The 72,089-nt window shown below is 32.5% G+C and overlaps 1 protein-coding gene and 1 long non-coding RNA gene across 5 annotated transcripts; both read right to left on the reverse strand.

Moving 5' to 3' along the window:
- Positions 1-1,393: 1,393 nt before the first annotated feature.
- On the reverse strand, positions 1,394-56,801 carry LOC143054336 (uncharacterized). Of its 4 annotated transcripts, none has more exons than XM_076227319.1 (7): positions 56,711-56,801; positions 34,116-34,167; positions 19,907-19,981; positions 18,722-18,835; positions 18,176-18,220; positions 16,042-16,327; positions 1,394-5,291 (listed from the first exon to the last, which is right to left on the reverse strand). In XM_076227319.1, the coding sequence occupies exons 2-6, from the start codon at positions 34,120-34,122 to the stop codon at positions 16,056-16,058; spliced, it is 513 nt and encodes a 170-aa protein (XP_076083434.1). In that variant the 5' UTR covers positions 34,123-34,167; positions 56,711-56,801; the 3' UTR covers positions 1,394-5,291; positions 16,042-16,055. The 4 variants fall into 4 exon arrangements, with proteins under 4 accessions (XP_076083434.1, XP_076083431.1, XP_076083432.1 ...); XM_076227316.1 differs by having other exon boundaries at positions 18,152-18,220; XM_076227317.1 differs by lacking the exon at positions 56,711-56,801 and adding an exon at positions 56,466-56,538 and having other exon boundaries at positions 18,152-18,220.
- Positions 56,802-58,497: 1,696 nt separating this feature from the next.
- Positions 58,498-59,871, reverse strand: LOC143055585 (uncharacterized). The gene is made up of 2 exons (XR_012972095.1): positions 59,208-59,871; positions 58,498-58,556 (listed from the first exon to the last, which is right to left on the reverse strand). It is a non-coding gene; the product is annotated as an uncharacterized LOC143055585 (long non-coding RNA).
- Positions 59,872-72,089: the final 12,218 nt, after the last annotated feature.

The following is a 72,089-nucleotide window of genomic DNA, read 5'->3' on the forward strand; positions in this document are numbered from 1 at the left end:
GACATTATACACTGTATTTGATATTTTTGTTGATCTGTTATTTATTCTTTTGGTGCTTAACCTAACTTAGTTGTTCCCACATTCAAAGCAGACTTTTTATTGGCGTTCTTGGGGCAACTAACGGCAATATTCACAGAGCATTGTCTGTTTTTTTTCATCAGCAACAGCCAACCTTGCCAAGGCAATCATTGTGTCCCAGTTCTGCCAACTTTTCAGGAAGTGAATGCTTGATTTTTTTGCTAAACTGTAAAGATCAAAAAACAATAGATCAAAGGAAAATGCCGCCAAATAAGCATGAATATGTGCGAGTCTCGCGCTAAAGACTTGACAGCCCTGCTGTCCTGGACACTATTATTTTTTTTCCGCGGCTTTTCCTGTCGATTTAGCATTTTTGGGGGATGAATTTTCAGCCTTGTTACTCCCTTCATCTACCGTTTTTCGTTGAAACTGACGAAGTTCCTTGAGTTCCCGTACTAAAATATTAAGAAATATTTTGTTGCATGGTTTCGTGCTCAAAAGCTGTGCAACAAGACAGGTCAATACCAATCAATACATCATACCCCCAAATACCGTTAATTGGTAATCTCGGCACGATAAGCAATGTACAATACCCCAAGCCATGGTATGAGAAATCGATATTTGAAGTACGAGAATTGCAATCAACACATGATACCAGGCCACCCAGACATGCCAGTTATTTGTTCTATTTTTAAAATATGTACAACAGGACCTGTACAAACCAGTTCAAATTCTTGGAATCCCGGATGACTTAATTGAATCGAAATGGCTAACATAGAATAGTGATAAAGGGATTTTTCACTTTCCATTTTGGAAACGTCAAGAATTTTTTGTTACTTGTCAGTCGGGCATATCGGATTACACATTGTAATTGCCCGAGGCGTAAATGATCTAGTCCGGGGCGTCGGGCTAGTGGATTTTTTAACCCCTGAATGAGGTAGGAACAACATATATCCATTGCAATGAGATGACAGAACATTAATCAGACTTACCATTAAAGGGAATGAAAAGTAAAATCACAAAAAAACTGAACTCCCAAGGAAAATTCAAAACGGAAAGTCCCAAATCAAATGGCAAAAACAAATGATAAAACACATCAAACAAATGGACAACAATTGTCATATTTATGACTTGGTACAGGCATTTTCAAATGTGGAAAATGGTGGATTGAACCTGGTTTTATAGCACTAAACCAACCACTTGTATGACAGTCGCATCAAGTTCCATTATTTTTACAAAGGATCGATATGTCACACTTCTGCTACTCATGTCCCTGGGTAAAAAAAAAACCTAAAAACAAAATGCACATAGCTGTAAATAGTTTTAATTTACAGGTACAGCATGAAGGCATTTAAAAACAAAACCATATTATAATTTCGTTTTAATTCAATATACATACATTATGATAGATGACGCATAAAACAAATGAATCATCAATGCAAATCTCACAGCCATCTACTTGTATACACTTATATCACCAATATTAATAAATGACAGTAAAAGAAAAGAAGATATATATGTAGGAAAATACAAATATAATCAATGTATCAAAAAGGAAGACTTTTCAAATGACTTTATCTTAATAGTGCCCATCAAGGGGTATTTACAACAAAATTTGACCCTTGACGCTTTTTTTCGCCAATTAGTAATACCCCATCAACTATAGGATCTTAATAAAATGAATATTACTGTCTGTTAACTAATAGACAAGTTAATAATGCATTGATGTTTTGGGCTTATTTTTACAAAACTGAACTAAACTAATAGCTTATATTAATATTCATTATTCAATATTTAGTTGAGTTTAAGTGTTTTAATTATAAAATAAAACTTTTAAAAACTTGTACTGGCAAAATTTTAGCAAATGCCTCTTTAAATAGTATTTATAAGTTCTAAAACAGTTGTAAAAAAGTAAAATAAAATTTATTTGTGTAATTCATTTCACTAAAAACAATTAAAAATTTAAAGCTTTAAAAATTGTATCACATATTTACTGATAAAAAAAAAGATACTGTGTATCATTTAAAAATGTTCTTGAAAATTCTCCTACATGATTATGAAAAAAATCCTTAAAATCAAGATTTAAAAAAATTTATGAAAATTAACACATCACTGGTTTTCAAAACAAAACATAGCAGTATGCCCCCTGAACATTCTATTATAAAATTATTCAAGATAGCAACATGGTAGAAAATATAGCACCAATTTAACACAGCACTTAAGGGTGAAGAACGTATAGATAGAATATTTTAATAAGTGTCATTAAAGAAACAAAGATTTAGAAGTAATCAATAAAGAAAAACTAACAAGAATTAACATTGAAATAATAATAACAAACTTTAAAATTGTGGATTCATTTAATTAGTGGGTATTCATGTGGATTGAGGAGAAACTGTATTTTCATGAATATTTGGCACTGTGGATTCATTTATTTTTGTGGGCACAAATTTTCGTGGACATTTAATTTCGTGGTTTGCTGAAGTCTTTATAGAAGCCTGTAGGAAATTTTCCTTCGATGAACATTAATTTTGTGGTTCACCTAAACCCACAAAATCCATGAAAATTTGTAACCAACAAAAAAAAATTAATCCACAGTATATGGTTTTGGCAAAGTCAGAATGACTTATCCTTTTGATCTTTTGTACTTTGTTTTAAATTTGAATTTTTTCGTCATATTTAACAACTTAATCCTCGAAAAATTGGCATCCTACTAAAATAATGAATCCAACATATAAAAAGCATCAAAACTTAACTAATAAGCACTCAATATTTAAGAAATCTTTGTTTTCCTGCTCAACAAGATAGCTAAAACTTTAACAAGAGGAGTAATACTTGTAGACTTAACTTTCACTATCATACAACCATTCATTTTACCATAAATATAGTCATACAAACAGATGCCTTGTTAACATATTTATTCAAAAACAGATTCACAACTTACTTTCTGCCATATATTCTTAAAAATGTTAAACAAAAAATATGATATTTACATGTCAGATTCATTTTCCATATCAAAATATAAATCTTATTAAAGCTTTTAAGTATGTTAATATGAGAGACTACACACAGCATTGATTAAACATCATTAACATTCAAAATTTAACAAATATGCATAATACAGATGTTTAATTGATTGTCTTGTTTTATTCTTTTATCAAAGTTTATTATAAATATTGTTCTAGCACTTTTCCCATTTAGTTGTCCAATGATCAGTTAGGATATGATACCCTAATTACACTATTGCACACTATTCAAAACATACCATTTTGTAAATCTAATATTTACTCTACTGTACTATGTTGTTTAAAATATCAAAAGGAGTGCTAACCCCTGGAAGATACATATATCAAACTAGTCACATAATTTTTTTTATCCTCAGACTAAAAACACATAATCTCAACACCTAAAGGCACGACAAGAACATTTGTATAAATATAAAATTTCAGAATAACAGGATGCAATGCTGACAAAGGTAACAATATAATCCCCCTCCCCCTAAACAAAAAAATCATAAATCGTACAGTCAATGAGTGGTTAATAGAAGTAGTTATAAATCCTAAATTGGTACAATAATATAATTAGAAAAATCAAACAGAATGCTTAAAGTCATTAGAAACGAGTGACCGGTGAAAAATAATGTTCTTCCAATTCTTGAACCAATGCATACAAACATCATAAACTTAAGTCTTCTGTGCACGAATTTATCATTTTTTTCGTGTACATTTCGTATAATCGTCAATTTTTTTTTTCAATCGGTCAGTGTTGTTGTCAAAATATGGCAGGTAATTAAAGTTCATGTTTTGAAGCCGAAGTTAAACGATTGTCACTTGTTTGTCAACAATTGACAAAAAATCAATAAAAAAGCATGGAAATTGAGCACGTGTATAACATGTAAATTCAGGTAATAGTCTATTTTAAGGACATCCATGCGTATTGTGATCACCGGATTTTTACGAGATGGGTCACACTGAGGTCACTTCGCATACGGAAAATATGCCAGGGGAATTGTTTCCTGGAAGGAAGGGGAGGAAGCAATTAAAATTATAGTAAACTTCTTCTAAATATGAATAAATTAAAGAATTTTCTTCAGAAAAAAGTATATGTACACAAGTTTTATAATGAAAACCATCCATTGAGTTATAAAAAAACATATGCATTATTTTTTTTTTAATTTGAGGTTTCTTACGACTTTAAATCACCCTCTTTTTTTTTTATCGTAATACCTTTTAAATTAATAGGCATATAATGAAGGAATTTAGTTACACTCTTTTCTTGAAGTTATACTATTTGGTGTACTGTAAAGAATTGATGTAGAATTACATATAAAACATACAGATACTAATCTGTAATCTAACACAAAAAGTGTGTAAATGTACAAAATGAATGTGTTATGTGTGATTTAAGGCAGTCCTTACAAATACAGTGAGGAAATCCTGTAAAAACAAAAATATACAAAAGAAATCTTATACATATTTTTTACTTGTATAATTATCAAAGGAACCAGGATTATAATTTAATACGCCAGTTGTGCTTTTTGTCTACATAAGACTCATCAGTGACGCTCAGATCAAAACAGTTATAAAGGCAAACAAATACAAAGTTGAAGAGCATTGAGGACCCAAAATTCCAAAAAGTTGTGCCAAATACGGCTAGGTATAAGGTAATCTACTCCTGGGGGTAAGAAAATCCTTAGTTTTTCGAAAAATTCAAAGTTTTGAAAACAGGAAATTTATAAAAAAAAAATGACCATATAATTGATATTCATGTCAACACCAAAGTGCTGACAACTGGGCTGGTGATTCGTGGACGAGGGTATAGTCCACAAGGGTATAGATTATTTAATATTGAAAAAAAGTTCATAATTGAAAACCATCAATAATCAATCATTTATCTTAATAATAAAACTAGTACAAAACATTTCATTATTAATATGAAATGTAAAAAAAATCTACAACTATCACACTGCATAGATCTTTTATTTGGCACAATTGGTAAAATTCTAAATTATCCAAAGACAAAAAAAGTACACCGAAAACAAAGGGTTCCTAATACTGAAATTTTTGGTTAAAAACTGCTCTTGCAAAACTGTGTTTCATTGTTACAGAATGGAATATTGTACATAAATGTGAAACAAACCTTCCCCCCATTTTCTTTTCCCCAAAAAAATATGTACGTAATACAAATCATGTTGTGTAAAAACCTTAATTACTTCTACACAACGAAAAAGTCTTTTGGTTGGTCTAGATCTGTTAATTCACCAATCTTCTGAATACCTGAAAATATAAGTAAAATTTTATTTTGAAAACCAAAAGTATAATGTATAATTTTCAAGAGTTTACAAATGGAAAGAACTAATGCAACAAAAAAAGAGTTTGAAGATTTCAGATTTTTTGTAATAAGAATACTGTCCACTTGTATCTTTTTGTTAATTGTCCTGTCCAATGTTTAAAACAGTCAGTGCTGAATGAGTCTTCTAGCGCTGTTTATTACCTTGCCTTTTGCAATCAACCCATAACACAGCCATTAATAAAAGAGTGGTGGAGGGCAGAATTTCATATCAACAGTTTAAGTAATTTAACCTCCAAACTCTCACACAGCTGACATCTGAACCTAATTTTGGGGTGAAGGATTTGTTTCAAAATGGTTTATCGTTTTCATTGTGACAATATTCAAAAATAAGTCAATCACCATTTTGAGAGATTTGTATATTTATCATCTCTTTTAAAAGTCAACTTAATAATCTAAAGTATTGACTCAAATTATTCAGGAGTGTGGAAACGACATCTTTGTCTTGGCAGATTCGTACATTTGAACAACTGGACAAGTACTTTTTTTGTTATCTGGGTTGGCCGTGGATAAGTAAAAGATTTAACCTTGACAAATTTCAATTAAATCCAAAATAAAGAATTATTTTCACAACCTTTTTTAAAAGATGCATTTCTTTATGTAAAATAAACAGATAAGCAACACGTTAAAAACATATATTTATGTTTATCAATGTTCATGATAACAAGTATTAAAAAAAAACAGAAAAAGATCAATAACCAAAATTAAAATAATAAAAACAAGAATGTGTCCATAGTACACGGATGCCCCACTCGCACTATCATTTTCTATGTTTAGTGGATCGTGAAATTGGGGTCAAAACTCTAATTTGGCATTAAAATTAGAAAGATCATATCATAGGGCACATGTGTACTAATTTTCAAGTTGTTTGGACTTCCAACTTCATCAAAAACTACCTTGACCAAAAACTTTAACCTGAAACATGCACTATCATTTTCTATGTTCAGTGGACCGTGAAATTGGGGTCAAAACTCTAATTTGGCATTAAAATTAGAAAGATCATATCATAGGGCACATGTGTACTAAGTTTCAAGTTGATTAAACTTCAACTTCATCAAAAACTACCTTGAACAAAAATGTTAACCTGAAGTGGGACGAATGGACGAACGAACAAATGAACAGACGAACGGACGTACAGACCAGAAAACATAATGCCCCTCTACTATGGTAGGTGGGGCATAAAAATTTATGCAAGCATAGGGTTTCATATTCAATGTGTTATCTTTGTCCATTGACCTAGGACATCAATTAGGTTTTTCTTTTTGTAATATTAAGAATTGTTCGAATTTGGTTTTTACTTATGGGGAACTATACTAGAATAAGTTGGGTCTATGAACAATCCAGTATATCTTATTATAATCCTTTGTAATAAAGTTCCATTTTCTCTATACATGTATCTACAGTTATCTCGAATTGTTTGACAATAATTTCTGTTATGGGATACTTTTTCAGCATTTATTATTGTACTTTTAAAGAAATTAATGTGTGCTTGTAATTTAAATAGTGTGTGTTCTAGAAAAAGAATCACAAAGCTGAGCCCGTGTTCCTTATCATATAAAAGTTGTTTCCGTTAAGATTGTTATTGGATTTAGGCCTATGCTCATCAGGTATCCCTGATGATATGTTTTCCTTTTTTTAATATCAAGAATTGTTCGAATTTGATTTTCTGGTATGGGGATATGACACCTGTTAATACATTTGTATCTTTCTTTCTTTCTTTTTTATATATATTCTTTTGATCTAGTCTTCTTTTTTTTTGGTTAATTTGTTATACATGATATTTTATAATCTTTTGTTGGATTTTATCTTAATATACCTTTATTTTTATTTTTGAATATGTTACTTCAGGATACTCTTAGATTTTTTGCTTCTGTACAAAATAATCAAATGGTTTTGAGAGTAGTATTTTTGGTTTTCTGTTTTGTTTGATAAGGTGCCAATTTTTTCTTATAGCTCTGTTGTTTCCTTTTACAGTGAGTTGACTATGGGTGTTACCGTTTACCTGTAGCTATTGTTCAACCAGATTCAAACATTGAAAATACAATTGGGACATTTAAATCGACCAGTTGGTTTTGTAAGATTTAAATCTACCTTGATGCTACCTGTACAGTTTTTTTTCCACCTAACTAAAACTTTCAGCATGCTTTTTTCCTTAAGTATTTCTTATCCTATCACTTCGCCTGTTTAATTGTTACTGTTGTAGTATTACTGAGATAGTTTTATTTTAAACTTATTATTTTTTTATATGGCATCAAGGCTTCAATTTTTATCTTGTTGAATAACATAATATGCATTCAGTCTAAATTAGTCTATATGGTATGAATAATGCTAGAATATGACCAATTAATCATTCAAATGCCAAAAAAACACAACATTTAGACGGAAAAAGAGATTTTTTTTTACTGTCATTTAAACTTTTAGAAGAAAACAAGCCAGATCAAAACTATATGTCTTTATAAAGGAATTCAATTGCATGTCATATAATTCACAACATTTCCTCTTTAATGTTTTCACAGCCAAATACTATGAGTGCTTAGATTTCTTGTATATTGTTAAAAAAAACTTTTTAAACCTCTTTGGCTTTTTAATGGGAAATAACTCAAAATAATTTGTTTTTGACATTTTCCTTGTACAAATTGTTAATGTATATTCATATTGAAATATCAAAATCATATTTGAATGAACTATTCTATTTACTCTTCATATTTCATATCTCATCCAGTATTCCATTTTCTTTATCTGAAATAATTTATTACGTTTTTCTAATTTTATGAACATGATGAAAGTTTTCGAATATTTGTTCATGCTTTTGACCATATATAACTAGATTTTCTCTTTATATCAATATTCTGTTAAATTTCCCATGATATATATATCCCTAAAACAGGTACAGAATTTTGAAATATTTGATTATTTCCATTATCACATTTAAAATGAGTATCCTCACTTTACAAATGAGGCTTGTATAGGGTATATTGGGATACCGGATATTTGCCATTTTAATTTTAGGGATACGGGATATGGCCAACTAAAATTAATTAGTAGATTTTCATCCAAATTTTTGAAAAAAATGGGGCGGGTGGGAGGATTTTATTTTTTAAATTTTATTTCATATGAAACCCTTTTGCATGTTTTGTGACGAGTTCTTCATATATGCAAGTGTAATAATCATGATAATAAGCTTATATCATGTATTGTTAAGGCTGTACAGTGACCTATAGTTGTTAATGTCTGTGTCATTTTGGTCTTTTGTGGATAGTTGTCTCATTGGCAATCATACCACATCTTCTTTTTTATATACACAAGTATGAGGAATCTTACATAATTTTTCAAATCCTTAAATAAATATATCTAATTACGACTTTAAAAACTTAATAACAAAAACGTGTGAGAAATACTCTCTTCAGTTAGACTACCTACACCAAATGTATTTGGGTTTCTAAACAATGGTTTGTATTCCCATAAAATGAAGCAAATGCATTGGTATGCAACACAATTATTATGAGTACAGAATAAAATGAAAACTCAGAGAGTGTTGAAAATAATAGGGTTGGTACTTTATATGCAAGATGAAAATATAATTATCATGTAAAACATGAACTTAATAATAAAAAAAAGTTGTTGTTTAATGACTCTTTTTGGGTGTATTGGGACATTTGCTGATTGTCAACATAAAAAAACAGCCATGGGTAAAATCAAAGGGCTTGCATAAATAAAATGCATATGTTAGTCGACTTTTTAATTTCAATAAACGGTCATAAATCTGACAAGTTCGTGCTTGTATTTCAATATCTATAATCCAGTCATGTTTTCTGTATCAATGGTTTCCACGAATCTTGCGCTTTGTGTATCATTTACAGTTTAAATTTCCTGAGAGAAAGACATTGCATAAATAAAAAAATCCACAATTTAGCTAATCACAGAAATTTGTGACATACCGCGATTTGCAGTCTTGGAAACAGCGTGTTTCTCTTAACACCAATATTTCACGTCATTCTCGTTATCAATCTGTACTCTCGGAAGATGATGCTGTCATCATAGAGCAGCGGAAAGGTCGACTTAATCATTTTTGTTAGATTAACTTAAGGTACAAAACCGAAATTTGAAACAGGTAGCTTTGAGGATGAAACGAAATTTTAACGGTTACCGGTAACGGGAATGAACGAAATCCGGAAATCGTAAATTTTATAAAATAAAAAAATTCGGGGCGGGACGATTTCAGAGGGGCGGGCGGGGATGAAAATCTATCAATTAATTTTAATTGGCCTATTTGTCCTAAAAGTAAATGGGATATGGGATATTGATGCATTTATAAGGATATTGAATTTAACATGAAAAAAAATAAGTGGAATTTAAAAGTTAAGCACAGAAATATTTACATCTCACTTGATAAAATTGCCCCAAAAAGATTAATAGTAAAGGTCATTTTAGTGCTTTGTTTATTTTAATTGAGTTAATGGTCGTTTTATTTAAAAGTCATCCAAACCCAAGCGAAAAGTATTGATCTATTTTCGATATTTATATGCTTATATGTACTGACAATTTTAAAAGTATTTATTTTGCTTTCCATACTTCGTTCCTTATTGTTAATTTTCCTTTTTTGGATGGGGATGTTACTTTGGCACTACCTTACAGTGTTTGTCTATCACAACACCTCCGCTATGTCCGTGTCTGTTGTAATGATATCGGATTTTAATGAACGAAATCTATGTATTACTGGTAAATAATATTAAGTCAGGGAATAGTTACCACAAATCACTTAAAATCATTACTAAATTCTAGATTTGGTTTTGAAGTTTGGTTCTACCTGTAAAAAAATTATTTCAAACGGTATAGCACATCCTCATTTTTACGGAGATGTTGTTTACCGTGCCATTGGATGTTGGATGTGTAATGATTGATAATTTAGTCTCAGATGCATTACTTTTTATTAGTTGTAATTGGCTTTGAACTAGCTGTCAGTAACTGCAAATACTCTCAGATCTGTACTAAGTGTCTTTTTGTTGATGGGATGTACAAGTACTCGGTCACGTCCACTCTCTGTTTTTGTTAGATGTATTTCATTTTGTATCCATCTGATGAGTTAAGCCTTTTTCAACTTATTTGTATAGTTCATTCTTATGTTGTACTGTTGTACTGTTACACCACTGTCCCAGGTTAAGGGGAGGGTTGGGATCCCGCTAACATGTTTAGCCTCGCCACATTCTGTATGTATGTGCCTGTCCAAAGTCAGGAGTCTTTAATTCAGTGGCTGTCGTTTGTTGCTGTGTTACATATTTGTTTTTGTTCACTTTTTTTATACATAAATTAGGCCGTTAGTTTTCTCGTTTGAATTGTTCTCATTTGTCATTTCAGGTCTTTTTATAGCTAACTATGAGGTATGCGCTTTGCTCATTGTTGAAGGTCGTACTGTGACCTATAGTTGTTAATTTCTGTGTCACGTGGTCTCTTGTGAAGAGTTGTCTCATTGGCAATCATACCACATCTTTTTTTATATTATATGCTCATATGCATTGATAATTTTCTTGAAATAATCATAGATTTTTGTTAGATGTATCCATCTGATGAGTTAAGCCTTATTGTTGTCAATGTTTTCATTTGTTTTGATGCTTTATATGATTACAGGATATTTTATACCTCTTATTTTTTATGTGGCGTGGCGAGGATCTTCAGAGGTCTCCACGTTTCACAGATTGTTCTGATGTGCAACGGCTGTTTTGCCAGACAAGCTGGGGCCGAGGGACGTCAGAGCACGTCCCATATCAAAAAGTAGATATTTCGCTGTATAAACTATGTTAATAACGAATAATTACTAAATAATCAATGTAAATTAATATATGTTTTGTCTATTACTGTTGTTGTGAGGAAGGAAATTAAAAAAAAAGTAACAAAAACATTGGGATCTATGTAATTCATAAAGGTCAAGATCACAGAGTCAAATGTTGTCTTATTTCTTTGCAAAACAAGGGCTGTGCAAATTTTGCCTGCTGTAAAAATATTGCAATGTTCAGTTAAGGTGGTATGGGAGTCTAAAATAAAAATGATAGAATTTTTTCATACTTTGCCAAAACGTTGTATCTATTGATACATGTTGAAAAACATAATAAAAATGATAGGTCACCGCGCATTTTCTCAAGCTACAGGACGGGACAAAATGACACATTTTGTATGGATTATACAGGAAAAAACACCATTTTGTGATTAGAAACTAAACAAAATGATAGAATTGTTAAATACTTCAGGAAAAGATAGCTTTCAGACACTGCTTTGAGAATATCAAAAGAAAAGATAGGGTCACCGTAAGTTTTTTCCGGCTAAAATACAAAATAGGAAAATTCCATACAGAATCCTTCAGAAAATGCACTTTTTTAGAGTTACCTCCCCTTAAAATGCCAATTTAAAAAAAAATTAAAAACAACCAAAAATAATTAACATTTGCAAAAATATCAATATTTAGAAGTTATATTCTTATAAATTGGTACTTTTAAATGAAAATGTACATTAAACATCTGCATTCCTGCATCAAATTTTGCTAACTTGATGGAAAATCTGGACCTTTGATTCTCTGTTTTTTACAATCCAAGATGGAGGAAGACACCCATACCATCTTAAGTGTAATGTAGGTACATTAGCAGAAAGCTTTCTTGTGTTAAATTTTGAGTTATTGAACTTGCATGCTAAATATCCACTTTTTGATATGGACGTGATCTGACGTCCTACATTCCTGTTTGTTTGGCAAAACAGTCGTTGGATGTCAGAGCAATCTTGGACAAGAGACAGGGTTGAGTTTTTCTGTTCTTTCCAACATAGGTTAACGTGTAGGATGAAGTTTCTTATCAATGAAAGAAGAATGCTATCAAAATTATATTTTACAGTCATATGCATCACGGTTTGAACAATTAAAAAAAGTCTGAAATTAGACCCCTTACACCAGTCATTGAATGAATTTATAATGATTTTTTGGGATATTTCAAAATAGTTTTAGGGATATGGGATATTTGTAAAAAATATTTATTGGGATATTAGGGGTAAACATTATAGGGATACGGGATATTGGGATAAAAACTTAATGGGATATGGGATATTGATACCCCCCCTAAACAAGCCTCACAAATATTTTGGATAAGTTTATTCATATACTTTCACTATATCACTTGATTTAATTATATCCACAGTATTGAGTTTTTATTTCATTTACATGTATATATTCCAATTAAACAATATTAGATCAAGAACTTTATAATGATTATTTCTAATTTCACATTCAATTTCATATTATTTCACTTTATCATAATCACTATATTAAACTATATCCACTTTATGAATTAAACATTTTGTTTCATTTCCATAATAATTCCTATGATATATATTCCATTAATCAGGTGAATCACTCTTATAATATACCCCAAAATTTATAATGAATGTGTTGCAATTATTTCTCCTTCTTGCATTCAAGTTTGATTTTGTATAACCTTTTAGATAACTTATTCCATATTATGCAAATTGAATTAAATAAACTGCTTTGCTGAGCCCAGCTGGATACAACCGCAGATTGGATTTGGATTGTAATTAGACACATTATAGGATTCTGACACAGAATAAATGTAGTCAAAGAACTTGAAATTGGTTATATGATTTGTTTTTACTTTCAATTGAAGATTTCTTGCTCTTGTGCATACGCTGTGATGTTGGTCAATACTAAGTAAATCTGTTTTCAGACTATATACAAAGAATTAGCAAAAAAAATTGCAACATCCAATTTTACTTTGGAAAATTGACAATTTCTTAAATGTTGAAGAAAAACCCCTCTTGTTTAACCCCCTCCCTCCCCCTTTTTTCAAATAAAAATATTTGAAGAATTTTCTTTGTAATTGCTTAAATTTTGAGAAAAAAAAAAAACTCCCCCCCCCCCTTTTTTTTTTAACTACCTCCCTTACCAAAATAAATAATATTTTTAGAAAATTTTCTTTTGGTAAAATGTGGTACAATTTACTGACATCAATACACTTTTAAGAACATAAGTTATTGTCTGAAAACTAGAACAAGAGTGCACACGCTGAAATGTCTCGCCTTCTATACTGATCATTGATATTATGTTGATAGTCCTAAGTATAAAGCTTAGTTTTATTACAACTGTCTCATAAACTTAACATTAACCAAGATAACTAAACAAAGACCAATGCAGGGACTAAACTTAACTGTTTTTGTCTAGGGGCCATCTGGGCCCCTAAGATATTTTTTTCAGGGGCCCAGTTGAAATTTTAGGAGCCCAACCAATCTTCATACAAAAAGACTAAATGAAAATAAAACTGAAAATAACTTTTTATATACTTACTAACAGTGTTCCAGCTTGAATCTCAGGGCAGAAGGGTGCTAGTGCTCCTAAGTAAGGAATTTTTGTCCTTTTTTGTTACAATTCTGGTACCCTTATACTTTTCACTACTAAGGAGAAGTTTGTTGATTTTGTTTGGTTGTTGTTTTGATCTAGTTTATCTTTGTTTTTCTTCTCTTCTCTATCTCTGATTTTTTTGTTAAAGATTGTTATCGAGTAGTAAGGGCAATCAAGAAAGATTATAGTGACATATTTGAATTTTGCCAATATTTTGTCTCTTAAATCTCTGTATCCTGTGAGTATTGACTCTATATTTTGATAAGGGTAGTTCCTTAAGTATATGTATTTCCCCTTTGTTGTTATTTCACAAGTTCCGAACCAGATTAAAATGATTGGATCTTTAGTTTTCAACTCTTCTAGTTTTGCAAAAAGGGTTTTTAGATGTTCATCATTGGAAGCTGTAGCTCCACTCTTTGCTACTATGTGAAACTTGTCACTGATGCTATCTGGAACTATTCTATCTAGACTGAACCCCTTGCTATCTGTGAATAGTACGGTATCTCGTGAAAGGCCCTGCCTTTTAAATAGGTTATAAACCTTTTTGTATTCTTTTATAATCTTATTCACGGACATGAATTACAAGTTAATCAATCAATGTCAATTACGGATATAATATATATATTCAAGATTCAATTTCAAATTTCCCGGGAAAAAAAAAAAAATAAATCCAAAATGGCGGCAACGAGCCTAGTGTCAATGCACAATTTCAGAGGAGATTTTTCACTTTTCTTCGCTGATTAATCCATATTTACATTTATATACAGTTAATTATGACTTATATACTGAAAATGTTTGACTTGTTTGACAACTAACTGACAAAAACACACAGAAAACTTATCTTTTCTTGACTTTTTGTAGCAGCAGAAAAAGCTTGACCATGCCAACCGGAAGTCACGTGATATTCTTGTTTATGTTCAAATACAAATTTCTCTGATTCTTCTTTAAATGTATGTTCATGGTATGAAACAAAACAGTTTTTTTAATAAAGCTTATAATATTTAAGTTATTGCCACCAGAAATGTATTTTAAGATTTGAAAATATTTATTTTAGGTTATTTCCTGCCAAAATTATCTCCCTTCAATTTTTTTCAACTTCCTGTTGACCTGTCAATATGGCTGGTTTTTTTTTTTTTTTTTTTTTTTTAATAAATACTATCTCAATCCAAGCCATCCTCTAATAGTGTTGATCAAAATATATTTTGCAATAAGTTTAAGTTGAAGATTGGATATCAAACTTAATATTGGGATATTTATTTACGAGACTGCGTTTCGTTTTTACATGAAGTATTTTTTGTAAATAGCGATTCAGGGACAAATTACCGTCTAACACAGGCTTGTAATGACTCCGAGGGTACAAATGGGGTTTACTTCAATTTTTTTACACTCGCCAGCTGGGCGATCAGGATGACTAAATATATTCGCCCAGCAGAAAATCTGGTCGCCATGGGCGACTGGGTGAGCGTTAATTTTAGTCCCTGCAATGAACCTTGAAAATGAGGTCAAGGTCAGATGAACCATGCCAGGCAGACATGTACAGCTAACAATGCTTCTATACAACATATATAGTTGACCCATTACTTATAGTTTAAGAAAAATAGACCAAAACACAAAAACTTAACACTGTGCAATGAACCGTGAAAATGAGGTCACCGTCAAATAAAACCTGCGCGACTGACATAAAGATCATTTAATATTTCCATACACCAAATATAGTTGACCTATGGCATACAGTATTAGATAAAAAGACCAAAACTCAAAAACTAAACTTTGACCACTGAACCATGAAAATGAGGTCAAGGTCACATGACATCTGCCCGCTAGACATGTACACCTTACCATCATTCCGTACAACAAATATAGTAGACCTATTGCATATAGAATGAGAAAAACAGACCAAAACACAAAAATTTAACTATAACCACTGAACCATGAAAATGAGGTCAAGGACATTGGACATGTGACTGACGGAAACTTTGTAACATGAAGCATCTATATACAAAGTATGAAGCATCCAGGTCTTCCACCTTCTGAAATATAAAGCTTTTAAGAAGTGAGCTAACACCGCCGCCGCCGCCGTAGCTACCGCCGGATCACTATCCCTATGTCGAGCTTTCTGCAACAAAAGTTGCAGGCTCGACAAAAATGCTTGTTTTAGACCCTTTATGGCCCCTAATTCCTAAATGGTTTTGGCAATTACCCCCAAATTTTTCACAGTAGTATACAATGAGATAATTTTTGCTACATTTCATTCATAATCATAACTATTACTCAGTTGTTTTACTTACTATTATTGGTATTCCTATGCTATTACTTGAACTAGTAATCTCAATCTAATCAGCTCTTCATCCTTTCTCTTGTTTTCTTCATCTTTTCTCCTTATTTCATCATCTTTTTCTTGTAAACGTCTTCTCATCTCCTCATCTTTTTCTTGTAAACATCTTCTCATCTCCTCATTTTTCATCTGAATGAGTCTTAGGAAAACTTCCTCTCTATTCTGTTTCATACTTTCAATAATCTGCCTTTCTCTTCTATTAGCGTCCTGCAGCCCAATGTTCTCTAGTTCAAGCTCATCTAGTAAAACAAAACTGAATTATCAGGAAATTGTTTGTTTAAATGTTAGAATTAAAGGATATCTATGAGGTTTTTATGCAACTGAACATAGCACATGTCACAGCTCCTTTTCTATATATATTTACTTAGACATAAGGTAAATCAGTTGTCTTTTTTCTGACAGCACTTCTTGTCATGTTGCATGTTAAATTTTAAATATTTCAAGTATCAAATTACAACAGAAACATCTAAAGCTTGGAATTTAGACATTTGAAAATAAAGTGTTGTTAAGTTTATTAAATAGTTTCAGAAAAAACATCCTTTTAAATCAAGGGCAGATAAGAAATTGCAATTAAGAATACAATTTGTGTTTGTATGGATTTTTTTAAGAAAACAAAGGCTGTCTCCATATTTGTTTTGACATTTAAGATGCATTAATGAAAAGCAACTCTCTCATTAAATTTTAAACAATTCTATTGTTCAATGTTTCCTCAATAAGGTAACAAAGTTTCTCTTATAAAAATCTTATACCTAACTGTTATTTCATTAATTTCAATATATCTTTACAAAATACAAGCTATGTGACCTGCTTTTTGTGTGAAAGGTGTTTATGATATGCTAAATGACCTTTCCAATTAAAATAAATCGGGAATGTGTCCATTGGACACAGATGATGCCCCTACTTGCATATAATATTATAAAGGGACATCACTCAAGATCAGTACATGTGACGCTTCCCAAATTTTTACTTGATCTGAATTTTGTGGTAATGAGCATTGAATATATGTTTCATATGTTAGCATTTGGTTGAGGTAAACAAAATTGCATTTGTAAAGATGCACAACTCTAAAAAGGTAAAAGTGATGCAACCGAAATTCACACTTGGTCTCTTTTTTTTATGGTAATAAGCTTTCTGTACTTCCCCCATCCCCCAAAAAAAACTCTTGTTTGACCATCTCCCCCTTTTTCAAATAAAAATATTTGAAGAATTATCCTTTTTTGAATTGTTACAAGCACATATTTGAAGATCACATTGCTATAAACATAATCCTCATAGGAAAACGAAATGCAATATCTCATAAGTAAACATCAAAATATCTAGTTTGATGTCCAATACTTAATAAAAAGTAATTAAATAATAATGTTCATGAACAATATAAGAGGTTGGCTTTAATTTGAAACATCATTTAATAATTTATATTTAGAAACAGCCATATTGTCAAAATGTTGACCAGAAGTTTAAATGAAGGGAGACAATTTTGGTGAACAATTTACTAAAGTTAGTATGATATATTTCTGATGCAATAATTCAAACATTTTGAAATTATGACACATGATCTTTACCCGACTCAAAATCTACATACAGGTTGACCTTAAAAGGTTTTATTTAGAATATATGAAATATACACTGGCCCCTAAATTAAAAAAAAATATGAAATGTACACTGGCCCCTTAATTAAAAATTATGGGGGCCAAGCTTGGCTCCTGGAGAAGTTGTCACTGAAACTATAGTTGCTAACTTTTAAGTCATTTGGTGGAAAGTTTTATCATTGGCAATCATACCACACCTTCTTATTTTAGATAGTTTAAGAAAATTTTGCATACATTCCTTTAGAAAATTTGAGCATTTTTAATTCATGGTTACCCTATTCCCACAAAAATTGGTATCCAACGAATATTAATGAATCCACAGTATGTTTTTTATTACATGTAATAACTTTGACATACTTCAAGGTCAACATGTGTTAAATCTATGACCAAATAATATATGCGAGCAAAATGAATGTTCATATTTCTTTATTCTAGTCAATATCCCATTCATTTTAAATCTTCAATATAAAGTACCAAATTTTTTCTTTCTTGGTGTACCTTGGGTTTCGTCAAGGCTGTTCTCCAAGTCTGTAATGGTTGGATCTGAAAGAAAAAAATGTTTTAAATAGAAAATGACAAGTGCAACTGTGGTATGAAAGCAGGCATTATGTAAAAGTGATCATCTGGGGAAAATAAAAGATAGACTTGGTAAGAAATGAAGAATTTAAATCAAGAACAGGATACAAATCCCAATTTTTTATACATGTTATAAGAGCCTGTAAATTGAGGCCTGATCCATGCAAACTCATCAATGCTTTGAATATTCAATATCCACCTGAGATAGCTGTCATGTCAGATTTAATCACAAGGACCTATTGGCAGGAATGTTATTTTAGAAAGTTATTTGCTCTCTATCCAATTTAAACACAGGGGAAATAAAACAATTTGTCTGGACCCCTGTGCGCAAAATCTATAAAAATCTATGACATGGTAAACTAAAAATTTATACTAAATCAAATGGTAGGAAAAAACCTTGGGTATCTCATAATATTTCTCTGGTGTAACTTTGAATTGTACACTGCATTAAGTTAAACGTATGCATACTATTAAATTGTCTGTGCACTTTGTGAAAGCATTCTTGAATGTCTTCAGGGTGATATTTAGCAGCTATTCTTCTTCTTTTTCTGGATGCTGTTCCCATGTCTAGATTACCATTTCCTGTAATAATGGATTTAAAAGTGATTATAAGAATTTCTGGCTGACTATAACTACTTAGGTGTGTGTGTGTGGGGTGGGGGAGGAGGGGAGGGGGCTAGGATGAAATTTGAAAAAAAAGGCAAGACAGGAGTTTTAAGTTAAAAAAAAATTTGTAAGGGTTCTGCAGAACCCAGTGTCTCGCCTACTTTTGCTGTTAATCGCAGATTCAACAAAAAATGAGGAAAAACATGGATAAAAATTTCCTTCTCAATACTGTCTTTTGATTGAAAGAAGCTTCCAAGTTTGGTAAACAATTCAGGATAGTTTATGAATCTAATAAATGTTTTATAAACTTTAACTGCAGACTGTATGTAATGTTAACTGGAAGAAAAACTAAGTCCATTTATAAGTAAAATACGGAAAAAGTGAATTTTTTTTTTTACAAAATTTACTTCTGAATAATATCTTATGATCAGAAACAAGCTTTTGTCTAAGTTTGATAGAAATCCAGGATAGTTTAAGAAAATTATAAAAACTTAAACCACAGAGTGAATGTCTTGTTTCTGGCAAAAAAACTAAGTCCATTTATAAGTAAAATATGGAAAAGTGGAAATTTATTTTTTTCAAAATTTTCTTCTTGATACTATCTTATGATCATAAACAAGCTTCTGTCCAAGTTTGGTACAAATCAAGGATAGTTTATGAAAGTTATTAAAATTTTAAAAACTTTAACCACAGAGTGAATGTAATGTTTCCTCGCAGAAAAACTAAGTCCATTTATAAGTAAAATACGGAAAAAATGGAATTTTATTTTTACAAAATTTACTTCTGGATACTTTCTTATGATCATAAACAAGCTTCTGTCCAAGTTTGGTAGAAATTCAGTATAGTTTAAGAAAGTTATTAAAATTTCAAAAACTTTAACCACAGAGTGAATATTTGTGGACGCCGCCGATGACGACAGAATGTAGGATCGCTTAGTCTCGCTTTTTCGACTAAAGTCGAAGGCTCGACAAAAAGGCAGGATGAGACACTTTGCAAAAAATAAGGGCAGGAATTAACTTCAAATATTCAATGTTTTCTATATTTTACCTAAGGTTGCCAGCAAATCACTGCTTCCTTCATCTTCATATTCCTGTACAGTACTGCTCAATATTGGTAAAACACCTAATAAAAAAAGAAAGACGAATACAAAAAATGACCATAGCAGCACAATGGTGGGATGTATAAAATTGAGAATGGAAATGGGGAATGTGCCAAAGAGACAACAACCCGACCATAGAAAAAAACCAACAGCAGAAGGTCACCAACAGGTCTTCAATGTAGCCAAAAATTCCCGCACCCGGAGGCGTCCTTCAGCTGGCCCCTAAACAAATATATACTAGTTCAGTGATAATGAACGCCATACTAATTTCCAAATTGTACACAAGAAACTAAAATTAATATAATACAAGACTAACAAAGGCCAGATTCTCCTGACTTGGGACAGGCGCAAAAATGCGGCGGGGTTAAACATGTTTGTGAGATCTCAACCCTCCCCCTATACCTCTAGCCAATGTAGAAAAGTAAACCCATAACAATACGCACATTAAAATTCAGTTCAAGAGAAGTCCGAGTCTGATGTCCGAAGATGTAACCAAAGAAAATAAACAAAATGACAATAATACATAAATAACAACAGACTACTAGCAGTTAACTGACTTGCCAGCTCCAGACTTCAATTAAACTGACTGAAAGATTATAATTTCATCATATGAAAATCAGGCACAATCCTTCCCGTTAGAGGTTTAGTATCTTACCATACATACCGAACCATACCAAAAGGACATTACCAAAAATGGAGTAAACATCCAAGCAATAAAGGTTAAAAATACTCATTGTGAATTCCGAAATTATTGCATGCATTTATAATTGCGATTTTGTCATTTAAGACTAAAATGCAATTTAAAATTTTTGTGATATTGAGAAAAATCCTGTTTAATTTATATAAAAAAGATTCAAAATGCGAGTTTAAATTATTGTGATTATAACCTTGTGGCATTTTTCGCAATAATAAAAACATCGCAATAATTTATGAATTTAGAGTATACAAAGATAAATAAAAAGAACACTATATCCTGTTATCAAGATAATCAACAATGTCAGTATTCTTCAAGACCATGTATCATGTATTACATTGTATTTGTGAATTTGGTACAGAATATTTATCAACCATGTCAACAAGGTCTTGGTTTCTTCCAATGAACTTTTTTTAGGAAAAGGATGAGACTTTCTATGACATAACCCTGGTTCATCAACTTTCTGCTCAGACACTGGTGACGTTTTATAAAGCAGCTGCAAGTTCTGGAATACCAAATGAGTTGGGAAATGTATATATAGCCCATATGCAGGTGAAGTTTGTATATTGCTGCCAAGGTCGAAAGTAATCAATAATTTCAAAATTAAAATTGTCTTCTTTTTCAGATATAAACGCTAAGCCTTTATGTCAAATTCAAAGTATATTCAAGCTTGATTCTGTCTGAATTTGGATTGTGATCAAATTTTTGACATAATATAGGTTTTTGTCACAAAATTAATGTGGTCAAAGATCTAACAAAATCAATTGAAGATTTCTTCTTCAAAAGGGGTCAAAACAAGCACTTTTCTAGTTTTAAGACAATAACTTATGTGTATATGTATGGATTTCTCTGAAATTGTACCACAATGTACCATATAACAAAGAGGAGGCTGGGATTAAGTTTTGGATCAATTGCCCAAAATATGTAGGAATTAGGGGCCAAAAAAGGGCCAAAAAGAAGCATGTTTCTAGTTTCCAAACAAACGTGACAATAACTTGTGTTGAAGTGTATGGATCTCTCTGAAATTGTACTACAAGGTTCAATACTGCAATGGAAAGCATTGGATTGAGTTTAAGGGTTATTGCTCCAAGGGGGTTTCAAAAAGTTGGAAGGGGGGGGGGGATTTTTTGTTTACCATTTTGGTACAATTTCAGAGAAATCCATACATATACACATAAGTTATTGTCTTAAAACTAGAAAAGTGCTTGTTTTGACCCCTTTTTGGCCCTTAATTCCTAAACTTTGGCCCCATAACCTACAAAATGAATCCAAACCTTCTACTTGTGGTTTTAAACATTGCGGTATGATTTCAGAGCAATTGAAATACTTCTACACAAGTTATTATCCTGAAACTAGAAAATTGCTTGTTTTGGGCTCCTTTTGGGCCCCTAATTCCTAATCGGTTTGGACCATCATCCCCAAAATCAATCCCAACCTTCCTTTTGTGGTATTGAACCTTCTGAAAAATTTCATGAAGATCTATTCACTTAAACTAAAGTTATTATCCGGAATCCAATGTGTCTTCGGACGACGACGCAGATGACGACATCATACCATTATACGATCCCAAAAATTTTTTGGGGTCGTATAAAAATTAGACTAATTATTTTTCTTTATGAATTGATGTATACCGTAGTGTTATCATATCTAATTATTAGTATGATGATAATTAGTAAGCAGAAAAGGGTTAATTCTTATCAGCGATCGCCTGGTGAGAAAGTTAAAAGTTTAAGATTTCACATAACCAAGGTGTGAATTGGATTTCAATTGTGCTGGTTTACATCAAACATCAAATTTATGCAAATATTTATTCAGCCTCACTTTAGATTCAGAGTCAACTGGCACTGAATCGATCACATGGTATTTGTTCCCCACCTGGCCCTTACGACACGCAGCTAGATTGGGCCGGATGCCAGGCTAACATAGGCCTACCACTTATGGTTCCCCTTGAACTGACCTAATCACAAAATTAATTAATACATGTAAACAATGCAAAATTTTCAAAGTCAATAGACCATGACTGAGGGTGCAGGGCCAAATAATATCCATGGAAATGAGATGAGCCAATGCTTATTTAACTACATACCAAATATCATTGACCTACAACTTGTGGTTCACCATAAACTAGACCTAATCACAAACTAATACATTGTTGACGCTGCCGCTGCCAACAGCATACCTATGTCTCGTTTTTTTAATCCGTCAACGAGAAAAAAATGAGGTGGGTTTTTTTTCCTCAACTTCTTCTAAGCAACAATGCTATAAAATTTTCACTTTCATCAATACTTCTAAATAAGACAACTGTGAGCAAGGACTATTATACCTGTATAACACAAGAGTGCACACGCTGAAATGTCTCGCCTTCTTTACTTAAATCACCATTGATATTATGTTAATAGTCCTAAATATAAAACTTTTCAACAACTATGACATCAATTTAACATGATCCAAGAAAATGAAGCCAAGGTCAGATAAACCAACTGGAAATACATGTACACCTTACAATCATTCAATACACCAAATATGCTTTAAATACAGTTGACCTATTGCACATTGAAGAAACAAAATTAACCAGGGAACTTAAAATTGATCAATGAACCAAGAAAATGAGTCTAAGGTCAGATGAACCCTGCCAGACAGACATGTACACCTTACAATCATAACACACTTTAAATATAGTTGACCCTTTGCATATAGTATCTAAGAAACAAACTAAACTAGGAAAACTTAAAGGGAAAATTCACGATTTTTTACTTATGGTTTAAATATGTTCATTATGACATAATATATATATTCACAAAGTTTTATCGCTATATGTGCAGTAATAAAGGAGAAATTCAATAATTAATGAAAAAATATCAACTACTTCCTGTAGGTCGTGACGTTTTCTCCTGATTTTTGCATGCCGGGATTTAAAATACAATCATTAAAAGTCTTGTTTTAATCATATTTTAACGTAATCGTAAGCGCGCCGATGACTTATGCTTTATCTAATAACCATCCGATAATAAGAAGATAAAACGCACAGACGTTCAATTGTACTCATTCGTGAGATAAATTATCTATGTTAAACGTATATATTCGAATTATTTTTGTAGACAACACAAAAAGTAATAAATTTATTTTTAATAAATGCATTTTCGGACTGATAAGGTGAACAAATTAAAGTACAATAATCTGTAAAGACAATATGTTGGTGTACTATTATTGACCTTTTACTATCTCTGCTATGGCTAGGTTTATACGATGTGTGTATTCACGGTTCTGTGGCAATACTCGTAGATGGCTTGTTGAAAGGTAAATTGTTATTTGCACTTCGGTATTTAACCACGCCTCTAGGGCACACCTTGCCAGGTGTGACTGTCTATTTGGATCAGTGGTAGCATTTAATACACACATTAAAAATACATATTCAAGTTGGTGACAAATAAAAATTGGTCGCCGTGGAATTATTTAATTATATTTGGTGCTATTATTTATTTGAATTCAAATAAGTTAATTTACTAAGAAATACACAATTTTCGGTTAAAGACGGGAAACTTAATTCATATGTCAGAATGAAATGATATACAAGTCTTGTCCTTGATTTATGTCTCATAAAAAAGGGGGACTTAGAAATTAGAAATAGCTTTACTAAATCATTTTTATTTGTCTTTATTAGGCGAAAAAATGTACGAGAACACTTACATTTAGACGTTTGAAAGCCATGTATTAATTAATATATGAAACTATCTGAAGATAACTCTACTGAAGCGGAATATAATATGTACGAATAAAGAAAAAAATATTTTTGTAATGGAATCGAAAAATTACGAATAGATACTCTTTTCAAGTGTGATAAACGTCAACCAAATTTATTCATAATGGGGAACGTCCTTATTAAAATCTGAGACAACTATAATAATCGTCGTCTCCCAACGTATATATATACTTAAATAACTATTTGATCAACGATGTTTAAAATTAAAAGACAACGAATTTAATGTTATCTTTCCCTATTTTTGAATGTTATTATAAGTCTGTTCAACTTGCAAGAATACCCCTAAAGCGGACAAATATCCGACAAGCAGTTTATTCTTTAAATTGCTGTCATTGAATATCAAGAAAGAAAATAAATCCCGAAATTGATACTCAATAGTTTTCCTAGAAAATATTCACATTCCGTGGGGATTATTAGTGTACGTCCAGTTGCATATATTTTACATGAATGTTGGAACAATTGTGATGATGACGCATTTCGTCCTTTATTCGAGAACAATTTAATTGATATATAAATCTGTGAGTTTACTATGTTCTTAACTTCGATGAACCAAAGCAAGTTATAAATTGACCTGTATTTAAATCAAATTGTTTCTTTTTTTTCTTCTTTTTCTTTTGGTATACAATAGTCTATCGAATTCGTTGATTACATACTGTTGGCATACATGGACTAGTCTATTTACAAAACTTTTACCACAATTTACACAAAATGTATGTTTCTTTCTTATGTTCAATGTATACATGTATACATATTTTAAATTGCGCTACTGACTATAGTTCCGTAACTTTCTACCAGGCGTATGTATACACGAATCGTCGACAAGTGCGCACATTTTTTTAGATCAACAATTCTGGTATGTTCCAATCTGTCCTAAACTATTGACAACGAGTATATATTACATTTTCCCAAATTAACCCTTGGAAAAATATGTAAATAGATTTGTATTTCTTCAATTATTTTTTTTGTATTATTTTTTTTTTATAAATAATATTCTTTACACCAGAAATGTTATTTATAAACAAGCGTATGAGTTCAGTAATGACTAGTATATTATATCACTTTCGGACACGCAAGACAAAAATGTATATTATACATGCACCTGATAGTTCAAAATGGAAAGTTATAAGTAACGGTCGTGTACACTGATCAATACCTACAGAAGTGAAACGATGCATGAACTTGCAAGCCCACCAGACAGGAAATCGATTGAATACCTGGACGTGTCACCTTACACCCCTTCCAATACCTTTGGGAGTAATACCTTTAGCCATGCTGGTGATCAGATAAGGGAAGATCCGAATTTATTTAAATAAAGTTTATTACTTGAAAGAATTATGAACGAATTAGATTTTCGAAAACAATTTCCACGGAACACTTATTTATCATTTTATGATTTGAACTTTGACTTTTTAACTAATTACAATATTATCAGTTTAAAAATAACAGACTATATGGTTATTTAAAAATATAAGACCATTTTCCGTATCAAGTTAGTCAGTCAGATAAAACAACCGTACGATTGACAAGATATCGACACGCAATTACGACTACATCGTTTACTGTAGTTTTGTTCCTTTGTGGTTTATTGACATATCGGGATTTTTCATCGGAGAAGGTGACAAGATGGCGGAGAGTAGAGAACTGATACTCAAAATTTAAAATCGATGGTGATCTCTTATTTAGCGGAATAAAACTTTAATATCTATAAATTTGAGCATTTTTATACAGAATGGACATAATATCAATTTTTGATTTTTTTGCGAAGTTTCCCTTTAAGATTAACCAAGGAATCATGATAAGGAGGTCATGGTCAGATGATAATTGTCAGACAAACATATACTCCTTACCTTCCATACACCAAATATAGTTGACCTAAGGCTATTAGTATTTGAAACAAGAGTGCACACACTGAAATGTCTCCCCTTCTTTACTAATCATTGCTATTATGTTGATAGTCCTAAATATAAAGCTTTATTACAACTGTCACATAAACTAACATTAACCAAGAAAACTAAACATTGACCAACGAACCATGAAAATGAGGTAAGGGCAGATGAACCATGCCAGGCAGACATGTACAGCTAACAATTCTTCAATACAACAAATATAGTTGACCTGTTGCTTATAGTTTAAGAAAAACAGACCAAAACACAAAAACTTAACACTGAGCAATGATCTGTGAAAATGAGGTCAAGGTCAAATAAAACTTGCACGACATATAGATCATAATATATTTCCATACACCAAATATAGTTGACCTATTGCATATAGTATTAGATAAAAAGACCAAAACTCAAAAACTTAACTATAACCATAGAACCATGAAAATGAGGTCAAGGTCAGATGACACCTGCCAGCTAGACATGTACACTTTACAATCATTCCATACACCAAATATAGTAGACTTATTGCATACAGTATAAGAAAAACAGACCAAAACACAAAAACTTAACACTGAGCAATGAACCGTTAAAATGAGGTCAAGGTCATATAAAACCTGCGCGACTGACATATAGATCATAAAATATTTCCTTACACCATATATAGTTGACCTCTTGCTTATAGTATTAGAAAAAGACCAAAACTTAATAACTTAACTAACCACTGAACCATGAAAATGAGGTCAAGGTCAGATGACACCTTCCAGTTGGACATGTACACCTTACAGTCCTTCCATACAGTGATACACAGAATATACAAGACTTAATGCTTATAGTATCCAAGATATGGACTTGACCACCAAAACTTAACCTTGTTCACTGATCCACGAAATGAGGTCGAGGTCAAGTGAAAACTGTCTGACGGGCATGGGACCTTGCAAGGTACGCACATACCAAATATAGTTATCCTAATACTAATAAAAGAGAGAAATTGACATTACAAAAAATCTTAACTTTTTTTTCAAGTAGTCACTGAACCATGAAAATGAGGTCAAGGACATTGGACATGTGACTGATGGAAACTTTGTAACCTGAGGCATCTATATACAAAGTATGAAGCATCCAGGTCTTCCACCTTCTAAAATATAAAGCTTTTAAGAAGTTAGCTAACGCTGCCACCGCCGGATCACTATCCTTATGTCGAGCTTTCTGCGACAAAAACACAGACCATTTTGACCATGTTTAAAACTTTGAACGGACGTCCAACAGATGAAGTGTCTGTTGAACGTCCGGTAGGAGTCTGTTTTGTACAGTACTCGTCCATTTCGTTTCCGTTTTGTATCCGTTACTTGTCCGTTATACATCTGTTTGAGGTCTGGTAGACAAATTCACCAACGGATTTCTACTGGACATTTAACAGATAAAACGGATGTTGAACGAATGTTAAACGGACTTCTACCGGACGTAAAACGGATGATGAACAGATCTGAAACGGATAAATGCCAATTGAAAATTTCGCGTCAGGAATGCCAATTATTGGTATGTCAGATTTCTTGAGGTTCATGAATTCTTATTATTCAAAATCGATCTTAGAGTAAGGGCACATCTTCACTATCAAGCAGCTCTTATTAAGGCCAGACACTGCCCTTTGGCGGCATTTTGAAGAACAAACCAAAACCAGTTACACAGAAAGATTTTAAATATTTATGCGATTTACATGTATTATTATTGTCGCCTTTAATTTTTCCGTATATCTTGTTCATCCGTTACGCTTCTGTTAGGTGTCCGCTTTATGTGGTACTCGTCCTTTGGATGTACGTTCAACATCTGTTCTATTCGGTACGTTTCCGTTTCTCGTACGTTGCATCTCTGGTGTGTGTCCGTTATGCATTCATTACGCGTCCGTTTTATTTGGTCAGTACATCAACGGACTCCAAACAGATAACAATTTTGTCAACGGACAACTTTTATTTTCATCCGTTAGGCGTCCGTCATGCTATCGGGTAAGGTGTGACCACAGCTTAACATAAGAAATCTATATACAAAGTATGAAGGATTCAGGTCTGAAATATTTTAAAAGGTTAGCTAAAGCTGCAGCCGCTGCCGCCACAGGATCACTGTTCCTTTGTCAAGCTTTCTGAGACAAAAGTCACAGGCTTGACAAAAACAAGAGGCTCTCAAAAACCTGAGTCGCTCACCTGTAATATTTGCCTATATCTTTCATCAATGATTATTTAAGCTTTTCAATATATTTTAATGAATGGCTTAAAAATGTGTATGGGTTCCACAGAATCCAGTGTCTAGCCTACTTTTCCTGTTAGTTGCAGGTTCAACAAAAATTGGGAACAAATAATTAAAAATTTTCCTCTAGATACTATCTTTTGATTGTAAGAAGCTTCTGTTTAAGTTTGGTAAAAATCCAGGAAGGTTTATGAATCTAATAAATGTTTAAAAAACTTTTAACTGCAGACTTTATGTAATGTTAACTGGAAGTAAAAGTCCATTTATAAGTAAAATACAGAAAAACAGGAAATAAATTTTTGCAAAATTTCCTTCTAAATACTAGCTTTTGATCATAAACAAGCTTCTATCCAAGTTTTGTACAAATCCAGGATAGTTAAAGAAAGTTATTAAAATTTTAACCAGGTGCTCCGCAGGGCGCAGCTTTATACGACCGCAGAGGTCGAACCCTGAACAGTTGGGGCAAGTATGGACAAAACATTCAAGCATGATACAGCTCTGAATTTGGATTGTGATCAAATTTTTGACATTACATGGGTTTTTTTTACACAAAACAAATGCCAAGATTTTACAAATCAATTAAAGATTTCTTCTTCAAACTTTTTAAATCTAAAATTAAATAGTTGACACAGCATAGGTTTCTGACACAGAATGAATGTGGTCTAATGAACTTAAAAGGTTTTTTTGCCTTTGAGCAAATCACTATGCTGTTGAATATTAATCCTCTCAAAAAAATGTTTGAAGAAATTTTCTTTTTATTTATGAAATCTGAAATGAGAAAAATTTAAACCCCCCCCCCTTTTTTTTCACATCCCCGTTTCCCTTTTTCAAAACTGATATCAATTCAAATTTCTAATGGAGTTTGCAACAATAACTACTCATTTAAATACATCATAAAATATTAAGATGTAAAAAAAACTGCTTGTTATCACTGAATGGTAAAGATTATTTAAATTTATCAGTTGGTAGTAAAAAGTGTATATACATTGTATATTGTATATAACAAAGATTTAAGTTGATTCTGGACAAAGAAAGATAACTCCAATTAAAAAAAATTCTTGCTATTGCACAAATAGGATATTTCTTGCTTACTATTCTGGACAAAGAAAGATAACTCTAATTAAAAAAAAATTTGCTATTTCACAATATTGTGCAATTAGATATTTCTTGCCATTGCACAATACTGTGCAATTGAAAAGATTTGCTATTGCACAATACTTAATATAATAATTTTAGATCCTGATTTGGACCAACTTGAAAACTGGGCCCATAATCAAAAATCTAAGTACATGTTTAGATTCAGCATATCAAAGAGGCCCAAGAATTCAATTTTTGTTAAAATCAAACTTAGTTTAATTTTGGACCCTTTGGAATTTAATGTAGAATTTGAAATTTGAAAATAGGACCAAAAATGAAGAATCTACATACACAGTTAGATTTGGCATATCAAAGAACCCCAAGGATTCAATTTTTGATGAAATCAAACAAAGTTTAATTTTGGACCCTTTGGACCTTAATGTAGACCAATTTGAAAACTGGACCAAAAAAACTTCAATAATCAAGAATCTAAGTACATTTTTAGATTCAACATATCAAAGAACCCAACCGATTCATTTTTTGTCAAAATCAAACTAAGTTTAATTTTGGACCCTTTGGACCTTAATGTAGACCAATTTGAAAACGGGACCAAAAGTTGAGAATCTACATATACAGTTAGATTCGGCATATCAAAGAACCCCAATTATTCAATTTTGATGAAATCAAACAAAGTTTAATTTTGGACCCTTTGGGCCCCTTTTTCCTAAACTGTTGGGACCAAAACTCCCAAAATCAATACCAACCTTCCTATTATGGTCATAAGCCTTGTGTTTAAATTTCATAGATTTGTATTTACTTATACTAACATTATAGTGCGAAAACCAAGAAAAATGCTTATTTGGGTCCCTTTTTGGCCCCTAATTCCTAATCTGTTGGGTCCTAAACTCCCAAAATAAATACCAACCTTCCTTTTGTGGTCATAAACATTGTGTTTAAATTTCATAGATTTCCATTTACTTAACCTAAGGTTATTGTGCAAAAACCAAGAAAAATGCTTATTTGGGCCCTTTATTGGCCCCTTATTCCTAAACTATTGAAACCAAAACTCCCAAAATCAATCCAAATCTTTCTTTTGTGGTCATAAACCTTGTGTCAAAATTTCATAGATTTCTATTAACTTAAACTAAAGTTATGGTGCGAAAACCAAGAAAATGCTTATTTGGGCCCTTTTTGGCCCCTTATTCCTAAAATGTTGGGACCAAAACTCCCAAAATCAATACCAACCTTCCTTTTATGGTCATAAACCTTGTGTTAAAATTTCATAGATTTCTATTCACTTTTACTAAAGTTAGAGTGCGAAAACTAAAAGTATTCGGACGCCGGACGACGACGACGACGACGACGACGACGCAGACGCCAACGTGATAGCAATATACGACGAAAATTTTTTCAAAATTTGCGGTCGTATAAAAACTTTAACCACAGAGTGAATGTAACATGTACATGTGTAATGTTATAAAATTAACTGGCAGAAAAACTAAGTCCATTATAAGTAAAATATGGAAAAAACAGAAATTTTCTTTTAACAAATTTACTTTTGAATACTATCTTATGATCATAAACAAGCTTCTGTGCAAGTTAAATGGTAGAAATCCCCTATGTTCCATTTTATACATAGTTTAGCCATAGTCATGATAGTGGCTATGTTTCTTGATGTACAATGTAAAAGGAAATAAAATTCAAAATTTATACTTCATACTCTTAAACACATTCAGCCCAAGTTTGGTTGAAATTGATTCTTCAGTTTGAAAGGAGAAGATATTTTTTACGTTTTACAAACAAACTAGATGAACAAATTATGAAAAATTGTCTTTAAAAGGCAATAACTCCTTAAGGGGTCAATTGACAATTTTGGTTATATAAAACTTATTTGTAGATCTTACTTTGCTGAACATTTTTGCTGTTTACAGTTTATCTGTATCTTTTATAATATTAAAGATAATAATTGAAAACTGCAAAATTTCCTTAAAATCATCATTTCAGGGGCAATAACCTAAAATCTGATGCCTAATAACTTCAGGACAGGTAGACCTTGACCTAATGAATACTTTAACTCTTTGTCTGATTTGCTCTCAATGCTTTAGTTATTGAGTTATAAGTCAACTAGAATGTGTCCATAGTACATGGATGCCCCACCTGCTGCGCACTATCATTTTCTATGTTCAGTGGACCTTGAAATTGGGGAAATAAACTCTAATTTAGCATTAAAATTAGAAAGGTCATATCATAGGGAACATGTGCACTAAGTTTCAAGTTGATTGAACTTCAACTTCATCAAAAACTACCTTGACTAAAAACTTTAACCTGAAGACAGACGGACGAACGGACGGACGGACAAACTGACAAACGAACATTCACACAGACCGAAAAACAATGCCCCTAAGTGTGGCATAATAAGTGCATTTCACCCTGTTTCTATTTCTAGCCATTGGGGCCATGTTTTCTGAGAAAACAGAAAATAAAACTTTATTTTAGATAACCTTATAAGAATCATTCAGCTTAAGTTTGGTTAATTTGAGTAGTTTCAGAGGGGATTTTTTAAAAGTTATAAAACATGATTTACAAATTGTGTAAATTGTCTTTAAAGGGCCATATCTCCATAAGGGGTCAATTGACAATTATATTCATATATACCTATTAGATCTTATTTTGCTGAACAGTTTTGCTGCTTGGAGTTTACCTTTATAATCTATAATAATATAGAATTACCAATTCAGTGGCAGCAACCCAACAATGGGTTGTAAGATTCATCTGAAAATTTCAGGGCTGACCTATCGAACAATTTAATCTCATGTCAGATTTGATCTAAATGCATTAGATTTTGAGATTTAAGCCAAAAACTGCATTTTGCCCCTATGTTCTATTTTTAGCCATGGCAGCCATGTTAATTTAACAAAATAGAAAATAAAACACAATTTTTTTTCTAAATACCCTAAGGCTGTCCCTAAGAATCATTCAGATTAAGTTTGGTTGGAATTGGTTAAGTAGTTTCAGAGGGGAAGATGTTTGAAATAGTTTACACTGGACGGACAACAACAACGATTAAAAAAAATTATAAAAGCATGTTTTGCCACTATCAATAAATTAAAAAGGTTAAATTACAAAATGTGTATACAAGATATGGTCCCTATCATAAATGTATTAGTGAAATAAAAAGATAGGAATGGCTATTAATTAATCAAGTTCATTTACATAGCTTTATTATTTGTCTAAAGTTTCTTTTCATTTATCTTTTTTTTTATTTTTCTTTTATTTTTTTAGTACAAGTGTTATATGACAGACTCTGTGTCAGAATATATATGTCACTTATATTAATATGCTGGGAAGATTTCATTTGAATCTCTCCGATATCAGCTTTCATATTGAAAAGGATAAATCCAGAGCGATCCTGGTCACCGCAATCGAGATCTCTAACATGTTTTAATAAGTTTAAATTCCCAAGGTGGCCAGGTGTATTTACATCCCTGGTTTAACCCATACGACTACTACAAAATGAATAGGCCCATAAGACATGTTAGAGAACCTAGCGATTTGACAAGTGATGATGATTTAATGATCGACACATGATAGTGACTCACATTGAGTCAGAGAACTCAGTCTTGCAAATAATCTTTCAGTCTGTCAGGGTTACCATATATCCAATATTTTCTTATTTTTAAGTGGCACTAAATTTTGAAGACAACTTCTGCTTGTCAAACAATGCATCTATGAGGGTATGAATGCCTTTAACCGTCAGGCGTCAAACGGTCATTTTTGGCTACCATTAGCGTCAAATTTGTTAAAATTTCTACCGTGATTCGTCAAAACATCCTTATGGTGATTCGTCAGAGGTCTCAAATAATTATTGTTACCGTTATTTTCTGAAAAAAATAAACTCGAGTCGTCGATTTTTTCATCATACATTTAATCATCATGCATCCAAAACTACCGTTAAGGTCATTTAGCAAGAATCTTTATCGTTATTTGTCATGAGAGTACCCCCATTACGACCCTAATCTATCAGCTTACCATTTTTCTAACCCAACTACAAACCGGTACATGTCCTAGGAAATGTTGAAAAATCTGATCTGAAAAACTGTTGCTGTGTGGTTGTTGCAATTTCATAGGCACATTATGTCAGAATGGGGACATTAAATCTGATTCCTTGTGTAGAGAGGATTTCAGGCTCTCTGCATGTGAAGAACCCTTGCAACAACTCTTAGGTGGGAGCATGATAAGGTAGCTTGTATGTTGCAAAGCTAAATTTCAGTCCATATCCCAAAATCCCCTCATTTTTCAGTGTCTCATCCTTCTTCCCTTTAAACTTCCTTTTGCATTTGTTTTGCAGGACCTACCAATTATATTAATTGTTAAATTGTTCTCGTCCTGAAATATTTGCCACTTAAAATTAAGCAAACAAAATTCAATCAATCATATTAATTTATGTACAAGCAATGTAAATATAAATCAATTCAGCATATAAGGTAAGATCTGGAAACACAAACCTGCCATTGTTTTTCTCTTTTTTTAATGTTCTTTGATACTCTTGTTGTCGAGCTGAAAAAATAAAACAGTTGGTTAATTTGATTTTTAAATACATAATTTGTCCCCTGGCATTTAAAAACATTGTCCAAAAAAAACTGGTGGTTCCAACCCACAGAGCACTAACCAAAAACTTCAACCAGAGAATGACTTTCTGTTTTAAAATTACCATAAAAGAACTGAGTTTCAATGTAACTCACATTGCACATATTTTTATGCTCAAGGGCAATAACTATTAAAATATTTATAAACAAAATTCTTTCTTTAACTTTCTAATAAAATAATATGCAGCTAATCGATATTCACTTTCAAAATCCAGCAAATTTCACAACTGTGATAAACGAGGCAAATTATACCTCTGCAGCTAGATTGTTTAACAAAAATGCATGTGAATATATACATGTATTCACAAATATTCCCATGAAATGCCAAAAAATGAAAAACCTGCTCCAGATAATCTTCAGATCATACTGTTCGGTGAACTGAATTATTTTACATGATATGGTAAACATGTGACCTGATTATATAACCCGAATTTGAGCTTTAGCATTGGGTATAGGGTGTTTTAATTTTTTTTATGAAGTACATGGTAGTCATTCAGTCTTGATCATTGGCTTATGATACACCTGAATATGGGTTATATCATCAGGTCACATGTTTTCGGTATCATGTAAAACATTACATGTCAAAATGTTTACTGTAACATGTACATTAGCTAAATAAAGATTACTGCAACTATGGAACATCCCACTGGGATTTTTTACTGACAGGATCATTGAACCTGTATATATATCAACTAGATACATAATTATCCGCCGGATAACTGAACTGCTGTTTAACTCTGAACTGCCGGATCACTTTGATCCAGGGCAGATTCCAAAAATTTCCGTCAAAAAGAACAAATTAAGAAAAATAATACTAACTGTTATTTGAATGATAATATGTGAATGTTTTATTGAATAGTAATGTTATAATATAAAGCAAGCAAACCAATTATTGGATATGATTGTTTCCATTAAAAGTAGAAATGATCAAAACAAGTTGAACTAGAGGCTCTAAAGAGCCTGTGTCGCTCACCTTGGTCTATGGGAATATTTAACAAAGAAAGCAGATGGATTCATGACAAAATTGTGTTTTGGTGATGGTGATGTGTTTGTAGATCTTACTTTACTAAACATTCTTGCTGCTTACAATTATCTCTATCTATAACAGTACTTTCTGTGGAAAATGTTATTGAAAATCTTCAAATTTTAAGAAAATTGTTAAAATTGACTATGAAGGGCAATAACTCCTTAGGGGGTCAATTGACTATTTTGGTCATACTGACTTATTTTTAGTTCTTACTTTGCTGTACATTATTGCTGTTTACAGTTTATCTCTATCTATAATAATATTCAAGATAATAACAAAAAAACAGCAAAATTTCCTCAAAATTACCAATTCAGGGGCAGCAACCTAACAACCGATTATCCGATTCATCTGAAAATTCCAGGGCAGATAGATCGTGACCTGATCAACAATTTTACTTCCTGTCAGATTTGCTCTTAATGCTTTGGTTTTTGAGTTATAAGCCAAAAACTGCATTTTACCCCCATGTTCTATTTTTAGCCATGGCGGCCATCTTGGTTTGTTTGCCAAGTTACCGGACACATTTTTTTAACTACATACCCCAATGATGATTATGGCTAAGTTTGGTTAAATTTGGCCCAGTAGTTTCAGAGGAGAAGATTTTTCTAAAAGATTACTAAGATTTACGAAAAATGGTTAACAATTGACTATAAAGGGCAATAACTCCTAAAGTGGTCAACTGACCATTTTGGTCATGTTGACTTATTTGTAGATCTTACTTTGCTGAACATTATTGCTGTTTACAGTTTATCTCTATCTATAATAATATTCAAGATAATAACCAAAAACAGCAAAATTTCCTTAAAATTACCATTTCAGGGGCAGCAACCCAACAACGGATTATCCGATTCATCTGAAAATTCCAGGGCAGATAGATCTTGACCTGATGAACAATTTTACCGCTGTCAGATTTGCTCTAAATGCTTTGGTTTTTGAGTTATAAGCCCAAAACTGCATTTTACCCCTATGTTCCATTTTTACCCAAATGATGATTATGGCCAAGTTTGGTTAAATTTGGCCCAGTAGTTTCAGAGGAGAAGATTTTTCTAAAAGATTACTAAGATTTACGAAAAATGGTTAAAAATTGACTATAAAGGGCAATAACTCCTAAAGTGGTCAACTGACCATTTTGGTCATGTTGACTTATTTGTAGATCTTACTTTGCTGAACATTATTGCTGTTTACAGTTTATCTCTATCTATAATAATATTCAAGATAATAACCAAAAACAGCAAAATTTCCTTAAAATTACCATTTCAGGGGCAGCAACCCAACAATGAAATGTCCGATTCATCTGAAAATTTCAGGGCAGATAGATCTTGACCTGATGAACAATATTACCCTGTCAGATTTGCTCTAAATGCTTTGGTTTTTGAGTTATAAGCCAAAAACTGCATTTTACCCCTATGTTCTATTTTTAGCCATGGCGGCCATTTTGGTTGGTTGGGTGGGGCACAGACACATTTTTTAAACTAGATACCCTAATGATGATTGTGGCCAAGTTTGGTTAAATTTGGCCCAGTAGTTTCAGAGGAGAAGATTTTTGTAAAAGTTAACGCAGGACGACGACGGACGACGACGGACGCCAAGTGATGAGAAAAGCTCACTTGGCCTTTCGGCCAGGTGAGCTAAAAACAGCAAAATTTCCTTAAAATTACCAATTCAGGGCCAGCAACCTATCAACGGGTCGTCCAATTAATCTCAAAATTTCAGGACAGATAGATCTTGACCTGATAAACAATTTTAACCCTGTCAGATTTGCTCTAAATGCTTTGGTTTTTGAGTGATAAGCCAACAACTGCATTTTACCTCTATGTTCTATTTTTAGCCATGGCAGCCATCTTGGTTGGTTGGCCGGGTCACCGGACACAATTTTTAAACTAGATACCCCAATGATGATTGTGGCCAAGTTTGGTTTAATTTGGCCCAGTAGTTTCAGAGGAGAAGATTTTTGTAAAAGATATCTATGATTTACGAAAAATGGTTAAAAATTGACTATAAAGGGCAATAACTCCTAAAGGGGTCAACAGATAATTTTGGTCCTGTTGACTTATTTGTAGATCTTACTTTTCTGAACATTTTTGCTGTTTACAGTTTATCTCGTGTGCTGGTGGTCTGTACCACAGAGTGTATGCGTCTAGTGTGGTTAGTGCCATAGGCTCTCTATCACCGCTGGCTAGCCTGCATTGCAGGTGAACAGAAAGCCGAGTGCGTAAGTCTTTCTGCCAGTACATAGCCTCTACACTATTCAAGACTTCTACAATGCCTCCTCGCGACAGCACATGGTAACTAGGATCTAGCATCCTAGGCATTATTGTAGAGGATCTCGGAGCAGCAAGGGCTCCAGAGATGCAGTGTGTAGGCCCATCGGCGTGTGGATACGCCCTTGCACTCATCAACCTTGTCCCAACTATGGGTAAATAGTACCACTGCCTTGTGGTTAGTTTTGGGAAATTCAAAGGCTATGGGAGCAGACCCAGAAAGAAAAGCCGGGAAGATTGAACTCGTCAGCCATGGTAGGCAATCGTCTATGGGAAGGAAAACCTAGACAACAAAACTCCATCCTACAGGTAGTAGGTTTCTCGTATGGCTAATCACCAGACAGAGTAAAAAATTGATGATTACGGAAACCCAAGATACATTAAGAAATCAGCATGAGGATAACACCTCTGCTGCACAACATGGTTTAAGGGACATGACGCTGGTGGATGAAAGCCCACGGGAAGTCCACAAGCTGACACCCTTGTGTACACCAAAAGATAATATACTTCTAGGCAGTTGGAATGTAAGAACTATGTATGCCACAGGTAAAACTGCAGAAGTTGAAAGGGAAATGGACAGATACAACATAGAAATATTGGCCTTAAATGAAGTCAGATGGCTAGACAGTGGAAAGCTTACACTTCAAAATGGTAAAGTCTTATTATATTCGGGCAGGAATGATGGATTACATCAGGCAGGAGTTGGAATGATGCTGTCAAACCGAGCAAAAAAGGCACTGATTGAATGGAAGCCAATCACTGAGAGATTAATGTATGCCAGATTTCACACAACAACCATCAAAATAAGTGTCATCACTGTATATGCACCAACCAACGATGCTACAGATGAAACAAAAGAAAGCTTTATAGAACAGCTAGATAGAGTCATAGCAGGAACACCTAAACATGACATCCTCTTAGTAATGGGAGACTTTAATGCAAAGGTTGGAATAAACAATGAAGGTCATGAGAACATCATGGGAAGGCATGGAATAGGAAGAAAAAACGAAAATGGAGAAAACCTCCTTGATATTTGTCAAAGGAACAACTTAGTTATTACTGGCACTATCTTTCCACATAAAGACAAACACAAAGTAACATGGATATCACCAAACAAGAAAACAGAAAATCAAATAGACCATATCCTTGTTACTAGACAACACAGAACATCAATACTGGACACAAGAGCAATGAGAGGAGCAGACATTGGCAGCGATCACGAACTCCTCAAATGCAAATTAAGAATCAAACTTAAAAGACATAAAATAGTAATGGATGCTACAAGGAAGAGATTTGATACCACCAAACTGCAACGTCCAGAAGTAAGAAAAGCATTTTCAATCGAGCTTAAGAACAGGTTCCAACTCTTAGACGAACTAGAGGACATAGAAACATTCTGGGAAGGAGTAACAAAATGCTATAAAGAAACAGCAACTAAAACCTTAGGTTTCAAAGAGCGTGGGCATAAGCCCTGGATCACCAATGAGTCATGGAAACTTGTAGACGAGAGAAGACAACTAAAGGAAAGAACAAACAACAGTAGATCAGAAAGCCGAGTGCGTAAGTCTTTCTGCCAGTACATAGCCTCTACACTATTCAAGACTTCTACAATGCCTCCTCGCGACAGCACATGGTAACTAGGATCTAGCATCCTAGGCATTATTGTAGAGGATCTCGGAGCAGCAAGGGCTCCAGAGATGCAGTGTGTAGGCCCATCGGCGTGTGGATACGCAAGTCAAGAACAGTTTAAATGCCAAGTATAGCGACAAAGACAAGGAGGTAAAGAAAAGTATGAGAAATGACAAAAGGCAATGGACAGACAACTTAATTGAAGAAGCAGAAAAAGCAGCAAGCAATGGTATGATGAAAACAGTATATGAGGTTACTAGAACAATTTGCAATGAAAAACAGAAACCACCTCAAGTCATCAAAGACAAGTCTGGAAATTTATTATCAACCCATGAAGAAAAACTTAAAAGATGGAAAGAACACTTTCAAGAAGTCTTGAATAGGCCTGAACCAGAAATAGCACTTAACATCAATTTAGACTATGAAATCGAGGAAAGAGAGATTGATACTGGCCCAATCAGAAAAGAGGAAATTACAAAAGCCTTGAAACAATTAAAAAATGGGAAGTCAGGAGGCATAGATGGCATAACAGCGGAAATACTTAAAGCAGATACAATAACAACCACCAAGTATTTGCTAAAGCTCTACAATATGATATGGATTGGAAATGAAATACCAAAGGAGTGGAATAAAGGTCTTATTGTTAAAATTGTAAAGAAAGGAGACCGGACATGTTGCGACAACTACAGAGGCATAACACTACTCTCTGTGCCAAGTAAGGTATTCACTAAGATAATCATCCAAAGAATACAAGAAGGTATAGATGAAGAGCTAAGACAAGAGCAAGCTGGCTTCAGAAGGGGAAAAAGCACCACTGAACAACTATTTGCTTTAAGAAACATCATAGAACAATGTTCTGAATGGAATGCTCCTTTATACATCAACTTTGTAGACTTTGAAAAGGCGTTTGATTCCATACACCGGGAAAGCTTATGGTCCATCTTAAAAGCTTATCGCATCCCAGCCAAACTCATCACAGTAATAAAACTCTTTTACGATTCATTTGAGTGTGCAGTACTAGATGAAGGAATACAATCAGATTGGTTCAAAGTAAAAACAGGAGTAAAACAAGGATGCGTGATGTCTGGCTTCTTATTTCTGATAGCCATTGACTATGTCATGAAGCAAACAATAAAAGACCATGAAACAGGAATTAGATGGAAATTTACCACCAAACTAGAGGACCTTGATTTTGCGGATGACCTAGCATTACTATCTTCCAAATTCCAACATATACAGTTAAAAACAAGTAAACTTCAAGAAAATGCCAGCAAAATAGGATTAAAGATAAACGCATCCAAAACAAAAGTAATGCGGATGAATACCACGAATAACAACCCGGTGAAATTAAATGAGAAAGACCTAGAGGATGTCGATACCTTCACTTACCTAGGGGGAATAGTTACAACAAAAGGTGGCTGTGACAATGATATGGACAACAGGTTCAAGAAAGCTAAAGGCCAATTCAGCAGGTTAAGAAAAATATGGAGATCATCGGTACTGTCTTTTAAAACAAAGGTCAGACTATTTAACAGCTTAGTAATATCAGTCCTACTGTATGGATGTGAAACCTGGAAAACAACTGAACAAGACAAAAAGAAATTAAACACCTTTCAAAATAGATGTCTCAGACAGATATTGAAAATAAGATGGCCCAATACAATTTCAAATGAAAACCTCCACATAAGAGCTGGAACAAAGAAGCTAAGCGATGATGTTATAGAATGGCGTTGGAGATGGATTGGCCATGTACTTAGGATGGATGCCAACAGTATATGTTCAGTTGCACTGACATGGAAACCAGAGGGGAAAAGGAAAGTTGGACGTCCCAAAACCACCTGGAGACGGACTGTAGAGACAGAACGAACATCACTTGGATGGAACAGCTGGGCTTCAGCAAGAACAGTAGCTAAAGACCGTGTGAGATGGAAACAATGTATCAGGGCCTTAAATGCCGACCGGCATGAAGAGGATAGGTGAGGTGAGGTGACAGTTTATCTCTATCTATAATAATAATCAAGATAATAACCAAAAACAGCAAAATTTCCTTAAAATTACCATTTCAGGGGCAGCAACCCAACAATGAAATGTCCGATTCATCTGAAAATTTCAGGGCAGATAGATCTTGACCTGATAAACAATATTACCCTGTCAGATTTGCTCTAAATGCTTTGGTTTTTGAGTTATAAGCCAAAAACTGCATTTTACCCCTATGTTCTATTTTTAGCCATGGCGGCCATCTTGGTTGGTTGGCCGGGTCACTGGACACAATTTTTAAACTAGACACCCTAATAATGATTTTGGCCATGTTTGGTTAAATTTGGCCCAGCAGTTTCAGAAGAGAAGATTTTTGTAAAAGTTAACGACGACGGACGACGGACGCCAAGTGATGAGAAAAGCTCACGTGGCCCTTTGGGCCAGGTGAGCTAAAAATGTGAAATGTTTGACCGAAATTACTTCCCATATTTTGACACAAGGTTTATATGTTTTACGATACTTTAAGTTGACACTGGTATAATGGTTTTTATTAGTGTAGTCTGATTATTCAAACATCCCTGTTTCCAAAACTTTGGCTTTTATTTTGTTAAAAACATCTGTGATATATATTTTTTTCAAATTCAAATACCTTACTTATTAGATGCTCGTCTGTCAATAAATGTTATGATAGCAACAGGTTCATAAAATCTTGCCACATCATTGTAGGTACTTATATAAGCCTGTTTAAATTGTATTTCATAATGTACATTAAACATACACATTTTGGATCTTTCAATTTACTTTATTTAATCAATAGTTTTATCAAATCTGTTGCTAACAGAATTTCTGTCAAACTTGTCATTTTATGTTAGCAACATTTGGATGTGCTACAAATTAGAGTTATCTGTCCTGGGTTGAAATCTTTTTAAATTTCAGGCAGCAGTATTTTGCAGGAGTTCTTAATATGACTTTCAACTAGGATAAGATATCCAATGTTGGTTAAAAATCTCAAATATACATTGTCCGTCAAATTTATTTATGTTAGCACAATCTTATGTTAGCAACAAGTCCGTCAATATCTTATGTTAGCAACACTATTTAGTCTGTCAAATTTTATGTTAGCAACAATAATGTCCGTCAAATCTTATGTTAGCAACAAAAAAGTCTGTCAAATATTATATTAGCAACAAAAAAATCTGTCAAATGTTATGTTAGCAACAAAATAGTCTGTCAATTCTTATGTTAGCAACAACTTAATTTCTGTCAAATCATATGTTAGCAGCATTGTTCATGTCTGTCAAATCTTATGTTAGCAACTCCAAGATAATCCTTTTTTAAAGTTATTCCAATTCCTTTTTTATTGGTGCAGATGTTCAGAAATGCTTTATTCCAATATAATTCTTATATCATTTGCATATCTATAAATACTTGAATTGGATTGGTCAAGTAGAATTTTTCTCTTGGTTTACACTTCGATAAACCATGTTTCCGAAACTACTTTTGTAATCTATTCATGCGCAATTCACATTCTTGCAGGGATACTGGGATTTTCAGCAAGTTGAGATTATAAAACAATTGCATAACAGTTGTTTATATTTTAATGCATATATAACAAAAAAAAAAGAAATAAAATAAATGCACTACAGCTTCGAAAATGTATAAAAATAAAATTTAAATCAAATTCTGGGAAATTTCACGAATGATTTGGCGAATTTACGTCATGGCAAAACACGACGTCATACGATTGAAAACTTTCAGACGGAAGATTATTTCGTTACTTGTACGCTTCAAATTCGGATAGTATCGAATTAAAATGAAGTTTTTGAGGTAGGTGCTAGTTCATTTTAGATTCTGTTGCATTTATCGAACATTTAAGTTTTTTAGAAAGTCTAGATGGCGGCGTACTCCTTAGTTAATACATGCCATTGTGCTTCTGATGGTACATATAGTAGCCATCAAAGTAATAATGTAAATTAATAATCGGGTATGTTTGGCTGAAGAATTATAAGGATTAAACATATTTTTTCTAGAGGTTATTGATGTGTAAACCGGGTCTCTAACTCACAAACTTGACATAAAAGTCCTTCGGACTTTAATTCAGTTTGTGAGTTAATCGCCCCGGTTTACACATCAATAACCTCTAGAAAAAATGTGTTAAATCCTATATTGCCTTTCATATTAAATCAAGATATACATCCAAACCTTGAAAATACTGAAAATATCAGAATTTTTTGTGTTGCTAACATAAGAATTTTCCGTCAAAATGTCTGTCAATTTTGTTATGATAGCAACATTTTTTTAAGGCTAAGTGTACGTAATATAACTACTCAATGGATTTTTTTTAAATTTTACATGTGGATTCTGCTTGTAAAAATACATCAGAATATAAAATAAAACAAGAGGCTCTCAAGAGCCTGAATCGCTCACCTGGTAAACAATGCCTTCGGCCATGTTTTTTGACGAAATAGAAAATAAAACACAAACTTTATTTTATACACCCTACTGATCATTCAAATGAAGTTTGGTTGAATTTGGTTGAGTAGTTTTAGAGGAGAAGATTTTTTAAAGTTAGCAAATATGATGAACAAATTGTGAAAAATTGTCATTAAAGGACAATAACCCCTTAAGGGGTCAATTGACAATTTTGGTCATATTAACTTATTTGTAGATCTTACTTTGATGATCATTTTTGCTGTTTACAGTTTATCTTTATCTATAATGATATTCAAGATAATGACCAACAAGAGGCTCTCAAGAGCCTGAATCGCTCACCTTAAATTTTTTGGTTAAATCTCTCATCAATGATTATTTTGGCTTTTCAATTTATTTAAATGTTCTTTGAATCGTCCTATTTTCTTCAAAAGCAAAAAAAAAATCATTTTCTCCTATGTTCTATTTTAGCCATAGGAGCTATGTTTCTGACATACAAGGAAATGAAATATAAAATTTATACTAGATACTCTGAAACTCATTTAGCCTAAGTTTGGCTGAAATTGATACAGCAGTTTCAAAGAAGATTTTTTTTAAGTAAGTCAACATGATGAACAAATTGTGAAAAAAGTCTTTAAAGGGCAATAACTCCTTAAGGGGTCAATTGACAATTTTGGTCAAATTGACTTATTTGTAGATCTTACTTTGCTTAACATTTTTGCTATTAACAGTTTATCTGTATCTATAATAATATTCAAGATAATAACCAAAAACTGCAAAATTTCTTTAAAATCATCAATTCAAGGGCATTATACCTGAAAAACCAGTTACCCAATTCGGCTGAAAATTTCAGGACAGGTAGACCTTGACCTAATAAATACTTTAACTTCTTGTCTTATTTGCTCTAAATGCTGGAGTTTTTGAGATATAAGCCAAAAACTGCATTTTACCCTTTTTCTATTTTTAGCCATGACGGCCATGTTTTTTGACGAAATAAAAAATAAAGCACAAACTTTATTTTATACACCCTACTGATCATTCAGTTGAAGTTTGGTTGAATTTGGTTTAGTAGTTTTAGAGGAGAAGATTTTTTAAAGTTAGCAAATATGATGAACAAATTGTGAAAAATTGTCATTAAAGGACAATAACCCCTTAAGGGGTCAATTGACAATTTTGGTCTTATTAACTTATTTGTAGATCTTACTTTGCTGATCATTTTTGCTGTTTACAGTTTATCTTTATCTATAATAATATTCAAGATAATGACCAAAAACTGCAAAATTTCCTTAAAATTACCAATTAAGTGGCAGCAACCCAACAATGGTTTGTTCGATTCATCTGAAAATTTCAGGGCTGATAGATCTTGACCTAATGAACATTTTTACCCTGTCAGATTTGCTCTAAATGCTTTCGTTTTTGAGATATAAGCCAAAAACTGCATTTGACCCCTATGTTCTATTTTAAGTAACAGCGGCCATGTTTTTTGACGGATCAAAAATCAAAGCACACACTTTGTGCAGGATAATCTAAGGAACAATCATGGTAAGTTTCATCCAAATCCATTCAGTAGTTTCAGAGGAGAAGATTTTTTAAAGTTAGCAAATGTGATGTACAAATTGTGAAAAATTGTCATTAAAGGACAATAACCCCTTAAGGGGTCCATTGACAATTTTGGTCATATTAACTTATTTGTAGATCTTACTTTGCTGATCATTTTTGCTGTTTACAGTTTATCTTTATCTATAATAATATTCAAGATAATGACCAACCAGTTGCTTCTGCGAAGCGCAGCATTATACGACCGCAGAGGTTGAACCCTGAACGGTTGGGGCAAGTATGGACACAACATTCAAGCTGGATTCAGCTCTAAATTTGGATTGTGATTAAATAGTTGACACAGCATAGGTTTCTGACACAGAATGAATGTGGTCTAATGAACTTAAACAACAAATTTTGCCTTTGAGCAATTCACTATGCTGTTGAATATTAATCCTCTCAAAAAAATGTTTGAAGAAATTTTCTTTTTATTTATGAAATCTGAAATGAAAAAAATTGACCCCCCAATTTTTTTTCACATCCCCCTTTCCCTTATTTCAAAACTGATCTCAATTCAAATTTCTAATGAAGTTTGCAACAATAACTACTCATTTAAATACATCATAAAATATTAAAATGTAAAAAAAGTGCTTGTTATTACTGAATGGTAAAGATTGTTTTAATCTATCAGTTGGTAGTAAAAGTGAATATACATTGTATATTGTATAAAACAATGATTTAAGTTGATTCAACTACTATTCTGGACAAAGAAAGATAACTCCAATTGAAATCCAATTGGAATTTCTTGCTATTGCACAATATTGTGCAGTTAGATATTTCTTGCTATTGTGCAATACTGTGCAATTGAAAATATTTGCTATTGCACAATACTGTGCAATTGAAGATTTCTTGCTATTGCACAATATATTGATACTGTGCAATTGAAGATTTCTTGCTATTGCTGAATACTGTGCAATTGAAAATTTCTTGCTATTGCACAATACTTAATATAATAATTTTGGATCCTGATTTGGACCAACTTGAAAACTGGGCCCATAATCAAAAATCTAAGTACATGTTTAGATTCAGCATATCAAAGAGGCCCAAGAATTCAATTTTTGTTAAAATCAAACTTAGTTTAATTTTGGACCCTTTGGACTTTAATGTAGACCAATTTTAAAACGGGACCAACAATTAAGAATCTACATACACAGTTAGATTTGGCATATCAAAGAACCCCAATTATTCAATTTTTGATGAAATCAAACAAAGTTTAATTTTGGACCCCGATTTGGACCAACTTGAAAACTGGGCCAATAATCAAAAATCTAAGTACATTTTTAGATTCAGCATATCAAAGAACCCCAAGGATTCAATTTTTGTTAAAATCAAACTAAGTTTAATTTTGGACCCTTTGGACCTTAATGTAGACCAATTTGAAAACGGGACCAAAAATTAAGAATCTACATACACAGTTAAATTCGGCATATCAAAGAACCCCAATTATTCAATTTTTAATGAAATCAAACAAAGTTTAATTTTGGACCCTTTGGGCCCTTTATTCCTAAACTGTTGGGACCAAAACTCCCAAAATCAATACCAACCTTCCTTTTATGGTCATAAACCTTGTGTTTAAATTTCATACATTTCTATTTACTTATAATAAAGTTATGGTGCGAAAACCAAGAAAAATGCTTATTTGGGTCCCTTTTTGGCCCGTAATTCCTAAACTGTTGGGACCTCAACTCCCAAAATCAATACCAACCTTCCTTTTGTGGTCATAAACATTGTGTTTAAATTTCATTGATTTCTATTTACTTATACTAAAGTTATTGTGCGAAAACCAAGAATAATGCTTATTTGGGCCCTTTTTTGGCCCCTAATTCCTAAAATGTTGGAACCTCAACTCCCAAAATCAATCCCAACCTTTCTTTAGTGGTCATAAACCTTGTGTCAAAATTTCATAGATTTCTATTTACTTTTACTAAAGTTAGAGTGCGAAAAACTAAAAGTATTCGGACGACGACGACGACGCAGACGACGACGCCAACGTGATACCAATATACGACCAAAATTTTTTTTAATTTTTGCGGTCGTATAAAAACAGCAAAATTTCTTTAAAAATTACCAATTGTGGGGCAGCAACCCAACAACCCATTGTCCAATTCCTCTGAAAATTTCAGAGCAGATAAATATTGACTAGATAAACAATTTAACCACTTTCAGATTTGCTATAAATGCTTTGGTTTCAGAGTTATAAGCCAAAATCTACATTTTACCCCTATGTTCTATTTTTAGCCATGGCGGCCATCTTGGTTGGTTGGCCGGGTCAATGGACACATTTGTAAACTAGATACTCCAATGATGATTGTGGCTAAGTTTGGTAAAATTTGGTCTAGTAGTTTCAGAGAAGATTTTCGTAAAAGACTACAAAATGTACGAAAAATTGGTAAAAAATTACTATAAAGGGCAATAACTCCTTAAGGGGTCAACTAACCATTTTGATCATGTTGACTTATTTGTAGATCTTACTTTGCTGAACATTATTGCTGTTTACAGTTTATCTCTATCTATAATAGTATTCAAGATAATAACCAACAAGAATGTGTCCCCAGTACACGAATGCCCCACTCGCACTATCATTTTCTATGTTCAGTGGACCGTGAAATTGGGGTAAACCCTCTAATTTGGCATTAAAATTAAAAAGATCATATCATAGGGAACATGTTTACTAACAGGGATGATTCCACTATATAGTTTAGGGCCGCCTAGCGGCCCTTAAATTTGCCAGCGGCCCCAAAAAAATATTTGTGAATATAAATTCCTAATTCGTGAAAATAAAATAAAAATCTGTTTTCCAGAAAAGTTTAGGACTTTATTCGTTATAGGTTGAAAAATATATGCAAAGTATAGATGTTTACAGTGTCCTATATTTTGACTTTAGTGGAAGATTTGATTCTGTCATAGATATCTATGATTATGTCAACATTTGGTAACAATTTTAGCAGCCAGATTCAATTGATTAAAATGTTATTGGATTATTTGATCTCGTAAAAGGTTAATCAAAAACATGTTTGTCAAAATTGTTGTGAAAGCAGACCTCGGCTAAGAGCAAATTCAAATTTTGATATAATATTGATGAATCCATTTTAATGGGTGCCGATCTCGTAAAAGCAGATCGCCCAGAAGAGCTGCATGGTTATATAATTTGATGAAGATACCAGTAAATTATTTTATATTTGGCTCTATTTCATCAAAAGATAAAAGTTTGAGCATTTTGAATAATAATGTTGATGATTAGACCATTCATGAAATATGATATGTCACCATTTAATATGGAACTTTTTCAAAAGTTATGAAAATGATCCTTTCTTCTTCTTTAGAATACCATCAACTTTTTGGGAATTACTTTCCGGCGCATGCATAAATAGTTTTAAGTTAATTTCAAATATTCTTTTATTTATTTATGAAATTTACATTTTTTCTAAATAATTTTAAAGTTCACTGGTCAATTGCTTTAAATATCTTATATATTAAGTATATAAACTTTTGTAATTGTCTTTCTGAATACAACAATGGACCAGTTCAATTTGAAATCCATTTTAATCAAGGTAAACTTATAAAGATGACCTGTTGAAAAAAAAAACAAATGTATGATTTTTTCTTCATTGGTTTATATGGCAAGCCATTTTGCTATTTAATTAAATTTCAAGATATCTAAGATATCTTGTATAGTTTATAAGATATTATATGAAATATCTTACAGATTATATAAGATATCTTATAAAGTTTTTGAAATTTACAATTTTTAAAATAATTTCATAAAATATAAGAGATATCTTATAAACTAAATGAGATATTTTATTAACTATATAAGATATTTTATAAACTAAATGTATTGTTTATAAGATATCTTATATGAAAGATATTCATAAGATGTATTAATAACTATAGGAGATATATTTAAAAGTATATGAGATATCTATAAAATATATAGTTTATAAGATATCTTATATAAATTTCTTTATAAACTATACAAGATATCTTAAAGATATCTTATAAACTATCTTATAAACTCTTAAATATATCTTATAAACTATACAAGATATCTAATCTGAAATATATTCATAAGAGATCTTTAAAACTTTAGGAGATATCTTATCAAGTACATTTTTTTGTACATGTATATAAGATATCTTATAAAATATATAGTTTATAAGATACCTTATATAATTTTCTTTATAAGATATCCCATAAACTATACAAGATATCTTAGAAACTATATGAGATGTCTTATCAACTATATAAGATGTCTTGTAAATTATAAAAGATATCTTGTAAATTATAAAAGATATTTATAAGATATCTCATATACTTTATGGTCTCTAATAAACTTGACATTTGATTAAATAGTAAAACGGCTTGCCATAGATTAATGTAAGCTGATATATATGTATGTTTATGTATATGTTATATGCCTAGGTTACTTTGAAGTAAGGCGTCAAAGAAAAAAAAATATAATAGCCTTTCAAGACGTCATACTTATTTGGACTAGTGCATCATGTGCACTGATATTCATGTAATACAACTTCCCTAGTCATGCTAGTCTCAATCCAATAACTTTCAAGTAATCTGGTGATCATATCTATGTGATCAGAATAATATATATCATAATCAGTAGCTCATCCATAATTATTCAAAATGTTACAACTTCTTAAATCAGTGTAGAGGTTAAACTTAATATACATTTCCGTTTTTACAGGAAAATGATCATGATGATATGATTTCGTCTTAGATTTTATGCATAAAAAAAATCCCAATTGGGATAAAAATTCCCAATTCGATGTTCAAGGGACCTATTTGAAAACACCTGGAATCATCCCTGACTAAGTTTTAAGTCGATTGGACTTCAACTTCATCAAAAACTACCTTGACCAAAAACTTTAACCTGAAGCGGGACAGACAGACGAACGAATGAACGGACGAACAAACAGACACACAGACCAGAAAACATAATGCCCTTCTACTATCGTAGGTGGGGCATAAAAACTGCAAAATTTCCTTAAAATTACCAATTCATGGGCAGCAACCCAACAATGGTTGTTCGATTCATCTGAAAATTTCAGGGCTGATAGATCTTGACCTGATAAACAATTTTACCCATGTCAGATTTGCTCTTAATGCTTTGGTTTTTGAGTTTTAAGCCAAAAACTGCATTTTACCCCTATGTTCTATTTTTAGACGTGGCAGCCATATTGGTTGGATGGCCGGGTCACCGGACACATTTTTAACAAGAATGTGTCCACAGTACACGGATGCCCCACTCACACTATCATTTTCTATGTTTAAAGGACTGTGAAATTGGAATAAATTCTCTAATTTGGCATTAAAATTAGAATGATCTTATCAAAGGGAACATGTATACTAAGTTTCAAGTTGATTGGACTTCTACTTTATCAAAAACTACCTTGACCAAAAACTTTAACCTGAAATTTGCACTATCAATTTCCATGTTCAGTGAACCGTAAAATTGGGGTCAAAACTCTAATTTGGCATTTAAATTAGAAAGATCATATCATAGGGCACATGTATACTAAGTTTCAAGTTGATTGGACTTCAACTTCATCAAAAACTACCTTGACCAAAAACTTTAACCTGAAGCCAAAAACTTTAACCTGAAATTTGCACTATCATTTTCTATGTTCAGTGAACCGTAAAATTGGGGTCAAAACTCTAATTTGGCATTTAAATTAGAAAGATCATATCATAGGGCACATGTATACTAAGTTTCAAGTTGATTGGACTTCAACTTCATCAAAAACTACCTTGACCAAAAACTTTAACCTGAAGCCAAAAACTTTAACCAGAAATTTGCACTATCATTTTCTATGTTCAGTGAACCGTAAAATTGGGGTCAAAACTCTAATTTGGCATTTAAATTAGAAAGATCATATCATAGGGCACATGTATACTAAGTTTCAAGTTGATTGGACTTCAACTTCATCAAAAACTACCTCGACCAAAAACTTTAACCTGAAATTTGCACTATCATTTTCTATGTTCAGTGAACCGTAAAATTGGGGTCAAAACTCTAATTTGGCATTTAAATTAGAAAGATCATATCATAGGGCACATGTATACTAAGTTTCAAGTTGATTGAACTTCAACTTCATCAAAAACTACCTTGACCAAAAACTTTAACCTGAAGCCAAAAACTTTAACCTGAAATTTGCACTATCATTTTCTATGTTCAGTGAACCGTAAAATTGGGGTCAAAACTCTAATTTGGCATTTAAATTAGAAAGATCATATCATAGGGCACATGTATACTAAGTTTCAAGTTGATTGGACTTCAACTTCATCAAAAACTACCTTGACCAAAAACTTTAACCTGAAGCCAAAAACTTTAACCTGAAATTTGCACTATCATTTTCTATCAGTGAACCGTAAAATTGGGGTCAAAACTCTAATTTGGCATTAAAATTAGAAAGATCATATCATAGGGAACATGTGTACCAAGTTTGAAGTCGATTGGACTTCAACTTCATCAAAAACTACCTCGACCAAAAACTTTAACCTGAAGCGGGACAGACGGACGAACGGACGAACGAACGGACGGACGAACGGACGCACAGACCAGAAAACATAATGCCCCTCTACTATCGTAGGTGGGGCATAAAAATAGATACCCCAAAGATGATTGTGGTCAAGTTTGGATTAATTTGGCCCAGAAGTTTCAGAGGAGAAGATTTTTGTAAAAGATTACTAAGATTTACGAAAATTGGTTAAAAATTTACTATAAAGGGCAATAACTCCTAAAGAGGTCATCTGACCATTTCGGTCATGTGACTTATTTGTAAATCTTACTTTGCTGAACATTATTGCTGTTTACAGTTTATTTCTATCTATAATAATAATCAAGATAATAACCAAAAACAGTAAAATTTCCTTAAAATTAATATATTCACCAAAGTTTCATAAAATCCCCCTTTTTTAAGTATAAAAATTCATTACTTAAGAAAACGTAAAATCTAAAATTTATAAAAATGGAAAGGGAGCTTATGTCAATAGATATAAACAATTTATCAAAGTTGCATAAAATTTTGTGAAAGTGTTAGTTATCGTCCCAAAATTGGAAAATCCCCCCTTTTTTAAGCATAAAAATTCATAACACGGAAATGTAAAATCTGAAATTTATAAAAATTGAAAGGGAGCTTACATCAATAGATATAAACAATTCACCAAAGTTTCATGGACATTGGTGAAAGCCTTTTTGAGTTATTGTCCGAAGTGTTGAAAATCCCCCTTTTTTTTATGAATAAAGCCCCATAAATCCAAAACTTAAAATCTGAAATTTATAAAAATTGAAAGGGAGCTTACATAAATAGATATAAACAATTCACCAAAGTTTCATGGACATTGGTGAAAGCCTTTTTGAGTTATTGTCCGAAGTGTTGAAAATCCCCCCTTTTTTATGAATAAAGCCCCACAAATCCAAAACTTAAAATCTGAAATTAAAAAAAAACGAAAAGGGAGCTTACGTCAATAGATATAAACAATTCACTTAAGTTTCATGGAAATTGGTGAAAGTGTTTTTGAGTTATTGTCCGAAGTGTGGACGACGGACGGACAGACGGACGGACAACGGTATACCATATGTCCCGTCTAAAAGACGACGGGCGTATAAAAACAATACTTGCAATAGTTGTTAATTTCTGGGTTATTTGGTCTCTTGCAGAGAGTTGTCTTATTAGCAATCAGACCTTATGATGGCTTATCTTCTTCTTTTTATTGATTGCATTTGAATAAACTTTTTTCAACTTAAAAATCAAAACAGAATACAAATCCAATGAGTGTACAGGCCTATCAGATGGTGCCTCATGTTTAGAGTCTGATGAGACTAGCATTGATAAAAACTAGAACCTAATTCCTGTGACATGACTAGTTTCGCAGTTGTACTTGACTCATATTTTTGAAAAGTGTTTCAAAAGAAATACCTCAAATTCTGTTATATTGTTTAAATACATTTTTTTGTACGTTTTGCTCCTTTAATCAACTAAAAATGTAAAAAGGTTATTTTTAATGGAATTTTTTTGGACAAGTAACAATTTCATTCGGACAAGTAAATTTTGGTATGTACTTGTCCTAAAGGACAAGTTGAAAAAAAATTTATTGTAGAGGCCTGCAAAAACTGATGCAAAATCGTCCTCTGCATGTTATCTCATTGATTGGTTTGCTGTTAGGTTTCTGTCCCATTGATGTTAACCCCTTTCCTAAATTTTTACACAATATAAACAAATGGATTTCATTTGTTTGTGATGCAAAAAAGTGCTTAGAATCATATATTAGCTAACAATGAAATACTTCAATATTTATTGGGACCATCAGGGCAAGTAACTTTTTTTCCGGACAAGTAAAATTTAGTTTTACTTGCCCAGGGACAAGTGCCCACAACAAATATTTCCACACCCCTGATCATCAGTTAAACATACATGTACAATCATTCCATTTAAAATTGTCATGTCATATGTTTATATCGTGATGCATATATATGTGACACCTTGAATAAAAGATTAAGGTTCATCATAACAAACGGACAAATTTGGCTGTATTTACATGCCAAAAACTACTCTGAGTAAAGACTTACCTGTGAAGTTGGAAAAGTTTTAATGTCTAGCATCCACTGGATATATAAAAGTTAAATGCATTTTGTGTTTCAGAAAGATAAAATCTCTTTTGGATTTTGATGGGCATTTTTTTTCCTTCATGTATAAGGTGTGAAAATTAACGAATCCGGGTCCGTTCGCGCCCATTCATGTTCACACCCACTCATGTTCGCCCCCTTTTCACTTTCGCACCCTACATGTTCGTACCCTACATGTTCGCACCCAAAGTCTGTTCGCACCCTACATGTTCGCGCCCAATTTTAATTGGTTTTGGGTTTAATAACTTTGTAATCAAGTTTTGGCAAGTAGTATTCTTATAAGTTTAATTGTTTTCGTTGTCTCAAAATAAAGTGAGACAGCATTTTTTATTGTGTTGAATAAATCTTAATTATGTTTTGGACAGTGTATTGTTAAAAAAAATAATATTCCTTTCTAAATAAAGTGGGATTCTGTCAATGTTTTATTTTGTGTTGAATAACTCTTAATTATGTTTTGGTTAGTTTATTGCTATAACTTTGTTTCATTGACTTGTTTCAAAATGGAGTGAGATTCATTTGGTCCGAGACCACAATTGTCGTCCCTTGATTTTCGTTGTTCACAAATATAGTCCCTAGTGTTGACAGTGGGTTACTTGCCATTAATTTTAATACCCCTTCCAAATTTATTTCTCCATGTTTAATGCCTCATATTGCAAGTAGGGGGGTGAAATTACACTGTAAAAAAATTTGGGTCCAGAATTTTAAAGGAAAGTAGTGAATTGGTCCTGGTGAAAAAGGTTGAAAAATAGCACTTCGGAAGCTGTCAAAAGATTTCAAGACGCCCTAAAGATAAAATTGTCCATATTTTGAGTTAGAGGCCATGAAGTTTTCGATAATTTTGATATAATTTGTCCCAAAAGTAGTACAACACACTGTAAAAGTTTCTTTGAGAAAGCGCAGGTGGGATTTTTTTTATTTTCATTTATGTTCTAAAAGAAATGCACTACGAAATAATTGTGGTCTCGGACCTTCTGACTACTTTTTTTTTTGTGTGTTAAATAAATTTTATCATGTTTGATCATGTTTTGGTTATAATAAATAGTGTATTGCTATATTTTATTGTTTCATTGTTTCATATCAAAGGGACCAAGCTGTTAAAAACAATTATCTTTTGTGTTTTTCATTTAAAATCTTCAATCTTTTACTCTGACATACCAAGCTATAAATACATTCAGTATTTACACGAAAGCAATTAAAAACAACAATCATGATTTTCCAATTATTCAACTGGAATTTGAATTAAAATTGGGCGCGAACGTGTAGAGTGCGAACGGACCTTGGGTGCGAACGTGCGAGGTGCGAACGTGTAGGGTGCGAAAGTATATTGGGCACGAACGGACCAGATACCAAAATTAACTAAGTTGTGGTACAACTTTGAGATGCTCCCTCAGGTAAAAGACCGGTTTGTATTGTTTTGATTGTCCTTAATTGACATGAACAAGAGGTATCTTCACAACTACAGGTGAGTTAAAGAGTTTATCTGAGTCAGTGAGTGGACAGTATCAAAGAAATTCAGGTGTTTGTTTATTTTTACACCTTCTGGCAAGTTCTGCAGAAAGGGGAAAAAAGGCCCATCAAAAACCAAGAAAGATGTTTTCTTTCTTAAACATAAAATGCATTTAACTTTTATATATCTAGTGGATGCTAGGCCTTAAAACTTTCCAAACAGCAAAGGTAAGTCTGTACACAGAGTAATTTTTGAGGTGAAAATACGGCCATATTTGTCTATTTGTTATGATGAACCTTAATAACCTATATGTATTGTCTGTGACTACTATAGTCTCAGGTATTGTTTATTTAAGGTTCATCATAACAAACGGACAAATATGGCTGTATTTACATGCCAAAAATTACAAACTTACCTGTGAAGTTGGAAAACTTTTAATGCCTGGCATCCACTAGATATGTAATAAAATTAAATGCATTTTGTGTTTTAGAAAGATAAAATCTCTTTTGGATTTTGCTGGGCATTTTTTTTCCTTCATGCAAAAGGTCTGAAAATTAACTAAGTTGTGGAACAACTATGAGATGCTCCCTCAGGTAAAAAACCGGTTTGTAATGTTTTGTTTGTCCTTAATTGACATGGACAAGAGGTATCTTCACAACTACAGGTGAGTTCATCTGAGTCAGTGAGTGGACAGTATCAAAGTAATTCAGGTGTTTGTTTATTTTTACACCTTCTGCAGAAAGGAAAAAAAATGCCCAGCAAAAACCAAAATTTTTTTTATCTTTCTTTAACACAAAATGAATTTAACTTTTATATATCTAGTGGATGCTAGGCATTAAAACTTTCCAAACAGCACAGGTAAGTCTGTACACAGAGTAGTTTTTAAGGTGAAAATACGGCCATATTTGTCCATTTGTTATGATGAACCTTAAAAAAAAACCCACAATACCTCCAATACTGGTATAATACTGGAATACAATTCTGATACAAAATTGATATACCAGTATTGCGATCACCAACTACAGGAGATCCGACTTCGTCCCCTTATTATATTTATCATATCATATCACGGATTTTAGAATAAAGGGGGAGGGCTAAAAAAAATGTCCTGTCCCCAAGTACCTATGATATTCTCCAGTAAGTTTCCTACAGTCTGTTATAAACTCAACTGTCATATAATGTCTCTTATCACGGAACTTACTATTCCACTGACTACTTCCAATTTTATGCACAATCTGCATAATGTTTTCTATGTTTTCCACACTTTATGCACAATGGCGCGAATAAATATAAAAATATGCCAGTCAGGCGGAAAGGGATGAAACAGTTAGAGTTTCGTTACCGCCAATTTTCAAATTTATCTTTTCCCCCTTTTTTCACTTTCTCTCTAGTCTCATGGCGTTTTTTTTTGTTTCCTTTTTGAGCAATTTTATGAAATATTCCTACCTTTTCCTAAGATTTCTTCCCCAAAACGACAAACGGTCACTTTTTTTGACTACTTTCTTGAAGAAGAGTACCGTCACCGGAAGTGAAGACCAAAAAAAATAAATTTTTCCGCAGCAAATAATTCTGTTCGGAACTTTCTAGAGTCTACATAGGATTTACAGTAGGTCCACACACAAAGTAATCCAAATGAAATCATATGCTGAATATACGCTATTCAGACCTGTATAAACTGGTCCGCCGTTCTATCTATAGCTTTGCACATGATGCACTAGTCTCGTCGAATTACAGGGCCGTAACTACATTGAGGCAAATGAGGCAAATGCCTCATGTTAGAAATTTAAAAAAAAAAATGAAACAAAAGATTGTCTTAATATCAAATTGTTTTAACAAGAAGCAAGTTCTCTTCATTCTCTGGTGTTGCCCCTTTCGTGATCCATGTTTCTTTCTTACTTTTAGTTTTCAGAGTTGATGGTCTATTGTTTGAACTTCTGTGTCCCAGGTTTGTCTTTTGCTCATTTTTTGTCCTACTTTATGACAATAGTCTGAGTGTTGATTTTCATTTGTAAACGTGTGGTTTTCCAATGTTGCATGCCCACCGAAGTCCAGATATTGTGCAGGAAAATATTTTTAAGAATAAACAAGACACAGAAGAAAAATGGTCGTTTCTGCATGGGGAATTGAATTTGATATTAAAGAATTCACAACTGGCTTCTTTTGGTTGATAAAACTAGATAGCTGACATGGTTTAAATTAAAGTAAGGTCACAAATTTTCCGGTATCAAATAATTTGAAAAAAAAAGCAATAATGTATTCAGGGCCGTAACTACATTGAGGCAAATGAGGCAAATGCCTCATGTTGGAGATTTCAAAAAAAAAAATGAAACAAAAGATTGCCTTCATATCAAATTGTTTTCACGGAAAGTGTCTTGCAAGAAGCAAGTTATCTTCACTCTCTAATGACATCATGTAGCCCCTGCATGTTTTTCATGATCAATGTTTCTGTTTTACTTTTAGTTTTCAGAGTTGATGGTCTATTGTTTGTACTTCTGTGTCTCGGGTTTATCTTTTGTTCATTTTTTTCTCTGTATGGCTATAGTCTGAATGTTGATTTTCATTTGTAAACGTGGTTTTGCAATGTTGCATGTCCACCGATGTCCAGACATTGTGCTAGAAAGAATATACGATGCTACTGGACACAGAAAATAAATGGTCGTTTCTGCATGGAGAATTGAACTTGATATTAAAGAATACAGAACTGGCTCTTTTTTTTTTTTTTGTAGATATAATTGTCTAGACAGCTGACATGGTTTAAATTAAAGTAGAATCATCAATTTCCCGGTATCAAATCATCTATATAAAAACATCAATGTATTGCAACATGACCTTTCACATTAAAGGGTTAACTGACTTGCATTAATTCGTGTTCAGACCCTTTAACAGAAAATATAGGAATATGGAGTAAACTTGCAGGGGACCTAATATCACACGAAGTCAATGCATAGAAAAAATACAAATGATCAATGGTCAAAGTTTTTATTCCCATTCTTCATCTTGATAGTTGCTGGAGGGTCTTCAACAATGAAAGAATCATTAATAAATAGGTCAATATGGTCCATAGTGTCGACTTAAGCAGTACTAGTACTTAAATTATAATACTGCACTGTCACTATATTTAAATCTAGTTTTAGATTGAGTTGGAGAAACGAGAACATGCAAGGCCTTTAAAGATAAGTTTACTTCTTGTGTATTTGTAACGGGGTGTCATGTGGCTAACAAAACCAATCCAGTAAAAGTTGATAATTTTATTATTGGCACCAGACGTATTCAATATAATGAAATAAACGCCCTACAAAACATAATAAATACAATTATAATTATCTGCCAATATCTGTATTAAAATTATAAATATAATATTCAACATATATAAACGCATTTACATAACACAATGCACAATAAAACAAAGTATTTATATTTCTCATTTTTTCCTAATCTGTATGAACTATCAAAAGAAAATAACTTTAACTTTACGAAAATGTTCTCGGAACTTTATCATTAAAAATACACCAAGTCGAATACTCCCGTGAATATGATCAATAAGTACATACGATCGATATTACTGTTATCACGTAATACACATGAAAACTATTATATATAACTCTACAAAATATACCTCCTCGTGCAATTATAATTTGCACACATGTATCAAACTAAGTAAAATATAATTATCTTAGTATTCTCGACAAAAAGGTGTCGGCAATCACTGTATGTAAACAATGAATTATTTCTTCACGCTCATGTTAAACTGTATGTATTTATTTATCGTAAAACGGTCTAAATGCCAATCCTTCTTAATTTGTAAATACTTTTCAATGTAATAGAATAAAAATAGAACATAGAAAACATTTTCTACATTAACATACACATTTCACCCGAAATATGGAGAAAATACGCTCACGCTAAAATATTATGTTTTTATAAAACATTAATATACACATACCAAAATTATGGATTTTAGGCTCACTGACCACTCATACTTGTGCGTCAAGGATGTGCATTCACTGTAAAAATAAGGAACATGCATGCAATAAAGTGTTAGTTTAACAATAATAGCGAATCCCGCATTACTAGAACTAATTTGACAAATGCGCGCTAAATGAACTATATCAAACCGAAAAATACAGAAACCCGACAATAGAAATTATCCTAACATACCTGATATTTTCAACTATAACAACCACATGCCTTTGGACAAATCTTCAATACAAAAGAACATCCAACCCCGTCAACTTTCAGCAGCGAACTAGCTAGATAACTATCTACCCGTAAAACGAAAACAATAACCAAGCGTGCATGACTAGCGGGAAATCTACCCGGACTAAACTCATTTGCATAATAATGTAAAGGTAATTCACATTATATAAAGAGACCAGTTTCTATACAATAAATGCTAACACTTTAATTAAATGATTAAAACAATTTATTAAAAGATTTAACTGCTATCTTTTTATTATTTATGTTCTGACTTTTATTATTTTTATAGCAATGGTTTCACAATAAATTATTTAGATTTTTTTAGTAACTTTTATTTCATAAAATAAAACACATATATAAAATTATATTCACAAACATCACAAGACCACTAAAAATGTCACTATTACATATTCTTTATTGCAACAATTTTTTTTTTATATTAGATCTCAACCTGGGTCCGCCAACGAGACACACACACGTAGAACTATTTTCTCTTTTTTAAGATACTGTTTCGGATTTTCGTTCCTTCTCCAACTTAGTTTGTTGTATTAGTATATTTAAATTATCACTGGTATTAAAGAGATAATAGTAACTGCAATTACGATTATCCCAATATGGCTACGGTAGATATAGGTAAAATCTTTACACTCGTTTTTAAAGCAATTGCTTTTATGTCGTCGCGTATGGCCATCTTTGTGACCCAGATCAGAGACTCCGCCCAGATCAAGCCATAGTATTTTGTTAAACAGGCTCCTGGTCAGTCATTCTTTAACACCTATGTATGTTTTCTAATGCAATACATAGCTTGAAACTTTAAAAAAAAGTTAGTGGATTTAAGAAGTTTCAGAATATGTTCTTGTAGATGTATTTTTGTATTTAAAGGGTCAACCGTTTGACTATCAAATAACATAGAAGTCCGAGTGAAAAAAAGTACATTTTTATAAATGCGATTCCGTTTTCCGCCGTTCGTACGATGTTTCAACAAAATATGGATTCATTTCAGTTGTTGATTTAGTATTGAAAATTTAACTGAATTATCTCCTAATAAATACGGTTTTATATGTTTAATTTGTGTTTCTTTAAGAGGTCAGGTGCTCTTGTTCATTCATAAAATTATCGTTCATTCATACATTTATCGTAAAATCAAAATCACTACACAGGTTAATGCGTAGTGTCAAATTATTACCTGTAATCTAAAAATAGACAAACTTTATTTGCGCAAATAATTTAGCGGAACGAAACCCTTGTTGAAAACACATAACAATAAGTTCGTTTTCCTTTTCTGTCAAAACTCCGTAATATTTATCGATCACCTTACTAATGAAATGGACCCGTCCAAACGTAGTAGATGCAAAGTCGGTCCAGATGAAGAGATATTTACAATTTGGAATTTTCTAGTTTATTAATACATAGATTGAAAAAAGTACGTCTGTTTAAATATCATGATCAAAACTGGGTTTGCATAACAAATGTCAGATGAAACCATTATCCTCGTCTTTTCAGTGAACAAGTCTACTACGTTTGTTGACACTCGACGGTCCACCGTGTTAGCAATTTTATTTCACATGTTTTCGAAATATTGAAGATCATTTTTCGCAATGTTTCCTGAAAATTGATAAATATCAAAGCAACGTAGAGCTGTTTGTTCTTGTTCGTATAATAAAATTGAGAATGGAAATGGGGAATGTGTCAAAGAGACAACAACCCGACCACAGAAAAACATACAACAGCAGAATTAATGTCTGTGATGACCCCCCTTTTCGGGATTGCATGAGAATTGTAGTTATCTCGTACCCACATGCACTTGTTTCTATCCATAGGAAGGTCGACTATCCATATAAAACTATTTATATGGATAATCGACCTTCCTATGGATAGAAACAAGTGCCTGTGCTCGTACCGCATCAGAAGGACACATATCAACTGAGCAATAATGTTTGGAACTTAGTTTTAAAAATGATGACAAAGTAACATTATGAAAATATTTTTATTAAGCTGAAATATACCTTTATTCTTTACATGTTTATGTCTTGTAAGATATTTTATTTATTTCCCGTTTTTTAACATTTGCGTCTGGAAAGTTGAAATGTTTTAACTTAATCATTTGTGTTAATGGTTAAATATAAATTAATAATGAAAATTGTTAAAATTAAATCAATAAAGGAAATTATTGCCCAGTTACAAACACTACCAGGGGATAATCCATGATGATTTCTTTTTGAGTTATATGTTTCAGCACATGTATATTTGACCCCAACCTTAGCCTGGTAAACGTGGTGTCTCCTTGTGAAATATAAAATATATTAAAAATGACTTTCTGCTAAAGTCTTTTATTTATATAAAGTTAAAACCTTCTTACTTCTAACTAGACAACACTCATGTCAGGTTTAATTCTTGTATATGTGTGGATGAAAAATAAAAGTCCCCAAACATTAACATGACAGCAATTGCTTTTACAGCCTTTAAGGCTTTGATTTTTAAATGTAGCATGTTTTTGTCAATAGTTACTCAGCTGCAAGGTTTATCTATACCATTACATCATATTTGAATCGTAACGGTGCATTGGAATTGTCTAAGAGCTGTGAAAATAGCCGTTGAAAAATTCGGGATGATAATCGTAACTCTATGGTATTTTTCTTCTTTGATAATCGTAATTTTCTTTATATGATAATAGTAACTGAAACATAATAAATGTGTCTTTCAGCATTTCAATGGTATTTTGTGTGTTAAAAATGTAAATGCCCAGTTAAACGATGACATTAACGTATATAAAAATAAATGAAGAAACTTCGTTACAGGTTAATATCTAGGATAAATTTACCTATATATCTCTAATTGATGAGAAAAAGGATGGATTAGCTATATTCCATATTCCAAAAGTGCAATCCTTTCAATTCATTGCTCAAAATGAAAGTCACGTATACCACATTTTCATATGTCAAAAAAGATATATGCCTGTTTCATTGATTTCAGGAAGGCATTTGATACTATTAATAGAGATGCCATCTTTTACAAATTGTCTTATTACAACATAGATGGAATGTAGGACAGAAAGTCACAGGACAAAAAGTCACAGACAAAAAGTCACGGACAAAAAGTCACAGGACAAAAAGTCACAATTCATTTTTTCTGATTATTTTCTTTGAATAAAAAACGCTTATTTCTACAAAAATATTTTTGTATTTTTCTTAAACTATTGTATATAAACCAACTTTTTAAACAAAATATATCAAAAAAATATCAAAGATTATCCAATAATTGTTAAAAAAAAAAAATGTCAAAGTGACTTGGCACTTAAATGGCTTCATGGTGCCAAGAAAAACATCTTTTGCATGATTAAAATTAAATAAATCTTCATTTTTCAAGTATAATGACACATTTCCTAAACTTTAATATGAATATATGTATTCAAAAGTAAATAATTCAAGATATATTCTTATATATTAAAACAATTGTCAATAAATTATTTGTGACTTTTTGTCCTGTGACTTTTTGTCCTACCAAATTTGTGACTTTATGTCCTGTGACTTTTTGTCCTGTGACTTTCTGTCCGTTTACCCATAGATGGTCCCTTTTTTTAGTATAATGAAAGATATGTATAAAGAGGTTTTGTACTTGGTAATGATCTCGGAAGGTATCACTGATTTTTTTAATTCCTCAGTTGGGGTAAAACTAGGGTGTATTTTAAGCCCTACATTATTTTCTTTATATATTAATGATTTACCATCTATTTTTGACTCAACATGTGAACCACCCAAGTTAAATGATAATGATATATCATATCTGTTATACGCTGATGATTTAGTTCTTATCAATAAATTCAGCCGTCCATATTTTTCCTTTGGATTCACTTTTTTCTATTTTATACTGATATATGATTTTGAAAATTAAATTCAAATGTTTTGATCAAATTCCCATGTATTTTAGGACGTTTCTTTAAACAGTGTGGATGGTAAAGGATCTAGAATAGTTACCAGTTTATTGTTACTATTGTTTATTGTCACTTTTGTTTTTTGTTACTTTTGTTTATTGTTACTTTTGTTTATTGTTACTTTTATTTTTTGTTTTTATTAGCCTTACCTATAGTCTTACGAAGCATTTGACAGACGAAAAAAAACACAAATATGTATATTGATAAATAACATCAAAGGGCCGAACATGTAGATTATTACAGTCGGAACTGGTTTAATTACAAAGATTTTTATAGATTTTAAAACAAATATTTTGTGCTTCAACACAACCAAATCACCAACCATGACAGCATTTTGTCCAATCACAGAAAGGATTTTCGAGCATGCGTATTCTGTTGCCATAGTTAAGCGTCCTTAAGTTCAAAGGGCACAAATCGAAACTATACCGACTACGTCTGAAAAAGGACTACGCATTTACCATTCATGAAGCTCCTTGAAAAGTGCGTGCCTTCAGCATGTTCAGCTCCCTCCTCCCTCAAAAAATCTGCCTTTGCAATTTTAAACCCTTTTATGCTGTTTCTTCATGTAGCTCTACAGTGGAGCCTATGGGACTACAATCTAAGTAGACATTTGAATCACTGAAAATCAACCTATATTTTCATGTATAATTTGATAATTAAATTTTTAACACATTTATACATTTTTTTAAATTTGATCTTGACAATTTTTTGTTCATTTAAAAATATAGGGACAACAGTCAGAGTTGGTGTATGTGGGTTCGATTCCCACCCTAGGCATTCATTAATATTGGCTGGTGCAAAGCGGGTAGTTTAGCTTTATTAGTGGCCCCACACTGACTCTGTTGTTCATATGTCACTTAAAAAAATCAGGTCTTGCCATCTTTATTTTTCTTTTCGAAAATCATACACAACAAAACCATTGAATAATTGTGAAAATTATACCACAGATAACAATGGTAAAACTTTAATTGTTTTTGGCATTAACCTTGGCTGCCATCCAAGATCCAAAAAGTTTTTATATTGATGAATTATATATATCAGATTTGGATTCTTTTGGTTACAAAACATTTTGGATGGTATGTGGCGGCCAAATCTTTATTTCTAAAGACTTAAAGCTTTCAGGTCTGAAAATTGCCCAAAAACATCACATTTTGACAAATTTCGAACACAAAATGTACTCTTATGAAAAGAACTGATTTATTGAGCGTTAAGACTTTTGAAATAGACCCATTTACGAACCAAATTGTGAACTTTTTGGAGTTTTTAGGGTAAAGTTTATATTTTAGGCCATTTCGGGCAATAAGTGAACCTTGTCCTTTGAATCAGTGGTTTCACAATTACCATAATACTAAGTATCTGTTAGAAGATAGCACTTTCACAGTACATTGTTAAACTTAAAGATAAATATATACCAACAATGACCAATATTAATGATGGAATGAGATTATATATATACTGTTTTATATTGTCACATGTACATACATAAATAAAAATTAAAACCAAACTGTTGTCATTATTCACAAAAAAATAAACGAAAAGGGAGGTATGATTGGTAATCAGACACCAGCTCTAGACAAAATGATGAAAAAGAAATAAAGCTTACCATACAACATTTTTACAATCAGAAAAAAAACTATACATAAATCAGTTAGAAATAGCCATGAAATGACAAATTTTAAACAATATAAACAAGAAAACTAATGACCACATCAATGTACAAACAGAAAATCAAGATATATACACAAAAAAATTACAAGCCCTGTTTTATAGGCTGCTTACTAAGGACCGACACATTCATATGGTAGTTGTGTTCTATATGTATGGTGCAAAATTTTCTCATGGCTAAATTAAACCAGTGGTATCCAAAGTATTAAATCCAGAACAAAGTAAAAAAAAAAAACTTACAGTTGAAAAACTATCCAGATGTTGTGAAATTCAATTAACAAAAATACCATCATTAGTGAAAGGCTATCTTCATATAATACTTTGTAATATTAACAATGAACCATTTAATAATTAGAAAACAGAACCTACAATGTACATGTATAGCTGCTGAATTTTTTTTTTTAAATATAATGGATAAATGATTGACTGTGTTACAATAAAACCAAGATAACTGAGTGAAGCTATTTATGAAGATATAAAAAGTTTGTGTTGACTGCAACAAAAATCTAGAATAAGGGATATTAATCTTGCTGTGTTAACATCCATTTAATTAGCAATTGATCTAAAAGCTAAAAGTTTCAGAAAATAGAAGACCTGGATACTACATGCACAAACATTGTTAATAAATGCCATGTGTAGAGCAGGATCTGCTTACCCACCTGGAGCACCTGAGATCATCCCCAAGGTTTGGTGGGGTTCGTGTTGCTGACAGTCCTTAGTTTTCTTTGTTGTTTCTAGTGTACTTTTATTTGTCTGCATGTCTTTTTCAGTTTTAGTCATGGAATTGTTAGTTTATTTTCCTTAGCCCTAATATTACAATTTATCTGTTTTAATATGATTGTCTTGAACCTCTTTTTCATAGTTCAGTGAGTGACTATATAGCTACTCGAAGAATTGTTTGCTATGTTGATTCTCTATTATAAGTTATACGCTAACGATTTTTGTATGTGTGCAACTATATGGTCATAATGCCAATCTAACAGCTCTCATTTGACCACATAATCGTTGATAATTAACAAAGTTAAGTTTCCTAGTTCAAGTCAGTATCTCAGATATGATGATAGCAAATTATATTATTTGTACTATATTGTAAGGCGAACATTTCTGTCTGCAGGGATTATATAAACACCTGTCATTTATCAATAATTCAACATAACTTGAGGTCCTCTGATGTTTTTTGTACTTCAGTACTTTGATTAACATGTAATATGTGCGTATTTTTTTTTTTTGGTTTTCACCTGATAAACATGTGAAAAAAATCCTTTCTATATCTTTCTTGTAATATCTTTTTTAGAGTTCCTTTATTATTCCAGACATGGTCAAAACGATTGAATTTTAAGAAACTGAAAAATGTGTTTATTGAAGGTACATGGAAAGGTGAAAAATTCAAAAGAGGGTCTTTATACAAATATAGTCAGTATTTAAGAGACTGCAAAATAACAAATATAGAGAATGGATAACAACCAAGTTCTGTCATACTGGCAATATTAGAAGCATATTTAGTGGCACCGGGTACAAATTTACAAAATCGAATGTGAACCTTTTCAGGTACAAAATATAAAAAAGTTTTTTTCTAAATCATCATTTATCAATATGCATACTCATATGATTAATGACTTTTGTGTATATTCTAATGTACTGTATCTAATTAACATAATTGAGGGTCTGGATGGGGGGGGGGGGGGGGTCTGTTATTCTGTAAACATTTAATTTTCACCCCTTTTTGCTCTAATCTTCAAAAAATTAACCCCTTTTTTCTCTAATCTTTAAAAATTAGACCCCTTTTTTTCTCTAATCTTCAAAAAATTAACCCCTTTTTTCTCTAATCTTTAAAAATAAGACCACACATTTCTCTAATCTTCAAAAAATTAACCCCTTTTTTCTCTAATCTTAAAAATTAGACCACGCATTTCTCTAATCTTCATTTTTTTGGCCCATTATTCTCTAATCTTCATTTTTTAAGTGCATTATTCTTTAATCATTTAACCCCATCCAAACCCTCATAATTGGAATGCGAGCGGACTGAGAAAGATTGGTATGAAAGTGTGACTAATCTTGTTAAATTTTGTAATGCCTGAAAGGGCCCTGTGTTTAGGAAATAAAGAATTTGAATTTGATTTGAATTATACTCCGAGTGAAATTTGTTGTGTAAATACGGCATTATTTGTGAAAAGGTTATCTTAATTTCGGACTATTGATATGATTTAGTATGTTATAAATCTGGGAACAGTATTATGTCAATATATACGTTCCTGTATATATAAAAATCCAATGTGAGAATTTGAGTCAAATCGGTAATCATGAATTTAACAGCTAGTGCCCCTTTTAGCATATTAATTTAAAGATCTCCAAGAATTACTTCATGACTTTAAATTTTAAAATTTGGCCCCATTATTCATTAAAGGGAAAGATGATGAACCCCAAAAATCAATCATAACCCTTAATTTTTTGGTACAGAACTTGCCGTACACTTAATCTAGTCATAAATACTCAAGTTATTGTACAGGAAACCAGAAAGGCATTAATTTTTAGGTCCTATAAATTACTAAACAGTTATAGCAATTGACCCAAAACATTAAGCCCAACCTTCCTTTTTTGCAGTTACAGAACTTATGGTACAACTTCATAGAAATTCATAGAACTTGTACTCAATTTATTAATTGTTCTTGAAACCAGAAAATCCTTGATTTTTGGTCCCCAATTCCCAAACAGTTAGGACATTAAACCCAAAATTCAATCAGAACCTTCCTTTTTTTTGGGGGGTGGGGGGGGGGGGGTGAAACTTGTGGTACAACTTTATAGAGATCTATTGAGCTATACATAGACTTATTATTTATTAATGTAGCAAAGTTATTGTTCCTGAAACCATAAACTCCTTGATTTTGAGTTGGAACATTGACCCCCAAAATCAATCTTCATGAATCAGCAGTCAAAGTAGTTTGGTATACCAAGTTCTATGGTACAGAAATTATGTTCAGAATACAAATCAGACAAAGTTTTATTAGTTTTAGGGTCCAAGTTCAGAGTCATCAAACTTTGGGATATGACACATCCCATGGAATCCTATGATGCAAATGCATAACATGTTTGGTTAGCCCAAGTTGTACAGAAAGATGGATCCACAAACAGACACATATTACTATATTAGATACATGTAAAAGAGGGGCAACAAATCATTGGCGGATCCAGGGGGGGGGGGGGGGTTCCAGGGGTTGGAAACCCCCCTTTTTTGGACGATCAATGCGTTTGAATGGGAGCATATAGTTGGAACCCCCCCCCCCCCCCTTTTACTCTGGGTTGGGAAACCCCTTTTTAAAAAGGCTGGATCCGCCCCTGCAAATACCAGAGGGACAGTCAAACTCGTGTAAACTTTTAATTTGAAGTAGAGACATTATGATCCATTATGATATCTACCAAATCTGTTACAGTTTTGTGAGACCATAATCAGAATTCTTTGAATATTTATTTTAATACCACAAAAAATTATGCAGTTCTAAAATGTTATCATGTCATCGTCGTCTGAAGACCTTTGGTATTCGCACAATAACTTTAGATCAGTAAATAGAAATCTATGAAATTTAAACACAATTAGGTTTATGACCACAAAAATTAAACTGAACTTAAAGGTTTAGATTGATCGTGGGGGTTATGGTCCAAACAGTGTAGGAATTAGAGACAAAAAGCATTTTTCTTGTATTAAAATTGCGCATTAGATTTGTAATATCTTTGACTACATTTATTTTGTGTCAGAAACCTATATTATGTCAAAAATTAGATCACAATCCAAATACGCGAGAGTCTCAAGCTTGAATATTGTGTCCAAATTTGCCCCAACTATTCAGGGTTCGACCACTGTGGTTGTATCAGGTTATGCTCAGCGAATAGTCCAGGGAATCTGAGGTGAAAAATGGCTCAACCTCAAAGTAATTGCAACAGAAATAATTTATATCAATTTTGTTTCAATGGATACCTGTTAGTGACATATTAAAAATCGGCGTTTCACAGACCACGGGAAATTGGTGTTTTGGGGGTAAAATGGGGATTTTTATGTAAAAATCGCTAAAAACTGGAAAAAATGATTTTTTTTTTTAATTTTTACTCAAAGTCCCTATTTTTTTCAGAAAACGTTTCAATCATATGTATCATCGTGATCAAATATTAAAAATGCATAGTCTTCAGGTTTTTTTTCCAAAAAACGCTGATTTTGAATAGAAAATCGCTGAAAACTGGAAAAAATGAAATTTTTTTAAAATTTTTACTCGAAGTCCCTATTTTTTTCGGAAACTTTGCAATTATATGTATTATCGTGATGAAATCTTAAAAATGCATAGCCGTAAGTTTTTTTTGGAGAAAAAACGCTGATTTTAAATAGAAAATTGCTGAAAACTGGAAAATTTATAAACCTAAAAATTAAAAAAAAAAGTCATCTCGAATATTAACTAGAAGAATTTTAATCCCTCAAAGAAAGAATAGACTTCAACAGAAACATCGTATTCATTATTTTGACACATTAATGTAGTTTGAATAAAAAAAAAAAAGTTACAGAAGAGGGAGACCAAATACAATATTTCTGAATTCACATTGTCATAAAAATAAATCTTATAAAAACAAAATTTCGTTCAAAGTTTTTGCTTAAATGTTATAGAGTCACATCACCAACCAATCATGTATATGTAAGAATTAAATGTCACTATCGTCCTCGTCTTCATGAATCTCAAGTACTTTACAGTTTGAACAGTTCAGTCCCTTACATTCGCTACATGCTGAGCTACAGTCAAGACCGTTTTTTCTACAAGTGCATCTGCGTGTATCGCAACCAGATTTGCATTTACATCTAATCACGTGCAATAAATTATCTGGAGCTGGAGGCAAAATTGTTCTAATTGGACAAAGTGATGTACCTTGTAGAACCCATCCCCAGTCTGATGGACTTAACATATGGACAGAGTCATTTGTCCATTCTTGGATCTGATAATATGCACGCTTGCAGTGCTGAGACGCTGCTTCTGAGGTAGGTGGCAAGGACTGAACATGTACACAAGACAAAGAATTGGTAAGAACTTTATGGTTAAATTTTCTGTAGCGTAACTGGTCTAAGCTTTCTCCTGTCTCACCTCCGTATAATATAACAAGAGCTGACTGTCCTGATTGTATAACATCATCTGACGTTGCATCTTGTTTTAAAAATACTGAAGCTAACTCTCTAAAAAAGGCATTCTCACGCAACCGCTTTAGTCCTTCCTTCTTCCCTATACCGTAAAGTCTAGATGTCGTGTCACACCCTGTGATAGCATGAATAAATGGTAACAAATCGACTATTTCATTTCCAAGCAACTCTTTAGTCTTTTTAATGTCCCATACTTTAGACTTTCGAATTTTATCGGATTGAAAAACCAATGGTTTAGAATTTTCCTCTGCATGGAAAAGCAGTAGTATGAGAACATCAGTGTCTTCACCAACGACAACGGTAGGGTAACAAGATGCATATCGTACAGCAGTTGATGCAATAAGAACATCAGCATCAGCAGCAGCTTGAAGAGAAATAAATCCTTCATTATCCATTTTATTACAAAGCATATTGATAAAGTTTTGCTTGTTTTCTCCATTAGCTAAGAAAATTTCCTTCTTTGATTTAAACGGTGTGCTATCTTTGAATGAGATGTGTGTACCAGTCACACCTTTCGATCTCCGTTCATGTACATGATCTTTTGTCGTTGGTCCGGAACCATACCCATCAAAGACAATTATTGGAATGGGATATCTGTTATTAATATGGTCGATGTATAACTGACATATTTCTGCAAATGTCGCACCTTTTTTCCATGGGATTCGCTGTATCAAGGAACCACCGTCGATTACGTGGCGAACATCGGTACCAAGGTCATCTGAAAATACACAACTTCCCGTGTTCCATATTTCATCTGCCAATGTTGATTTCTGTGCCTGTCGCATCAACCCAGACGGTTCAAACAAAGCAGCTGGTACAGCGCTTAGTTCGTACTTAAAGACTTGAGATACATCTGGAAACATGGTATTAGCAGTAGTAACTAGTCGTTGAAACAACAATTGTGGATCGACAGATATTTCTTCATTATCTACTTTGATATTTAATTTTGAAGATAGAGTTGTTACTTGGTTTTTTCTTTTGAATACAAACTCGTCAATACATTTACCTTCCATTGACGATATTATATTGTGTCCTATGACCAGTGCATTGTCAGAATTTACGTTGCTGTCGCCAGTTGCTCCTGTTTCGATGTTCCTCAGATTTTTATCGATAGAAAATGGACTTCTTTCTCCAAGAAAGTCAAGAAAGGTTGTTGTGTCTTTGGTATCCCGTACCTTCCTTGGAATGCACATTTCTTTGTGCTGTTCGCTCGTTTCAAAATTTACACCAGTTACTTGTTGCATGGCCTCATTCATCTGAATACACTGTGGCATAGACAAAATCCACAATGATCTCTGCGCATCTGTCATCCCTCGACCTCTGGTGAGACCTCCAGTTGTTTTAATGCATCTCATCAGAACTTGCTCTATGATCAGATCCGATGATAAACCTGACCAAAACCGATCACTTCTTCTCATCACATGGAAGCCTGACATGAGAGCTTCGTTTATTGCAGGATTTGTTCTTGATAACCCATGCATTTGCTGCAGGTAAACATACGCAGATTTTAGATATAAGTTATGTCCTGCAGCAGCAAAGTATGGTAACATCTTTTGAATGGTTTGAAGATGAAGGGTCCAGTTTCCAGTTCTTTCAGCTTTGATGAAATTACGCAGCAAGTCCACCATATCCATATATAGAAACCATAGTCGAGCTGTCCGGTTTTCGATATGTGATTTTCTAAAAGTTGATATACTGTCGCGTATTTTTCTCAATACCTCATTCTGATCAAGGGTGTCTACTGGAAGATGTCGTTCGAGGATTTCATCAAAAATATAACTCAATTTATTTAAATCCTGGATAAAAGTGTTTTCATTGTGAATTTCAGAGTCTTCAAGAGAAGAAAGATGTTCTACATTTTCAGT

The sequence above is a fragment of the Mytilus galloprovincialis genome, chromosome 12, assembly GCF_965363235.1.
Source record: "Mytilus galloprovincialis chromosome 12, xbMytGall1.hap1.1, whole genome shotgun sequence".
Lineage (NCBI taxonomy): Eukaryota > Metazoa > Mollusca > Bivalvia > Mytilida > Mytilidae > Mytilus > Mytilus galloprovincialis.

Excerpts from the sequence above, each read along its gene's own strand:
- LOC143054336 (XM_076227316.1), bottom strand. Across the intron at positions 18,836-19,906 it reads TGATTTGCTGGCAACCTTAG|GAAATGGTAATCTAGACATG; the intron begins GTAAAATATAGA and ends CCATTATTACAG. Across the intron at positions 16,328-18,151 it reads ACCAAGAAAGAAAAAATTTG|ATGAGCTTGAACTAGAGAAC; the intron begins GTACTTTATATT and ends TTGTTTTACTAG.